Below are 72,089 nucleotides of genomic sequence, written 5' to 3'. Positions count from 1 at the left end.
AAAAATGTCAGCCCACATTAAGACAAGAAAGATAGAGTTTTTAACGAGACATGGACTGCTCAGTATTTTACTGAAGTCAAAGGGAAAGCCGTGTGCTTAGTTTGTGGAGAAAAGATCGCTGTTTTTAAGGATTAATATTTGAATCGCCATTACGAGACAAAGCACGGAGAGACTTTTACGGTCGAACCGTAACGAGAAGGATCGAGGACATCGTGGGAAATCTCGAGCTTCAGCTGCTAAAGAAAGTGGTCGATTTGGACTTTTTGTCCTTGGCTCTGGATGAGAGCTGTGATGTCTGCGACACAGCCCAGTTCCTCATCTTTGTATGTTGGATAACGAAAGACTTTGACTTTACTGAGGAGATGGCAGCAATGCGGTCAATAAAAGGGACGACGACTGGGAGTGATTTGTTCACGGAGGTAACTGCATGCTGGGACAAGCTGGGACTCAGATGGGACAAACTGGCAGGTGTTACAACCGATTGTTGTCAAAATCTGATGGGGAAAAGTTTCGGACTTTTGAAGCGGATGCAAGATAACTGAGGGAAATTAACCCAGATATTAAATAGCTATTTTTGCATTGTATTCAGGGTTCCTAAGGTCATGAAAAACCTGTAAAAGTCATGGAATTGTTAAATGTTTATTTCCAGTCCTGGAAAAGTGCTTGGAAAAAAATGAAATCTCAAAAGTTTTGGAGAAGTCATGGAAAGTTGTTATATTCATATTTTCATGTCGTTCATTTACGCTGAGTTTTAATTAATTAAAATGCTTTTAAAAGAAATACGCTCAAAATATAGGCAGGCATACTATTGAAAAGTTCGGTGGGGAAGCATCTTGCTGTTGCTGTTGATGTCACTGCATTAATGAATGAGCTAAATACCAAACTGCAAGGCAAGGGCCTATTTGCACATGAAATGTACAGCCTGGTGAGACTTTCATGAGAAAGTTGCAGTTTCTTTCAAGCCAGTTGGAGGGTAAAATTCTCAACCACATGCCAACACTGAAAGAAGCCACACCATCAGTTGATCACCTCAGCAGGTACACTGCTGGCAGAGCACTTTAAGTCAGTATCACTGCTGGAGTTTTATTCTTCTCTCATAGAGGAGAACTTTTCATACGTGAGGAGGCATGCTCAGAAGATGTTGGTTCTCTTTGGATCTTCTTACATATGTGAACAAACATTTTCTGTGATGAAGTTTAACAAATCCAGATACAGATCCTCTCTCACTCATGATCACCTGTCAGCTGTCCTTCGCATATCCACCTCAGATATTCAACCTGACTTCAGTGCACTTGTTCAAGCCCAAAACAGACTAGATTTCTCTCACTTAACAAGAAAAAAAACAACAACCAGCAAATGGGGTGATAAGACTATATGCAAATAGTAATAGCACTTTGTATACAGTTAATTTAAAGCTGATCTTTGGAATACTGCATAAAATTTGCATTTTTTGTTCACAACTGTTCTTGTAAATGTTGATTAAAGTTGGTTATAATGTTGGCGTTATTACTTTGCCTGCCTCACTTTTTCATTGCCTAACCATAACATTTACTCTTACCTGTAGAAGCTTATCAAATTAATATGAGTAGAATTGAGTTCAGCTTATTGGTCCGGCCATCCACAACTGTCCATGTTTCTCATGTGGCCCCTCGGGAAAATTAATTGCCCACCCCTGTGCTAGACACTTAAAATTCAACTACACAAAGAAAACTGCTTTTTGTTACAAATTACAAGTGCTTTTACATATGAGGGCAGTAACACAAGCAATGGACCTCAAGCAAGAACTGTTCATAAGAACCTGTGTTGCCATGTGTTTTGTATGACAACATACAAACAACTGTAAGAGAAGAAGATAAGAACATGCAAATGTTCTTGCATGAGGTCCAACGTGTCAAAAAATTACAGGCGGTGTTTGACAGCCTCGCTTATGGTTGTTAGCCTGTCTAGACTAAAAGTTATCTAAATTATCCAAACATGGTTGTTATGGATGTGCTTAAAAAATTTAAATACACATTTTTAAAGCATCATCTGTGCTGTTAAAAAATGTCAGTTCAAAGGCGGGCCAATGGCAAAGGAAAAGACCTGCATTCAATTTTTTACCAAAAAGAAAATGAGAGAGATAATGTGTGACAGCTCCTCTGTGCCTCCTAGTGTTTTTCTAATTCCCTTGTTTTGTCTCCCCTCTGCAGGTGTGTGCCAGCTCTTTCTGATGACTCAGCGATGATGCAGCCAGGGACCGCTCACCACCTCACCTGCAGCTCATTTGGCAGGATATCTACCCTTGTCTTTGACAAGAAGAAGACTGTACAGAAAACCCTCACCTAAAAACCTCTCTTAACAGCTATAAAAAGGCCTATAGATACAAAGGGAGAGGTCCCTACAGCACTTCTCTACCCTGAGATGCCCTAAGGTCGTCAATAATTATGCCGTGGTGTGGATGCGCTAGGAGCCTGGGTCCTCTGTTTGAAGAAAATACAGCTGCAAATATCTTTATCTTTCTGACGTTGTCCTTTACACTTGGCATCTATTGCACTTCTGTCCATCCTAGGAGAGGGATCCCTCACACGTGGCCTTCTGAGGTTTCTATGTTCTTTTTACCTTGTTACCTTGTTCTTTTTACCCTGTTAAAATGTTTTTTTTTGGGTAGTTTTTCCTTACACTTGTTGAGGGTTAAGGGCAGTGGATGTCACACCCTTTTAAAGCCCTATGAGACAAATTGTGATTTGTTAATATGGGCTATACAAATAAAATTTGATTGATTGATTGATTGTATGATCAAAAAGGAGGAGTCTAATGGAAACTTATCACTGTATTGATGCTGCTTATGTAACTGCCAAAACTGACCTTTAATAACAGGAATATCAGAGCTCAAGCTCAAGCTATCATACTTGTCTCCTCCAGTTCAATCTTGTCGCACCCCCCTCAGAATGTTTGTTATCTCCTGGGATTTCACTCCTGGGATTTCAGATTTCACCTTCTTTAAGACCTAGGATCCCTCAGATGCATAAACGACCATGCCTGCAGAATGCTCACCTTCGCATAATGTATGACTGTCTGACCTTCTTTGCAGATAAATTACACAGACTATCATTCCAAGTAGTCTTTATTTCAGAAGCCTCACCAGGTCAAATTTACATCACAGCAGTGGTGGGAAGTACCGAAGCAGAAATACTTTGTTACTGTACATAACCCTTGTGTTGTCCTTGCTTCCCCCGGCATATAAGGATGCACACGTAGGGCAATAGACAAGTGAGCAGCCCTTGCAGATGTATTTGTTACACCACCCGCACACTGTGCAAGTTTACAGTCTTTTTCCCTGGGCTATACCTGACACCTCTTATTCGCCCTGAGCGGAGCTGCTGCTAGGGCCGTGGAAGAGGCCGGACGCTCGGGTCGAGCGTCAATGTGGACTATAGCTCTCTGTGTGGCTGCGGCTTTTACGGCGTTCACAACCGCGGAGCAAGTTCGTAGGAGGTGAAGTAATTGTCGCATGCGACGTTACGACCTTGTTGTCCCTCCGTTACATCGAGCACTACCCGCAACCCCAATTTCCGTTCTAGGTGTCCGCTGCCCGATTCGTCATCTCCAGGATGATGTTCTCTACCGTCGGCGTGATGAACAGACCGATGGTTGATGCTATGCCACCGGCACGGGACCTCACAGCAACCTTGAAGGAGGAGCAGCTGCTCCCCTCCTGGCCGTATGCCCTCGATGACCATGTCATTTCCCTGTTTCTTGACTTGAAGGTCTCTCTTTCCACGAGTCTTGTGGGGGTGGTGGTGCAGACATGGTCTTGTCCCTCTTCTTCTTCGTCCAAGCATGACGAATCTGCAGAAGCGTCACCCACTGGGTCGTTGTCCTTGTCATCTCCGTTGTCTTTTACCTCATCCTCCGAGTTTTCCTCCACGTCGTCCTCACAGGCGTCTCTGTCTTCTTCCCGATCTGCTACTCCATCTGGTTGTCCGTCCGCTTCTCAGTCTGGCTCTTTTGCCTCCTATGCGGGTTCAGAGGAGGGAATCTCAGAGAATAGCTGTTCCAATAGTGAAATATGATATCGTGGCATGTCTGAAATTTGGCCTGCATAAAAACTAGACTGTCCACTGATCTTTTCTTCTCTGTACTTGCACTGTGCAGGCTGTTAACAAAAGAGAAACTATCTTATTTTGTGTGCCTAGATCTTGTTTCCCTTTGCTGAGTTATCATAAGTGGCATTGTGTCTCATTCCTGCTACTGAGTAGAAAGTGACATGTTTAGTGATATTTATAGAATTGTTTTAGTGCTTATCCTTTGGTATAATAGTGACACAAGAGGCACTTGTTTATTCTTTTGTGTTGATTTTTTTTGTCCCTAGAAGTTCAGATGCACTAGTCCAATACTATTTGAACCTCAGCATCTGGGGTTAAAAATTGTTAAAATTATACATAATATGTATATTGCTGTTATAATTTTTCAGTCAGTTGAAATAAATCCTGAAGAGAACAATTTTGGGTTGTTTTGTTTCTGTATAGATTATAAAAAGCACTTTGCATTTTTAATTTTGGTACTAGTACTTAAGTACATTTCAACACCAGATACTTTTGATACTTAAGTACATTTAATATGAGCTACTTTAAGACTTTTACTCAAGTAATTTTCTGAAGGCTGACTTTTACTTTTACCGGAGTCACTTTCAGGTAAGACATCTGTACTTTCACTCAAGTATGGCTTTCAGTACTTTATTCACCACTGCATATAGTATAGCAATGCATTGACTTTTGGAACCCAGAAATCAAGACAAAAGTCGAGAAAGATTAAACAATCATTTATCATCATATAGAACAAAGAACATCATTATGATTTCATTATGAAATTGCATTACGACAGTACTTGAAAGAGCATAATTTAGAGCAGTCACACGTGTTGGCCTTTGGTCACTGGCTCATTATCCGTGTCCCAAAACAGGAGCTGCATCGTCATTCCTGTACTGGTGTGAAAGCTCACAGGCCTCAGTATCCCACGGTCCATTTTGTCCTTATTTCTCATTAGAATGAAGTCTCATTCATGCAGTCCATGTCAATTCATGAATCTGGAAAATATCATGTGACAACATGGTATTTGACAGATATTTGCCTTTAGGTCGTCATGAGTTACTGGTAAGTACATCACGTGAACTGAACCAATGAGAAAGCTGCTGCATGGTATAACTAATGGAAACCAAGGCAACCTGTCTATTGTAATCACATCAAGTACAGCTTCAAATCTGGACAGGTTTTTGATCCCTGGTACTGACCAATATTTTAGCTTTTTGAAAGTAAACGTAGGTCAAACTCACCCAGGATGAGGCTGAACATACTTGGAAGCCTGAGGCGTGACAAATAGATTGTTGCATGTCGCATCATTTTCCAAGAGGCTTTTCAAAGCGACAAACTATTAACATGACTTTCAAGTGAATAATTCATTCATTGTGGGCCACTAAGTCGTAAACAGGTTATGTTGACACATTAAATGGCAAATCCTCCTACTTTCACTGGTAATGTTAGAAGTTTATCTTCCAGTCAAACAGACTTAAATCAAGGTGATAAGTCTAAACAGCGGCAGCTTCTTTAAATTCTACAGTAGTTGATATGCAGGAAACCAGAGTAATTACGTGTTAACGTGCCTGGCATCACCAGATCCATTAGCAGGTCTAGAACCTCTTAGTTCCTTTTCGATTTCCAATTAACTGTTGCAGAACAGACCTAAAACTAATCAGAGCAATTAATTGTGTGACAAAGGCCAGAGCGACAGAAAAATGTTAACAGACTAAAATGACCAGCAGTTATCTGTTCTTTTTTATGAGAAAATACACTGTCTCTTGGTTGTTAACAAAATGCTTCAGCTGTGCTCCCACTGGGTGCTTCTCTGACCCTGTTTTACCAATCTAAGAAAAGATAGATGGATAGATAAATGTACTTAATTGATCACAAATTGGGAAATCATTATGTTACAGCTGCATGTCAAGGGCATTTCACAGAGCAAAGAACAAAAGTCTAAATACAAAAGACAACAAAGGAGACAAGCATGCAACATTGCAGTAGTTGTTTGCAAAGGTAAAGTTAGGAACATGACTAATATATATGAATATGGATATAAGATGTGCAGTACAATATGAATATGAACATAAGATATACAAAATATATTCTACAGGGACTATAGGGCTCATTGTTTTGAGAGTTCACCGTTTGACAGGGGTGATAAGTTGTGCAATTCTAATGCTGTGGGCAGGAAAGATTTCCTATATCTGTCCTTGCAGCAGTGGAATTGACAGTCTGTTGGAGAAAGTGCCCTGCTGTCTGGCCACAAGGTGGTGGAGAGGGTGCTCGTGATTGTCCATGATGGATAACAGTTTGTTCGTATTCTCCTCTCCACCACCACTTCAAAAGAGTCCAGTTTGCATCCAACGACGGAGCCAGCTTTCTAATCAGTTTGTTAATTCTGTTGGTGTCACCATCTAATGCTTCTCCCCCAGCAGACCACGGCAAAGTCCATTGTCGATGTGGATGCCCAAGTGCTTGTATCCTCCACTGTGCCAACATCCTCTCCCAGAATACAAAGTGACTCCTTCTTCGACGTGATAAAACAAAACATAACATGCCTCCATCCTGCAGTGACACCCATGCGGTTTTACAGTGTCTGTGAAAATGTGAATGGGCCACCAAGGAGAATATCAGAGGACATTTAGGCTAAAGAGACAGTGTAAATGACGCCGTTTTGAGTCTAAAGTAAATCTCGGGGCTTTCAGACACTTGGATGATACCATATGAGTAGTATGGAGGCATATTAGAGTTTTTTTCTGTTGTTTTATCACGTCTGAAGAAGGGGTCCCGTTAAATTAAATTGTATTGGAATTGGCTGCAACGCTGTTTACCCCTGAAATTCTTAAGTCAACAAATTCTTAAGTCAACAAAACACAAAAGTGTCAACAAAACACAAAAGTGTTTTGTTGACTTCAGCACTTCACCAACCCCTCCATCGCAATAGTGTTGATTAGATAATGAGTGAATTCAATTTTTTTTGTAAACTATCCCTTTAAAGGTTCAGTGTGTACATTTTTGGGACATCTAGTGCTGAAGTTGCATTTTGCAGCTGAATAGCCCTCACCTCACCCTCCCCTTCCAAACATGAAAGAAAACCTGTTGTAGCCTTCAGTTGTCATACAAACTCAAAAGGTGTCAGTATGTCACGTTTGGACTACTGTAAAAAGCATGGCATCACAACTGTAGAGGGAATACGTTCCTGATGTAAATTTTTAATATTTAAATATAAATGTCTCATTCTAATGGTCTGTATGATCTGTATTAATATAGCACTTTTCGAGTCCTGATTTCCACTCAAAGCGCTTTATAGTACAGTTTGTACATTCCGCCATACATTCATACAATGCTTCTATGTTCAGCACTCTTCTCTATTAGAAGGGGCAATTTGGGATTCAGTATCTTGCCCAAGGACACGGCATTCGAAATGGTGATGTCTGGGATCAAACCGCCACCTTCTGGTTAGAGAAAGACTGCTTTAACCCTTGAGCCACAGATGCCCCTTTTATTCTAGGTTAAAGAAGACAATTTGTATAATTTAGTTAATTAGATAGATAGATAGATAGATAGATGGATACTTTATTAATCCCGTGAGAAATTCAGAATTATTAATTACACACTTCTCTCGGATTATTTAATATTCAATTTCTGCCAATAGATCCCTTTCACCTAAATCTTTCAAACTGAACCTTTTATACCAGGCCTGAACAGGGTTTTCATCAATATGATGCCTGAAAGAGACATCATTTAAGATAGATGTGACTGGCCCAACCAGTTTCAGGATGGATGGAAACCTTTTTCTTTTTGTCAAAAATAGCACTTGCACTTTTAATTTAGTTTTGTTAATTCATATATCCTTATCGTATCAGCTCTGTGTGTAGTGTGTATTCAAAGAACACTTTGCACTAATGTTGTGGTCCAAGCAAAACTTGGAAACCCATTATTCTGGGGTGTCTCTCAGTGCTGTATATTATTCAGCCTGGGGTGTGGACACTGTTTTGGGTGTCTTGTTGTTACTGTGATCTACCTGCTAAACTAGGATTTGGACTAGGTTAAGTATGCCCAGTGACTTCTTTTGGGGTAGTTTTTTCCTGTCGTTCGGGGACAGGATAGCGGAGGGTAAGCGCTGCTGTTTACATTTTTCGTGTTTCATTTACCTTTTGTTGGATGATTGGAGTCTAGGTTTATTTTCTCATTCAACTGCCTGCATTTTGATTAATTCCCCCGCACTCAGCACCTGCTATTTAATCACTTTCCGGCTTTGTGGCTCCCATGTCTAGTTCAATTAAACTTACTACTTGGAATGTCCAGGCACTGGGCCATGTAATTAAAAGGAAGAAGATTTTAACATATTTGAAAAAACTAAAATCTGATATAGCATTACTTCAGGAAACCAGGCTATCTGATACAGAACATTTGAAACTTAAGAGGGACTGGGTAGGCAAAGTTTACTTTTCCTCCCATTCACAGAATAAAAAAGGTACAACCATTCTTATAAATAAGAACCTTCCCTTTATCTTGGAGCATGAAGAAAAGGACTCAGAGGGGAGAATTATTTTGATTAAGGGTTCGATTCTTGAACAACAAATAACTATTCTCAATATTTATGCACCAAATATTGATTCACCCCAGTTCATGTCGCAAATGATTTTGATGTTTAACCATCACTGCAGGGGCTTGGGCTTCCTAGCCGGCGATTTTAATTGTATAATGAACATTTCTCTGGATAAATCCTCCTCTGCAAACATGTCTAACCCGAGATCGTCTGCTGTCCTTAAAAATGTATGCACAGATACCGGATTGATAGATATATGGCGACATTTAAATCCTAAAATGAGAGACTACACCTTTTATTCACATCCTCACAACTCGTATTTTAGACTAGACTATTTTTTTATTCCCAAAGACTTTTTACACTCTGTCCAGACTTGCTGTATATACTCTATTGTCTTATCAGACCACGCTCCGGTACATCTATGCATTGACCCATTATTTAACATTCCTAGAACTCCCACTTGGAGATTTTAAATAGTGACTCTTTTTGCATTTTTGTCCAAAAGAACTTATCACAATTCTGGTTCGACAATAAAAGCTCTCCAGTGTCCTCTGCTACGATCTGGGATGCAGCTAAAGCCACTTTACGTGGTCACCTTATATCCTACAGTTCTCATCAGAAAAAAGCTTTAGAGGAAAACAGAAAGAATCTTGAAAAAGAATTGACTAGGCTTGAGCAGATACATAAACACTCACCTACTCTAGCAAACTTAAAGGCGCTAGTCGCTGTTAAGACTGCACTTAACTTGGATCATACTCGTCATGTTCAGAAATTGTTACTTTGCACTAAACAGAAATATTATGAATTTGGCAATAAGTCCAGTCGCCTGCTTGCCCACCAACTGAAAAATCTAAATAATGATCGCTCAATTAATATGATAAGAACACAGAATGGGGATGTCAAATATGATCCAACGATTGTCAATAGTACTTTCCGGGATTTTTATAAATCCCTGTATAGTACAGATAAGGCTGACGAGGCTGATATTGCTTCATATGTGAACAATATCCCTTTACCTACTAATGCGGAGGAGGATCGCTCCAGCTTAGACGCTGCATTCACTCCAGAGGAGGTCTGGGCTGCAATTCAATCTATGCCAAATGGGAAGTGTCCAGGCCCTGACGGGTTTCCACTGGAATTTTTTAAGAAATTCTGGCCAGAGATCCACATAATTTTTATGCCAGCCGTTAATGGTATCTTGAGAGATGGCATCCCCCTCTCCTGGAGAGACGCTTCCATTATTTTACTTCTAAAAAAAGATAAATACCCTTTAGTGTCACAGTCTGCTCGTCTCCTTTCTGCTGGTATTTTTCCACTCACCTGTCTCTGCTCCACTCTGCCAGTCAGCCACACCTCCTCATCAGGCCAACTCTCCACACCTGTGACAGCCCTGGCTGCATTTAAGCCTGCTCCTGTCTCTGTTTCAGTGCCAGATTGTCTTGTGTTATGCCTGACTTCCAGCGTGTTTTCCCCGGACTGATCACCTGTTGCCGATCCCCGACCTGCCTGCCTCGTCTCTGCCCTGGATATTACCTCAGCCTTCTGTCTTCGACCACGAGTTTCGCCTATTCCCTCCTGGTTACGCTCCTGCTCGGCTCTGTGGCTACACAGCTCACCACTGGACCTGTCTGCCAGCTAGGTAACCAATCAGCTGTTGACTTAACCTTCAGTCAGCGACACCAGGCTCGCTCCTGCTCAGATCTCGCAGATGATCACTGTGAGCAAAGACTTTTCACCCTGCCACTGTTTGAACTGTTAAAGACTGCAGTGAACAATAAAGGTCATTACCGACTGCCTGGTATTTCGTCTGCCTGTGCTGCTTTTGGGTCCTCACCATATCCGTGACACTTTAGATTGTTCATCATTTAGGCCTATTAGTCTCCTCAATGTGGACTACAAAATTATTGCAAAGGTATTGGCTTGGAGATTGGAAAACATCCTTCCGAAAATAATAAACCCATATTAAGCGGGGTTTGTAAAATCTAAATATGGCACAGACAATGTACGTCGCGTTCTTGATGTTGTTCAGTATCGTAACACACATAAAAATCCAGCACTTATAGTCTCCCTTGATGCTGAAAAGTCTTTTTTGTTTCTGGCGTTAACAAAATTCGGCCTGGGCTCTAATTTCATTAACATGATTAAAACCTGCTATTCAGACCCAATAGCCAGAGTTAATACAAATTGCTTGATGTCTGATGGCTTTCCAGTGCGCAGGGGATGCAGACAGGGGTGCCCCCTGTCACCTTTACTGTTTATTGAACCTCTGGCCGAGGTCATCAGAACTAACCCTGATATATTGGGGTGGGTGAGGAAAACCACATTATTTCCTTATTTGCAGATGATGTCCTTTTTTATATATGTATAAACCTGAGAAATCAATTCCGGCAGTTTTTAAATCAATAGCCACATTCAGTGCCCTGTCAGGTTATAAGATCAACTTGGGGAAGTCGGTTGTTACACCCTTTAATATCCCCCAGGATATGTCTATACAATCTCCTTTCCAAGTGTCCAGGAGGGGTTTTAAATATTTAGGTATCTTTGTCACCCCTGATTTAAATAATCTGTTTGAAACTAATTACTCACCTCTAATTCAAAGGGTTAAGAATGATCTGACAAAATGAGCCTCCCTACCAACTTCTTTCCTCGGGAGAATCAACACTATAAAAATGAATATTCTTCCTCGATTGAACTATTTATTTCAAAATCTCCCGTGCTATCTGACCTCGGCATTTTTTAAGTCTCTGAATTCTCATATCTCGCTATATTTGGAACAACAAACACCCAAGAGTTAAGTTCTCTACACTTACTAAGCCAAAGGATCTGGGAGGCTTGTCCCTGCCTTCTCTACAACTATACTATTGTTCAGCACAACTTAAAATGATGTCAGATTGGTTTTTGAATAGGAAAGATTCCTTATGGTTGGGTCTCTTATCTCAATCTTGTTATCCCAGAAAACTTACTTCCCTTCCCTTCATCAATAATATAGATCATTTAAATCATCTCAAGAATAACATAATTGTTTATAACACACTACTAGTTTGGCGAGACGTGAGGAAATACCAGAATATTCCTCCCGTCTTCTCTTTCCGATCTCCCCTGGCTCTGAATCCAGATTTACCAGCACAGATTAGGAGTATTGGTCTGATGGAGTGGGCATCTAAGGGCTTATCTAACTTTATGGACCTGTTGGACTCCGACTCTGTTAAACCATTTGAACAAATCAGGGCTGATTTTAATATTCCTCACAAAGACTTTTATAAGTATCTCCAAATTCGTCACTTTATAGGGTCCCTTCTGAGGAACAGGCAAGATTCGCATGGGACTGTCAGAGTTGGAAAACACAATTTTGGCTAAGTCTCCCAAAAAACTGATATCAAAGATTTATGTTTCACTACTTTATTTTGAATCTTCAGGTTATGACTCTTTGAAGACGTTATGGGAGTGCGACCTGGAGGTGACGTTTAATCATAGACTGGGTCAAGATCTGTAGTGGGGTTTTCCCTAAATGTACCTCAATCTCCATACATGAACAGAACTTTAAACAATTTTTTAGAACCTAATACACACCTGTTCGCCTCCAGAGAATGTTCCCTGACACCTGTAACCTTTGTTATAAATGTAAAATACATAGAGGTACATTTATTCAGTTGTTTTGGTCATGCGACCGTATCCAGACTTTCTGGAAGGGGGTACACTCTGTAATTCAGGAGGTCACGGGTAAAATATTTTTGCTGACTTCTTCTTTCTGTCTCCTCAGTCATACCCTAGACAATCTCTTTGATGTGGACTCCAAATCTTTGTTGATGATTCTTTTATTTCTGGCTAAAAAAAATATTTTGCTGAGGTGGTCAACTCCCCAGGTCCCTACAGTCGACATGTGGATATCACAGATTTCTTCTCTTTTTCCTATTGAGAAGTTGACTCATGACCTCAACCAAAAATCAGTCAAGTTTTGGAGGATCTCGGAACCGGTGCATTCCTTCTTCTAGAAACCATAACTCATAATCTTTTTCTGGAAGGGGAGGCCTGACTGCTTTTTTATTTTATTTTGTTTCATTCTATTTATTTTATACACGCTATTCACTTGCCTGTCTCCTGTCATCCTGCTGATTGTGTATGTATGTATGTTTGTGTATACATGGATGTATATGTGTAAAGATATATATTGCAGTGCTCACTGTTAGTTTGGGGTGGGACTTTTTTGTTTTGTTTGTTTTGTTGTCTGTTTTGTTTTTCTAATGTTTGTAATAATAAAACGGTAAAAAAACAATAAAAAGAGTATTAAAAAACAAAAACAAAAAAAACAGTCGAGCTGTTGCATTCTGGATGAGCTGCAAAGGTTGGATGGCAGTGGCAGGTACACTTGCCAGGAGGCAGTTACAGTAGTCTAGGTGTGAGAGGACCAGAGCCTGGACCAGAACCTGCACCGCCTTCTGAGTGAGAAGGGGGCGTATTCTCCTGATGTTGTACAGCATGAATCTACAGGACTGTGTTGTTGCAGTAATGTTGGCAGTAAGGGAGAGATAGCTATTGAGTGTCACACCCAGGTTCCTAGCAGTCTGAGTGGGGGTTAACATGGAGTTGTCAAAGTTAATAGTCAGGTTGTGGGTGGGAGATTCTTTCCCTGTAAGGAAAAGTAGTTCAGTCTTGTCAAGGTTAATCTTCAGGTGGTGTGCAGACATCCACTGAGAGATGTCGGTCAGACAGGCAGAGTTTCGTGCTGCTACCTGTGTTTCCGATCGGGGAAAAGACAGGATTAGTTTGGTGTCATCTGCATAGCTATGGTAGAAAAGCCATGTGATTGAATGACAGAGCCGAGAGAGTTGGTGTACAAAGAGAAGAGGAGAGGACCCAGGACAGAACCTTGAGGGACCCCAGTAGTGAGAGGACAAGGTTCAGACACAGATCCTCTCCAAGTCACCCAGTAAGTGCGTTCATTGAGGTAGAAAGAGAGCAGGGAGAGAGCAAAGCCTGAGACACCCAGGTCCTGAAGGGAGGAAATATGGATCTGGTGGTTCACTGTGTCAAATGCAGCAGAGAGGTCTAGAAGGATGAGGACAGAGGAGAGAGAGGCTGCTCTAGCAGTGTGAAGCTGCTCAGAGACAGCAAGGAGGACAGTCTCAGTAGAGTGACCTGCCTTGAAACCAGTCTGGTGAGGGTCAAGAAGATTATTGTGGTTAAAATAGGAGGAGAGTTGATTAAAGATAGCACACTCAAGAGTTTTGGAAACAAAGAGAAGAAGAGAGACAGGTCTGTAGTTATTTACTTCAGACTGGTCGAGGGTGGGTTTCTTCAGGAGAGGATTTACTCTTGCCTCCTTCAGTGAATTAGGGAAACAGCCAGTTGACAGGAAAGTGTAGATAAGATGGGTAAGAAAAGGAAGAAGGTCAGGAGCAATAGACAGGGGGGCAGGTAGTCGGGCGGGCGGAGGTTACCAAGGTCAGAACTTGATTGGGAGACAGGGGGGTGAAAGAGGAAAGCGAAGGTGATGAAGATGAAGTTGATGGAAGTGTGGTTATAGAAGGAGGATCCAAAAATGAAGAGCGTATGTCATCCATCTTTTTTGTAAAGTAGTTGACAAAGTGGCTTGGTAGAAGCGAGGAAGGAGGAGGTTGGAAAAGACGGAGAATTTTTTTGGGGTTAGAAAATGAGGATTGAATTGCAACACTAGCCCCCCCCCCCCCCCCCACATAATGGCCCCAGACTGCCCCATCCCCCCCATCACACCTCTCTCAAATCAGGAGAGAGATGTAAATAAGCTCCTCAAGAAACTGAACCCCTGCAAGGCCGCTGAACCAGACGCTGTCTCCCCCTCCACACTGAGGCACTGTGCGGATCAGCTGTCTCCAGTGTTCACAGACATTTTCAACACCTCACTGGCTGAATGTGTTGTACCCGCCTGCCTCAAAACATCCACCATCATCCCCGTTCCCAAGAAGCAGAGGATCACAGGCCTTAATGTCTACAGACCAGTCGCCCTGACCTCTGTAGTAATAAAGACATTTGAGCGCCTCGTGCTGACCCACCTCAAGACCATAACCAACCACCTCCTCGACCCACTGCAGTTTGCCTACAGAGCCAACAGGTCCGTAGACGACGCAGTCAACATGGGTCTCCACTTCATCCTCCAGCACCTCGACTCCCCTGGCACCTATGCCAGGATCCTGTTTGTGGACTTCAGCTCCGCATTCAACACCATCTCCCCAGCTCTTCTCCAGGACAAGCTGACACAGCTGAGCATGCCTGAGCCCACCTGCAGGTGGATCACTAATTTCCTGACTGACAGGAAGCAGCGCGTGAGGCTGGGCAAGCTTGTCTCTGAGACCCGGACCATCAGCACTGGAGCCCCTCAAGGTTGTGTGCTCTCTCCTCTCCTCTTCTCCCTCTACACCAACAACTGCACTTCCAGCCATCCCTCTGTCAAGCTCCTGAAGTTTGCTGACGACACCACCCTAATTGGATTAATTTCCAATGGGGACGAGGCTGCCTACAGAGAGGAAATTAACAGCCTGGCTTCCTGGTGCAGCCAGAACCACCTGGAGCTGAACGCTTTAAAAACTGTAGAGATGGTAGCAGACTTCAGGAGGAGCCCAGCCCAAACAGCTCCCCTCATCATGTGTGAATCCCCAGTTAAAACCGTGGAGTCTTTCAGATTCCTGGGGACGATCATCGAGATGGGCGGAGAACATCACCTCCATCATCAAGAAGGCCCAGCAGAGGATGTTCTTCCTTCGGCAACTGAGGAAATTCAACATGCCGCGGAAAGTGATGGTTGAGTTTTATACAGCCATCATTGACTCCATCCTCACATCTATAACCGTCTGGTTTGCTGCCTCCACTGCCAAGGATAAGGCCAGACTGCAGCGGATCATTCGGTCAGCTGAGAAGGTCATCGGCTGTGACCTGTCGGCTCTCCTAGACCTGTTTCACTCCAGGACCAGTAGGAGAGCACGCAAGATCATTGCTGATCCTACCCATCCCGGTCACAACCTGTTCCAGAGACTCCCGTCCGGAAAAAGGTTCCGGGCTATCAGGACTAAAACCTCGCGTCACCTGAACAGTTTTTTCCCCATGGCAGTGGGTCTCACAAACAAGCCCCCTGCATCACACTGACTCTGTATCACACTGACTCTGCTGACCCCCCCCCCCGCACATAATTTATATCTCTATATTATTGGCATTATCAACAATCTATGCACCTTAGAACCGCACAAAACTCTCTTACTGTATATATTGTTGTTCAATATTGTTGTTGTTTTTATATTGTTGTTTTTAAATTGTTGTTTGTATATTGTTGTTTGTACAGTGCACCAACCACACCAAGGCAATTTCCTGTATGTGCAAATATACATGGCAATAAAAAGAATTCTGATTCTGATTCTGATTCTGAGAGTGACTCTACATGTGCTTTCTTATTGGTCTGGTCTGGTTTACACACTACAGTGCCTCTCTCCATTCAGAAGCCCCAAAGTTTGTAATTGTAATGGATGACACTTCTACCTATAGGTTCCCTCATCAGAGAACTGCCAGGATTCATAAGTTTGCACAAGAAAGTTTCTTTACTTTTTGTCTTTTTAGACACACATAAACGCACACTTTTCCTCCACTGTCCTTTGGCCATCTTTAGCTTGGTTAACCAGGAGAATCTCTGGATTTGTTTTAAATCCCAGCAGCCCTGCACACTACTGCTGATAAAGGGGAGGAAGAGATAATTCAATGCAGAAGACAAACTCTCACTCATGCAGCCAATGCTGTCCAAACCACACTACCACAGTAATAAATCATTAACAGTGATAGGTGAAGCAAGTAACAAAGAATCCAAGTTGAATTTCAAAGAAATAATGGTCAGCATGATTAGAAAACTTGTTTGTTTAACTTTTTACTGTGTTCATGAATTGTCCATATGAGTTGTCCATATGAACTATCCCCTCTTGTGCTATTAACAAACACTGAATCTTCTGGGAGTTCAGAGTTCACAAATTGTGACGGGTTTTTTTGCATGATGTTGTACATTTGAATGTGTTTAAATGGGTACGACTTTATTGAGGGCAATGACAAATACCAGCGCAGGGGATGAAGGCTCTGAATTGAACAGGACTAGGCAACTGGTCAGCAGGCGTAAGAAAGAGCTTGGGAGCAGACAGATGAGGGGGCTTAGTGAAGCTGGAGACCGATGGAGATGAACTCCTTATGAAGAGGTGGCAGTCAAAAAGCCAAGCAGACAAACATGCAAATTGAAGAAAGCCTGAAGCTCAAAGAAATTAAGCTTATCCTGAGGAATTACATCAGGATAAATCAGAGCAACATTTCAGAGCAGGCGGGAGAACTTGGAAGTAAACTGGCTGAAGCAATGATCTGTTATGCAGTGGGTGAAAAACTGGAGTAGATGCACTGCAGGGCTTGTGAGTTGCGATATGGCTGGTAGACAGATAGGCGAATAAGTAGTAGTAGTAGTAGTAGTAGTTAGCCTGGATACCAGACGAATTTAGCCCCGGCCACAACATTTGAGGTCGGGAAGTTCGGTCTGGAGTCGCTCCGTTGGGGAGAAATTATGCCCGAACAGAAACTGTTCGGACCAATCAGATTGTCAGGGCGGGCTTTATACGATGATAGACAGATGATCAACAGTAACGTAATCAACCACGTCATCAAACTGCGCTTGGGTTGAATTCATTTTAAACAAACATGCCACCCGCTGGAGAGCTGAGATGTGTAGATGCTGCCATTGAGTCTGTTTTAGAAGACATCGACAGCGCATTCATTTTGAAAGAGGAACAGAGAACGCGGAGGCGACGCCAAAGCGCTGCGCTAATCCCTATCGCGCCGGCGTTGTAGGTCTATCCAATTGAGACGAGGCTTTTTTTTTTCTGGTTCGGTTGATACACGCCCCATAATCACAGCCCAATGGAGCGGTATAAGACTCACAATCTGACTAGAATTGTGAGTATGACAACGTCAGGCTAGGTAGTAGTAGCTTTATTGTCAATTTCTTCACATGTTCAAGACATACAAGGAATCGATAGGACATTTCCCACTCTCCCACGGTGAAACATATAAAGTGCACAGGCACAACAGATAAGACAAGACAATTCCTAATACTAAGTAGACATACAGATTCACATATATGGCTGGGGGGAGTGAGGGGAGAGAATTTAGCTTCCTGACAGCTTGGTGTATGAAGCTATTCTTGAGTCTGGTGGTGCGGCAACAGAGGCTCCTATACCTTCTTCCAGAGGGTAGGAGGCTGAACAGACTGCGTGCGGCTTGGCTGGTGTCAGTCGCAATCGAGGTAGCTTTCCGGGTGAGGTGGGTGGTGTATGTGTCTTGCAAGGAAGGGAGTGGGGCACTAATGAACTTACCAGCTGTGTTCACCTATGCTTTGCAGTGCTTTCCTGCTGTGTTCAGTGCAGCTACTGCCCCACACAGTGATGCAGCTAGACAGGATGCTTTCAATGGTGCCCCGGTAGAATGTGTTCAGGATGGGTATGGGAGCTTTTGCTCTTTTGAGCTTGCGGAGGAAGTAGAGGCGCCGCTGTAGTGGTTCTCATCGTTCTTGGTGATGAGACCCACCAGAGTTGTATCGTCTGCAAACTTCACCATGTGATTGGTGCTGTAGGTTGGTGTGCAGTCGTGAGTCAGCAGGGTGAAGAGCAGGGGACTGAGCACACAGCGTTGTGGGGCCCCTGTGCTGAGTGTGATGCTGCTCGAGGTGTTGTTTTTGACTCGTACTGCTTGTGGCCTCTTACTGAGGAAGTCTAGAATCCAATCGCAAGGGGAGGTGTTGAGCCCCAGCTGGTCCAGTTTCCAGTTGAGTTGTTGTGGGATTATGGTGTTAAACGCTGAACCAAATTCTATGAAAAGCAGCTGGAGTTTTCTGTGGGCTTGTGTTATTAGTTGCTTCGAACCGTGCAAAGAAACTGTTGAGGTCGTTGAGCAGAGAGATGTTGTGGTCGCAGGTCTGTGATGGAGGCTTGTAATCCGTTATGGTCTGGATGCCCTGCCACAGGGCTGTCCTTGAAGTGGCTGGTTATCTTTTTTGAGTAGTCCTGTTTTACTCTTCTGGGACAGGCTGGCTCTCGCTGTTCTAAGGCCAAATTGTATCCCCGGCTCTGAAGGCTTTTATCTCTGGCCCTCAGCAGCCCATGGACAGCTCCTGTCAGCCATGGCTTCTTGTTAGCCCGAGTGATGATGGTCTTTGTGTGGGTCACATCATCTGTGCATTAGTGTCTGTAAGCTCCTCATTGTCTATGTGGTTGTTGTGTGTAGCTGCTTTCTTGAACATGCCCCAGTCTGTTGTTGCAATTGTGGCCGGATGCGGGTGCCCTCCCTGCCACTTGGGGCGCTGTGCCTGCATGTGCCCTCCCCGCCAAGTGGGGCGCTGTCGGCACCTATTTAAGGGGGCAGCGGACTCTTACTCGCCCTCTCCCTGGCGCTTTTGGTTCGTTTCTGGACTTGGGTCGGAGAGCAGGGTAGCGTGGTCGGATGTGCACATTGACTTAGACATCTTATCCACTGCATTACCAACTGGCGTACAGCATGGAATCACTCCACCAGGAGAGACGAGTACGGTAGCGGCATATTGTGTTTGTATGTGTTATTTTGTTGTTTGTTTGTTTAACTTGTTTTTAAACCTTCACTTGTTTTAATCATATTTTTGTTGTGGTCAGGTGCTGTGGCCCGGAGGCTGCGACCCAATTCCTGGTGGAGGGAGTTTCTTCACGACCCGTTTTGTTTGGTGTGCTGTGTCATGGGTGATTTGTTTTATTAGTACGTTTCTCCATTTTGTTTGGTTCTCGTCGCCGCGGTAAGTCACAGCCCTGTCCAGTTAATTACCCATTTTAACTCAAGTGTTTGGTTTGTTTTGTGTGTTTATGTATGGATTATATGTATTTGTGTTTATTAAAGTAGTTCATTATTGATTTAAACACGTCTCTTGCCCCAGTGATTCAAACGAACCAGTGCCTTGTCCATAGTTATATTCCTGAGGTGAAACTCCTCAGGTGGCATTGTGGCAACCTTCATTACCCAGAGTTACCGCCTCGCTACATTCTGGCGTTGACGGCAGGATTTCAAATCTAAAGGGGCAGAGATGTGTTTTAATTTAATTTCTGTAATTGTGTTGAACTATTTATTGATGGGCGTCTTCTCATAAGTTTGAGTGTTGTGTATTCACAGTGTTAAAGCCATAACAGCAGTGTTTCAGTCTGAGTTTCATTCCACGTACCATTCTGTCAGGCCTTGGTATCGCTTTACCTCATCATGGAGGAGGAGATGCAACAGCTTAGGGAAATCGTGTTACAGCTTAAGGCAGACAACATAGCCGCCGCTGTCACAGAGCGACTGGTTGTGGTTCCTAGAGACCGTAAGTGTCCCATGTTCAATGGCAGGGCAGGCATAGGAATAACTGAGTGGATAGAGGAGATACAGGCATGTGTGCGTACTCGCCATCTTCTTGCTGCTGACCAGGCCCTTTTTATGTTTGATGATTTAGAGGGAGGCAAAGGAGGAGATTAAGTTTCGCCCTAGTGCGGAGCGGCGAGACCCAGTACAGGTTCTTGCTATATTAAAGGAGCTGCGCACAGTCGTATGTGACGTTACAACAGGCTATCTTTTCTCGACGCCAACTCGAAGGAGAGACGTTGCAGGAGTTTTCCTTAGCTCTCATGGCCTCACTGGCATGAGTTAAGCAGTGTGCACCTGATGGGATGCCTAATTCTGATGTCCTCCTCAGGGATCAGTTTGTTGAGCATGTTCTTGATAGCTCCCTTCGCCGGGAACTCAAGCAACTGGTCAGACGCCAGCCTACTGGCACCTTGTTGGAGCTTCGTGGTGAGGCAATTATGTGAGAGAGGGAAGGTCTTCCAGGGGGGATAGGGGGCTTAGCTCCTCATTGCCATCAGCTTATGGTCTTCAATATGGAGTACAGGATCGCTTTCAAAACGCCCCTCCTGTTACTTCATCAGGGCCAGGGTTGAGTGAGTTGATGGACCTTATGAAGTGTCAACAGGAGCAGCTTAACCAGCTCACGCAGACAGTAGCCTCTCTACAGGCCCCGCGCTCCAAAGGTCAGACCTTTCGTAGTGGTCCTTTAATCTGTAGAAGGTGCCAGCAGCCTGGACATTTTGCTCGGGAGTGTGAGGGTGATCGGACTCCGTTTCTATGCCTTTCTAATTCAGCAGCTGGGTCGAACCCACGCACCACCGCACCGTTCCATTTCTCCCGGCAATCGGAAAACTGAAACCCACTGAGCTGCGGAGTCACTGCACAGTTGGGGAGCCCACAGACTCACAGGAAAGAGTAACTGCTGACTTAATTGCTGCATGTCCAAACATTAATGTATTGATTGGAGGAGTCACTGCTTTATGCTTGGTGGACACTGGTTCAATGGTGTCCACCGTTACTGAAAGCTTCTTTCTGGAGCAGTTTGCACCTTGGGGCAACGATGGCCTTCAGTATTGTCACTGGCTACAGTTCCGAGCAGCGAACGGTTTAGCAATTCCATATATAGGCTACTTGGAGCTTGATGTGGAACTATGTGGCAAGGTGATGCCCCGTTGTGGGATTCTTGTTGTCATAAACCCCCCTGTTTTTGCATCTTCTGTCCCTGGCATCTTGGGAATGAACGTGATACGCAAATGCTATCGAGAGCTCTTCGGCGCATTTGGACTCTCTCTTTGTGATTCACCTTCAGTGTCACAGGCGCCTGGTCCCGTTATTGCGGCCTTGCAGCAGTGCCATCAGTCTGCCGCCCAGACCCCAGGAGGCCACACTGGCATTGTGAGAGTCCGAGGCAAACAAGCGGTGCGTATACCTGGAGGAGTGATAAAACTAGTTGCTGGTACCTGTCCAGAACAGTTCACTAGACAAAGTGCTCTGTTTGAGCAACCTGAGTCAGGTTTACCAGCCGGGTTGCTAGTTTCACCCTGCCTTATACAGGTTGTCCGGGGTACAGTGTATGTCCCAGTGGTCAACGTTGGGACAACTGAAATTCTCCTTTACCCACGGAAATGAGGAGAGGTCAACCTTAGCAACTGTCTCTTCCCATACAGTTGCCCCCTCAGTGTCAGATAGGTTAGAGTCAATGGATCTGTCTGAATTGTCTGAGCATGAGCAAGCCAATGTAAACTCCCTAATACGCAACTATCAATCTGTCTTTTCAACCCATGAAGGTGACTTGGGCTGCACCAACCTCCTCTCCCATGACATACCTCTGCTAGATAAGGTTCCTGTACGTCAGAGGTACCGGCGTATCCCTCCCTCAGAGTACGAAGAAGTGAAGGCTCACATTAATCAACTGTTGGAGTCCCGGGTCATTAGGGAGAGCTGTAGTCCATGTCCATCACCCATAGTATTAGTCAGGAAAAAGGATGGGAACCTGCGCTTATGTGTGGACTATCGCCTCCTTAACAGTAAGACCAGAAAGGATGCATTCCCTCTGCCTCGCATCGAGGAGAGCTTGGATGCACTACCTGGGGCTTGCTGGTTTTCCACCATCGATCTGGCCAGCGGTTATAATCAGGTCCCTATGACAGAACGAGACCGACCCAAAACTGCATTTTGTACACCATTTAGCCTTTTCGAGTTCAATCGCATATCTTTTGGTTTGTGTAATGCCCCAAGCACTTTCCAGCGTCTGATGCAGAGAATGTTTGGTAAAGAGCAAGGTCAGTCCTTGTTACTGTATCTTGATGATATTATTGTCTTCTCATCCTCTGTTGAACAACATCTGCAGATGCTGGAAATAGTGCTTGATCGGCTCCCAAAGGAAGGTCTGAAAGCAAAACTCGAAAAGTGTGCATTCTTTAGACGGGAGGTTGGTTACTTGGGACATGTCATCACAAGCCAGGGAGCGTCCACCGATCCCAAGAAAATCGGGGCTGTGTCAAAGTGCTAGCGCCCCCGTCACATATCAGAACTGCGCTCATTTGGGGGGTCACGTGATGGCGGCGAGCTGAGCAGATGCTTTTGCCGGAGCTTCGTGCCACTCTGTGCTAATTTTCTCATTATCCTGATAACAACCGGGCGCTATAAGATATTTTTGTTATTAGCATAATAGGCTATGTCCTAGGAAAACTTTTGGCCACAGTCTTTCGACAAGATGGGAAGAACCAGAGGTAATAAAGATAAAAAAGATGTCCCGTCCGAGCCCGGCGACGACACACAAGATGGCTACCTAGCCGAGTCTGATTCCGCAGATGGACTTGACCCTGCCCTTGCTAAAGCTCTGAACGTAATGACCGCCAACATTATTAAAGTTATTGATGAAAAACTCGGTCCTTTGGCCGAGACTATCCACAAACATGCTACGGAGATCCAGGCCGCTAGTGAGCGGCTAGATGAAGCAGAGGCTAGGCTACTAGCAGTTGAAAACTCCTCCTCAGCACAAGAGCCGAGGATCGTGGAGCTGGAGAAGCAGGTCAGCGCCCTCACGGAGAGTTTGGACATGGCCGAGAACTACAGCAGGCGCCTAAACATCCGAGTCGTCGGCTTGACGGAAGGTACGGAGACTGGGCAGCCGGGGGAGTTTTTCGAGGCTTGGTTACCCCGCGTCCTAAAGATGTCCACGAAGGCCGGCCGCATAAAGCTGGAGAGAGCCCACCGCTCCCTCGCACCGAAACCGGACCCGAACAGGAGACCCAGGTCGCTGCTGCTGCGATTCCACGCGTTTAGAGACAAGCAGAGAGTCATGGAGGCGGCGCGCCAGGCGAGCCAGGATGGCGGCTTAACCTACGACGGATCCAAGGTCTCTTTTTACAGCGATTTCTCCTCGACGGTGATGAAGAAATGCAAGGCATTCGATGCAGTGAAACAGCGGCTTCGTTTTATTTTTTTTTGCATACTTTTCATCATATGCTGTCAGTTCGCTCTTGTTGAGTTTGAAAGCTGTTTGTATGGTGAACAGTCCCTGTTTATTCGGGGAACGACCCTCAGTTTGTTTTTCTTTGTTGTACATTTTGTTATGCTTGTTTAGTGTAGTTCATGTGTTAAGCTCAGGACATGACATTTATATAAGATTTTTGTGGAGGTATCAGTGTGTTTCTATTCCTGCCAGGTGTGACTGTCCTATGCATCCGATAATGAGGGTCATGGGAGGCATATACAGGATGAATGTAGGCTTAACCCGCTCTGACTCTTTTATCCTGCCCTGGTGGCAAATAGTGTCTTATGGCCATGTCTGATTTATATAATATTAAGATCTGTTCATGGAACGTCCTTGGCCTCCAAAAACCTGCCAAGAGGATGGCAGTATTATCATTTTTGAAAAAGGAAAATGTTTCTATTGCATTCCTCCAGGAGACTCACCTGGAGGACAAGGATAAGCTAAATTGCTGAGGAGCTGGGTGGGGCACTTCTTTGCCACCTCATATTCCATCTGACATTTCTCCCCCTTCTAAGTGAGCAAGGGTGCTCACTAATATATGTGTTGATATTGAATATTGTGATGAGTGGAGGCAGCTTCACACTACTGATTCAGAGTTCACTTTTTTTTCGGCCCCACATAAAAGCCACACCAGAATTGATTACATTTTTATCCCCTCCTCAAAAATGTCTCTTGCTTTATCATGTTCTATAGGCAATATTGTGTTATCGGATCACGCCCCCCTTTATTTGGTGTATTCTCTCGCTGAGGACAGGGCATTGTCACGGTGCTGGAGATTTCAATCATACCTTCTCAAAGACAACAAGTTTATCTCCTATTTTACTTCAGAATTTAAGATTTTTTATTCTATCAACTCACCGTCCACAGATAATCCCTCTATCTTCTGGGAGACGTGTAAGATATACTCTCGTGGACTGATTATGTCTTTTGTTGCATCCAAGAGACGTGGGAAGAATGAACAGAGTAGACTTCTCGAATCTCGATTAGCTGAACTGGGAAAAAATCATATATCTAGTCGGAGTCCTGATTTGCTTAAGGAGCTGTTACACACGCGTACTGCACTGAATACTTTTCTCATTCAGGACTCTGAACAGTCCCCCAAACTGAATCTGTTAAAAAACACTGTTCTAACCCTGTCACTCTTAGTACCATCAGAGCTTGGAGATCCATTCGCTCTATAGAAGGCCGGGCTCAGTTATCGTCTCCTCTCACTCCCATTCTTGATAACCCGGACTTCTTGCCAGGCTGTAGGGATCAGGGCTTTAAAGTGTGGAGCACCAAAGGGCTGAAGAAAATAGGTGATCTATTTAAAGGCCAGACTTTACTATCCTTCCAGCAGTTGCAACAACAATTTGGTTTATTCAATCAGGGTGACTTCTACAGATATTTACAAATTAGAGATTTCATAGTTAAAGACACCACCTTAACGACTAATAACACCACTTCGTGTGTGGAGAAGGCCTTGTCTCTGCAGATTAGTAAGAAATGTATTACTGTTTTTTACAGAGCTCTGAACTCTAATTCTCCTCTTAAAGATCTAGGCGTTGCTATAGATGGTGCTGCCTGGCAGGAAGTCTGGTCTCAGGCCATGAACATTTCTGTGTGTAACTGCACCAAATCCATACAGTTCAGAATTGTACATCGCACGCATATAACACCTGTTGTCAAGAACAAAATGGATGCTAATATCTCCCCGCTCTGCTGGAAATCCAACTCTGAGACTGGTAATTATGTCTACTGCCTCTGGTCATGTGTGAAATTACAAAGCTACTGGTCTAGTACTGTGATTGAACTGACTGTTATCTTTGGTGTCCCAATACGGATGGACCCTATGTGCCTGATACTTGGTCTCCCGGATGGTCGGATCACTGACAGTAAACACAGGAGACTTTTCAATATACTGTCTTTTGCTGCTAGAAAGAACATTCTATTTTTCTGGAAAAAGAATGATGCTCAAACAAAAAAGTCATGGCACAACATTGTTATGGACTGCATTCCTAGTGAATACATCACGTGCATGCTTCATTCCAAAATAGAGGCCTTCTATAAGGTCTGGGACCCTTACTTGCAGCATATCGGGCCCACACTGTCATCTTCCTTGCTTCGTGGATTTCCCAGATCAGCCTAGCCTGTCTTTGGGACTTTGTCTTAAGTGGTTACGTGCACCTTGTAGCCTCGCTATGTTTGTATGCTCTGTATTGACTCCTATCTGGACTCTGCCTTGTCTTGATGTGGGGGATTGAGGGGGAGGGGGGGAGGGTTGGAAAATGTGCCCACTGTCATTTATTTTTATTTTCTTAATTATTTTCTATTTACTGTACCCACATGCCCACATTCTGTTGTTTTTACCCCCTTTTCTGTCGTGTCTGAGCAGTTCTGTATGTTTTGTGTTATGAGAAAATTTAATAAAAATATTATTAAAAAAAATTTTTAAAAATCCCAAAAATGTTCTGGGGTTTCGCCAGCTATTACCGTCGCTTCGTAGAGGGTTTTGCAAAGCTGGCCGGCCCTCTGCATAAACTTGTGGCCGAGCTGGCAGGTACCAAATCCAAGAAGGGGCCAGGCCTAACTTTAGGTGCTGCGTGGACACCTCAGTGTGAGGCGAGCTTTGAGGCCTTAAAGTCAAAGTTGGTCTCATCCCCAGTGCTAGTATATGCCGACATTACATGGACTTTCATTTTAGAAATTGATGCCATCTGTAATGGTCTTGGGGCTGTACTCTCACAGGAGACTGACAATGGCGTGAAAACACTTGCCTATGCTAGCAGAGGCCTTCGTCCCACCGAGCGCAACATGTCCAACTATAGTTCCATGACGTTGGAATTCCTTGCACTCAAGTGGGCTATGACGGAGAAGTTCCGGGAGTATTTGTTGGGGCATAAGTGCCTTGTCTATACCGACAACAACCCGTTGAGCTATCTCCAGTCAGCAAAATTGGGGGCCACAGAGCAACGATGGGCCGCTCAATTGGCCGACTTTGACTTTACCATTAAGTATCGTTCAGGTCGCAGCAACAGGAACGCTGATGCGCTTTCACAGCAGTATGTTTCTGGCGCCCATTTAGTTGATCATATCTTGCCTTGCACTTCAGTCCCCCTAGCCTTTCAGCAAGGGCCACACCCAGACCCGGGGTTGTCCGCAACTCAGTCCCTAGTTTCAGCTCTCCCATCCCACTCTGCACCTGATCTCCGCTCCTTGCAGGAGGGTGATCCATTTAAAAAAAAATGTGTTTGTGTTTTGGCGACGTAAAGCGCCGCCCACCTCGGCTGAACGGCAACATTTGCCCAAGCCAGTCATGGCGATTCTGCGCCAATGGGACCGCTTGGTGGAGAAAGATTCTGCTCCGCCGAGTCTTCCGCTCAGACGGGGGAGAGGAGTCTCTCCAGTTAATCTTACCTGCAGTTCTCAAGCAGGAGACCTTGAACCAGCTTCACCAAGAGCACGGCCACCAGGGCATCGAGCGAACTACAGAATTGGTCAGACAGCGCTGTTATTGGCCAGGAATGTCTTCTGACATTAAGAATTGGGTTCAAGAGTGTGAGCGCTGCCAAGTCGCTAAGGACTCAGGGCACGTGCCACATAGCTTTATGGGCCACCTGCTTGCCTCCCGACCCAATGACATCGTGGCCATCGATTTCACACTATTGGAACCTTCCCGTAAGGGTTTAGAAAATGTCGTAGTAATGACAGATGTGTTTAGTAAATTTACTGTCGCTATCCCTACACGGGATTAACGAGCCTCCACTGTGGTTTAGGTCTTGGTTCAGGAGTGGTTTTATAAGTTCGGTGTTCCAGGCCGCCTCCACTCTGACCAAGTGAGGAACTTCGAGAGTTCTTTGATTCACCAGCTCTGCTCGTTGTACGGTGTCACCAAATCCCGCCATACCACCCTGCGGGTAACGGACAATGCGAGCGGTTTAATAGAACTCTTCATAACCTTCTTCGTACCCTGCCAGTTTCACGGAAACGGGATTGGGCCTCCTGTCTGTCCCAGGTGCTGTTCTGTTACAACACCACACCTCATCATTTTAGACAGGAAAAAGAGATTAGATATTAGTCTGTAGTTGGTTTTAACCTCCGGGTCCAGGATGGTTATTTTGAGAAGGGGTTTGATTACAGCTAGCTTAAAGGACTGTGGTACATATCCTGATGATAATGATAGATTGATTGTGTTCAGTAAGATACTGAAGATACTTTGGAAAGGAACCACCTGAGAAGCAAGTGGATGGAGGACTTATAATTATAGTTTGATGAATTTTATGTTATTGCTTCCGGAGAGACTTTTTGTTAATTAATAAACCGGACTTTGTTTGAAACCCTTCTTTTTTTACTTCTCTCTGCTTCTGTGACGCACTGCCATACACCCTTCTTAGTGGTTAAACCTCCGGTGATACCACAATGTATAGATGGATAAAGGAATTTTTAATCAATAGGTTAATACAAGTCAGAACTGATGGCATACCTGAAGGCAGTATATTAAGTCCTTCATCATTTTCCATTATGAAGTGTTTATGGAAATAGAAAATGGGATAGGATTCTCAATGTTTGCATATGATGGAGCAATTTGAAAGAAGGGAAGAAATCTAGAAATCAAAGATAAATTATGGAAACTGCAGAGAGTAATTATTAAGTTAGAAGAGTGGTCATATAAATGGGGTTAAGAATTATTAGTGGATAAGACAAAACAAATGTTCTTTACAAGGAAAGTAATGTAATGGATATAGTAATGGATAAATCTAAGAAAGTTTAAAATATATAAGGTGTTTCGTGAAAAGTGAATGGGGGGCAGATAGAACAGCTTGATGGCCATTTACAGTCAGTACAGGTGCTTTTAAAAGAACCCCAACACCAGCATTACAGGTAGAAATGGGAAAATTGCCTCTAGATACGAGAAGAAGTAAGCATGCATTAAATTACTGGGCCAATTTACAGGGAAGAAGTAAGAGAATATGCAACACAAGACACTATAAAACCTTATTGGGAAAAGGAGAGGAGAGAGACAAAAAGCTTTGGATGGACAGTACCACAAAAAGCAACAGAACTAAACATTACAGAATTAAACTTCAGTCCAACAGCACCATTACCAGCAATAGCAATGTAAATGGTAAATGGCTTTGTATTTATATAGCGCTTTTCTAGTCTTGATGACCACTCAAAGCGCTTTACAGTACTGTTCTACATTCACCCATTCACACACACATTCATACAGTGCATCTATTCGCAGCACTTAGTTATTCTATGGGGAGCCATTCGGGGTTCAGCATCTTGCCCAAGGACACTTCGGCATGCAGATGGGTCAGACTGGGGATCGAACTGCCGACCTTCAGGCTGGAGGAGGACCACTCTACCCCTCAGCCACAGCCGCCCACAAAGTGGATACTTCCTGATGCTAATTTAGATTTCACTCTATTAAAAAAGGGTAGAGGGACTATTTTTTATTTGCATACAATAGAGGCACATATTGCAAGTTCTACAGTTATATCAAGTTTTTTACAGATGCATCAAATAAAGCATTCAATAATGTGGGAATAGCAATTATAATTCCAGACTTTCATATTAAAATAAGGAAAAAGATGAGTGAGGGGTTATTGGTATGCAGGAAAAGTAATTGCAATAATGTTAAACTCCATTGGATAGAGGACACATTCAGAAAAATCATTCAGACAGCAGACTGGACATTTTGATTGAAATACAACAAAGGTTATACAGAATTAAAATTATGGGCCTGCCAGTAGTTTTTTTATTGATACAGGCACATATTGGTGTTGAGGGAAATAAAATGGCAGATAAACTTGCAAAGGCGGCAGCGGAAAAAAGCTGCACTGATGTGGCAGTAAGCATCAGTAAAGCATAGACTAAGAGCATCATTAAACAGAGTTTGAAGGAAAGGTGGCAGAAACAATGGGAGGAGGACAGGAAAGGACGATGGTTTTACCAAATTCAAAGGAAAGTAGGAGAAATTAGATGGGCAGGAAGTAACAGGAGAGAAGAAACAAAAATATCAAGACTGAGATTTGGACACACAGGACTAAACAATACTTTGCAAACAATAGGAAAACAAGATACAGGAACATGTGAGTATTGTGGACAAGAGGAAACAGTTCATCATGTCATAGTACACTGTCCAAAATATGAGCATGAAGAATGCAGCTAATTGAAAACCTTGGTAAGATTAAAGTAAATTCTGATTTAAGAGATATCATACAAAACAACTCGAAAATCAAGTGTTATCGAGTACTATATGATTATCTTAGAAAGAAATATATAATTAAGATAATATATGTGTATATATATATTTTTTTTTTCTAAATAGAATAGATAATATGACATCTTGGTCCTAACTCCATACCAGCTGCTGGCAGTAATGTCCCAAATCGCTGTTTGCAAACCGCCAATAAAACCCCCCAAAAGATATTTTATTCATGCCTCTGACGCAAGACCAGATCGTGATAAAAAAAAAAGGTGGTGGCAGAAAAACCTTGATTACATATATTACAATATCGATAGCAATCACATATAATTTTTCATTGCCTGGTCTCTTAGAAAGAACCACAGGCAAGATTTACTGGGATATTATCAAGTTCATAAGAGACACAGATTTTGCTAAAAGTATAGTGTTTTTTTCTGCAGAATCTCATGCACACTCCAGTCCAGGTGATGGCGGTAATGCGCCTTTAAGCTGGTTTGACAAACGCTTATATACACTGAAGAAGAAGAGGAGTAGGAAGAAGTTGCAGCGACATACCCGTGCTTCTTCTGCGTTAAACGTCATCCATAAACCTGGTGGGCTTACATCCCGGTCAGCCTCGCTCTAGGCCCTTAGGAATGAGGAGAACGACGTTGTCTTGAGTTGAACACGTAACCTCCACTGCAAGTGTAGTTGCCTGTCTGTGCTCTGCATTATTATGTTTAATTTATAAAGGTAAGATTTATTTACTTGTATGTCTCCACTGTTGGTTAGCGGTGCAACCAGCTAGCAGCTAACAAGCTAACACCAGTCGTCAGAAGCCAAAGTTGGCAGCAGTTCAGACTGTACCCTTACCAATTGTCGTCTGCCAGTCAGTGTCTCAGCCAGGTGCTCCGTCTGCTCTAATGATATAACGTCTCATCACCTCCACGGAGAACCTGCCCCAGAAGGATGGCTTAAAAAAGCTGCCTTCTTGTCCTTCACAAAACTGACCAAAGTCAACTAGCCTAGAATAGCCGCCTGTGTGAAGTTAGCACGAGTTAAAATATAAACTTCCTATAATACGTGGGGGAATTGTTCGGGCTCATTGCTTTCCAAGGGATAATTTTATTATTATTATATGATAACTTTAGCAGAGGAATAAGTAGAATTAAAATGTTGAGCATTAATGAAGCTTTGACACCCTTTTGTTTTGCTGGAGATGCTGCATTTATATGTATGACTGCGGTCCTAGCATAAGGTATGTTTGTGAACCGTTGTCCTATAATCCATGTCATCAGTGATTAAAAAGGAATTTAGATCAAGACTGTTGCTCTGTGTTGTGGGAAACTTGGCTGTATAATGGGGATACATTTACATAAGTGGATACACGGTCATGTAGGGCTTGTTGTTGAAACACAAGTTGTCTATATACACATGTAAAACTCCTGAAGGGATCAAATGTATATCCCTAGTAGTATTTACCGAGAAATATCATATACTCTATAACTTGCTGGACTAGATACTAGAGTATTTAAAATGTTCAGAACACAAACACTGGATGATTGGCCAGAACGTCAGACCACACGCACCATTTGTAGGAAACAATATGACATTTCTCACAAACCTTTTTCTGCTCATTCATTCTTTTAATGGATTTTGGTTAAAATGTTTAGTTATAATAATTTTCTCCAAATAAGACCAGGTTTCCTGCAGAAAGTTTGCCAATTATCTACAAAGCCCACACCATTTACAGGACACCACTTCAACAGCGAGAGGTTAAAAGGTATTTATGTGGAGTAGTAGGCAGGTTCTTATATGCTTTAACACTATTTTTCCAGTGTTAACATGCTAACTTCAGCTTCAACTGAATATGTGGACATGTGCACCACTTGCTTTTCAGATTACTAAAACATTACAAACTTTACCTCAGATGATGGAAGCTAACTTTGTTAGCAGCTAGTTCTTAGTGCCGTCAGAGTGTGGTCATTCCTCTAGTTGAAGGTCAGAGGTCAGGCTTGCTTAGTCTGACTCCAAATCGCCAAGATGGAGAGAGAGAACACTTCAATTTCAGTAGTTATTGCTGTTCCCTTTATTTCTATTAGACATTTTCTTATGTGAAGTAACTTACGAAACATTGCCACACATTTCCATTATTTAAAAAAAACTGTCCAAGTCAATGTTGTAAATATTGTGTTTTTATTTGTGTGTTGAGTAACAAACGTCATCTATTTCACTTCTGTCCCTCCTGGAAGATGGATCCCTATGTGGAACATGTGGTTCTGTTTGAGGTTTCTGCGTTATTTTCCCCTGTTAATATAATATTTGAACAGGGGGCGCGGACACTCTCCAGGGGGGGCGCAATGTCACAGACAAAAAAAAAAACGACCAACGACCTGTCACTGGTTAGTGAAAGCTCCCTCAGTGGCGAAATGCTAGGGGCTGGACTGACACAAAACAAATCAAATACTGTTTCGTTCCTGATCCACCAATCAAAAGAGGAGTGTTATCATTTGAACGCGAGTTGCACGTACACGTCCGAGTATAAAAGTAACTGCAGGCATGGTCAGCGCTCACCCTCACTGAGACGACACCTAACCAGCTTTGGGGGGGCCCAGCTTGCAAAAGTTTGAGAACCCCTGCTGTGGACAATCTACAGGTGTGCTCTCAAATCGGCTCTTCAAGAGTTTCTTTGGGACTTTATACTAGGCGGAGAATTCAGATTCAGGACTGACAGGAGCTGTAAAGCTGCCTACAGGTTTACCTGAGGGAGAAATATTTCAAGTTTAAACCACATGAGTGCTTTCAATGCTAAGGATAGATAACCCATTCTTAATCACTCTAAGACCTAATTTTAAACTGCACTCAGCCCCCATGTCACCACTTCCTACATTTTGCAGTGAGGTCGTACGGTGGCCAGAATGCCACCCAGTTATTACTCTGACAGAAGAGATTGCAGGTATTTTTGATGCATTTCACTGACTGTGTGCTGCTGCATTTCTCGAAAGAGAAGTATGAAAGGTGCTGATTAAAAATGTATCAAATTCAAGAAAAATAATGATAAATTGAAAGTGAAATTATTTGTTAGTTGCCACACTAGACTAAAATATAATCAATAGGTCCTGCCTGTATTTGGAGTTGATACTGTATTTAAAGACGGTGTTTTTTTTGTCTCACCCCACAGTCTGGGTGAACATCACAGCAGCAGAAAGGAGGAGAAGAGAGGGAAGATCATGCAGCGTATTCTGACTCCTGGGACACTGTTGCATATGGGAGCAGTGCGCCCACTGCTGGTTGACATCACCCTTCCTAAGCCAGCAGTAGCATTGTGCTGCTGTGCTCTCCGTCTGATACCAAGATCATCTGCAGGCCAACACTGGCTCTCAACCTCAGCCTCTAGCAGGGAGGCACATCAGCCAAAACACCAGCCACCACAGGAGGAGCCTCAGTCCCAAAAGGTTCAGAGAGGGGAGGCTGGTCCTGATGCTGCAGAGGTGGATCCCCTGCAGGACAAGTCCATCGGCCTCTTCCAGAGGTTTAAGAGGACCTTCAAACAATATGGGAAGGTGATGATCCCTGTACATCTAGTGACGTCCTCGGTCTGGTTTGGAACCTTCTATTACGCTGCTATGAAGTGAGTTTACTTTTGTTCTTAGTTTCTGGCTTTGTGTTTGACAGGATTTTATTTGTAGGGTTTTTTTTGTAGGTCCCCCAGTTGCCGGATAATATCATATTGTTTAGAACACAGTATAGCATTAGTCAGCAGTATAAATCCTGGTCGAAGTAATTGCCATCTCTGAATTTCAAGAAAATTATTAATTTGTAAAATGACCAAACTTTGTCTAACCCCTACATACATATTTTTTTATATTCTTTATTTTTTTACATTTGTTTTCAAAAACATACATCAATTTTCTTTCTTCTGCTGTCCACCTTTTTCAAAATTAGGTAACTTTGTACATTTTGGGAGAGCTATAGTGTGTACATGTGGACAATAAGTACAGATCAAAAGAGAAAAAAACAAATGCATAAATAAAAACAACCCCAAAAAAAAAAAAAACATGTTAGGGAGTGACTTGAAAGAGAATGGGATAGAGGTCGATGAGGCTTGCTAAATCAAGTCAACATTACAGGGTCATTCATTCAGTACCTTCACAAAATTTGGCCTTAAAGGGGACTTATTATGCCCATTTTACCGCAAGTTGAAATGGTTCCTTGGGGTCCTAATTTTTTTTTGGTCAAAATATCACAAGGATTATTTAAAACAGCACCCTTTTTATCCTGTCTAAAACAGCCCTCCTCAGATTGATCTGTTTTGGAGTGGCCTAGTCAAAGGCTGGACTTAAATCCGATTGAGATGCTGTGGCATGACCTTAAACAAGAAAACTACAATGTGGCTGAATTAAAACTATTCTGCAAAGAAGAGTGGGTCTAAATTCCTCCACAGCGATGTGAAAGACTCATTGCCAGTTATCGCAAATGCTTGATTGCAGTTGTTGCCGCCAAGGGTGGCAGAACCATTTATTAGGTTTAGGGGGCAATTACTTTTTCACAAAGGACCAGGTAGGTTTGGATAGCTTTTTTCCCTTAATAAGTGAAATCATGATTTAAAAACTGCATTTTGTATTACCTTGGGTTATCTTTGTCTAATATTAAAATTTGTTTGATCTGAATTTGACAAATATGCCAAAAAATTAAAAATCTGGAAGGGGGCAAATACTTTGTCACAGCACTGTATAGGGGAGAGGCTGTGGACTAGTGGCAGAAACTTGGACTATGGGCAGAAAAGGTCTCTGGTTCGTCTCTGGTTCGACTCCACGGAGAAACAACAAAAAGACGAACCTGGATTGATCTGTCCAAAAATACAAGAGGATTCTCCCTACCCTGTCTAGGCCCCCTGAGCAAGGCACCTTACTCCCCCAACATCTGCTCCCTGTGCGCCGTTCATGGCTGCTCACTGCTCTGTGTGTCCTTCACCAGATGGGTTAAAAGCAGAGGTTAAATTTCCCTACCTGCATGAGTGTGCCTGTGCATGTCTGTGCATGTGTTTTTGGACAAATAAATGTATCTTAATCTGTATTTTAATCTTAATATCTTTTCGAAACCAAAATTTAAATACATAGTCAATTTCATTTGGCTTGAACCCAGCACACCACTGAAGTATTTCAGTTTATGATCTAGCTTATTAATTAATTGTATTCCCGATTTTTTTTAATTTTTTTTTTATTAGAATTTGATCCATGGAGTTTGCACATTGTCTGAGTTTTCCCATATTTGTATGGCCAATGCTGCATGAATTTCGGGATCCCCTATGATGGAGAGTTCAATGTCTTTCAATCTGGAACAAAAATTTGGGGTATATACATTAATTAAGTGTTTAGTCTGGGCAGCGTAGAAATAATCCTTGAAATTAGGTAGACCCATTCCTCCTTGCTTCTTTAGAGCTTTAAATTTAACCCTGGGTTTTTTGCCTTGCCAGATAATTCTTGAAATCATTTTATTCAGTTCAGAAAATTGTGTGTAAAATTGTGACTCTGTAAAATTTTTTTTACAGAGTCAATTCTATGGCTGAGACTTAGGAAATAAATAGCTCCATCTGTATCATCTTTAAATTTTGCCAGGAGGGGGGCATAATTTATCACTGTCAGTGTTGAGATATTTTTCGGTAAGTGTATTCCTTAATATTTCAATGAACTCAGTTAGAGGAATTTTGTCTAATATTTTTTTTCGAGGCGTAGAGTTAAAAATCAAAATTTGTGTTTTTTGCAGATTTTATTTATATCCTGCATATCTTCCAAATGTTTCTAGCAGGTTCATTAATTCTGAAAAAGAGTTTGAGGGGGTACTTAAATAAATCAGTATCTCATCGGCCTACTATGCTACCTTGTGGTCTTCTCCATTTATGCGGATGCCTTTAATACTTTCCGTCTGTCTTATCCACTGTGCGAGAGGTTTTATATAAAGTGCGAAAAGTAATGGGGAAATTTGGCACCCCTGTCTTGATCCACGCTCCAATATAATGGTATCTGAGAGATACCCGTTTATTTTTATCCAGGCCGATGGTTTAGCATATAGCGTATGAATGCCCTTGATAAAACTGTTATGCATGCCAAATCTTTCAAGGACTTAATATAAGAAAGGCCAACTAACTGAGTCAAAAGCCTTCTCAGCATCCAAACTGATTAGGTAGGCTTCAAGATTGTTCTGTTGGATATGATTTAATATGTGCAACTATCGCCTGATGTTATCGTGGGTTTGTCCTTGTTAGATAAATCCAGTTTGGTCATTATGTACAAGTTGAGGAAGGATGTTTTCCAGTCTTTTAGCAAGTATTGTATAATACTTGATCACTGCCTTGCGCCAAGATGGAGGCATTATGGAGTCTATTAAGGTGGTTTTGCAGGCCCCTAAAAAAGATTTGGCACTAACTCAAATCGAAATGTCTTATACCACTCTGAAGGAAGGCCATCCGGACTGGGTGATTTATTAGCTTTTAGCTTAGAGATAGTTTTGTTCAATTTTTTTTCAGTTACCGCTGCTGTCAATATCTGATATTGTTCTTCTGATAGAACAGGTAGATTGAGTGAATTGAGAAATTTGCCAATTTGTTGCCTGCTCTCTAGATGTGGTTGCGTATACAGAGATTTATAGTCCTTTTAAACGCTCTTTGTATTTCATCTTGTTTATAGTGTATAGATTTAGAAACTGGGTTCCTTGTTTTGTATATAGTTCTGTCCGCTTGCTGTTTTTCTTGCCAGAAGTTTTGCGGATTTTGGGCCTGGCTCATAATATTTCTGTTTTGTAAATATCTTTTTTTTTTTTTTCATTTCCTTTGAGTGTAATATATTTATTTTGTTGCTTACTTTCTTTATTTTTATCATTCGTTTTTTGTTCTCTTTTATGCTGTTTTCGCAAGATCTTTTAATTCTTTGTTAAGGTTTATTAGTCTTAATTGTTTTTCTTTCTTTTCATGGGCACAGTAAGATATAATTCTCTTCTGAAGTCCCGGACTTCGACAAGAATGCTTTGCAGGGTAGCTTCGGATCTTTCCTCGTCACGTGAGGACGGGCCCGGGGAGCTGCTTCAGCTGTCTTGTCTCACTTCAGGATCATATTCCATCACATTTGTGGTCGTCTTACTTCTAGTAGTAACCCCTTTCTCCATTATCAAAGAAAAATAAATACTTTTAATAAAAGTACTGATTTTTGGTAGAACTTTGTGCCGGTCACACCGGAGGCTGAAGCACCGCGAGGCAGCCTTGGCGCAGCGCGGTGGTCTCTTTCAAAATGAATGCGCTGTCGATGTCTTCTAAAACAGACTCAATGGCAGCATCTACACATCTCAGCTCGCCAGCGGCAGGCATGTTTGTTGAAAACGAATTCAACCCAAGGGCACTTTGATGACGTTGTTGATTACGTTACCGTTGATCATCTGTCAATCATCGTATAAAGCCCGCCCTGACAATCTGATTGGCCAGGTCGGGCCATAATTTTTCCTCAACGGAGCGACTCCAGACCGAACTGCCCAACCTAAAATGTTGTGGGCGGGGCTAAGTTCGTCTGGCATCCAGGCTAGATTTTTGGGGTTATTTAGCTAAATAAGTTGCTGAACAAAATAGGCTACTGAACAAAAAAACCTATAACCAATAATAATTGCATAAAACAGTCAAAACCACCAAGATGAACACATTGGTTTTCCGGGCCGATTGATAACTAAAAGCAATTGATTACCATATCCGTATTGTGTAGACTCTGTATGATCGTCCCGGAACTTAAGGGGAAAGTAATGGCGACATTTGAGTGTGTGCATTCACGCTTCTCTTTTTCTCTGTCTTAACATTATCACACACACACCGACTAAGATGACATCTCTGCCCGCCACAGTTAAAATGTTGATTTGTTTGAATTTTCTCCGCAATATCAATACTGATCACCACATAATGATCATAGCTTTTCTTAAATAAGTAAAATCTTTCCTCATATCTGTGCATTCATTCATAATTCAGCTTGTCTCTTGCGCTGACACATTCATCACATTAAACTCACACACATAAAAATTGTCATGGGACACGTGTTAAAGGTTCAAAACAACAGACTTTGTTAAATTGGCAGTGCGCAGCTCGAATGATTGACGGGGACCGGAGCAGTGAATTACTGAAAGCTGCTAAAAACTGTAAAAATTTGTTTGAAATGATTATATCAACAATGATCACCACATAATGATACTTTTCTTGAACGAGTAAAATCTTTCTTCATATCTGTGTGCATTAATTCACCTCGTCCTGACTCCGCCTGCTATCCTTTCTCTCTCACACTGACATGCACATAGACACCCGCACTCACACACAACAGTGCCATCGGATAGAAATGGCCCCACCCTACTGGGTGTTATGACTTCAATATATTTATATCTATTTATTCAATATCAACATTTAAAACTCCTACCTCGATTACAATTAATGAACGATTATATACTTATTTTGAATTTATTTTTTAAACATTGCGTTCATAGCTCCGAAAAGGTCTGCATTAGAAATGGGTACGAAAGGATAACTTTGCATCTCTTGTAAGTAAAATTATTATTTAAAAGAGTGCCATGTTAAAAAAATGGATTACAGTGACCAAAATTATCAGTTCAGTATTATCGCGGTAATTACTGATATCCTTACTATATTAATTCCACCAAATTTGACTTTGAAATAATATAAATATATCAATAAAAATTTGAGTTTTTCATTATTCATCAAATGTCAAAAACTTGTTATGTTAAGTACAGACATCATCCTCAAATTAGGGACAAGTCGGGACAAAATATTCGCATTAAACGCAAGCAATTTGGGGACAATGGATGTTAGCAATTCTTATCTATGGCCATATATTTCTAACAGCTCTCCTGCTGTTGCAGCCCCCACCTGACTGCCATACCTTCCGCCATGTTTTCACAATACATAAAAAATTCTGCACCTACATCGTGGAGACTTGCTGACTTTGGTTGATGGACAGTATCAAGACTTTATGTTGCTTGTTTTCCCTTTAACATTTAGAATTATTCGTTGGGGCTACTATCAACTTTATATTACATTTTATTTTGCCACACCGTATAGTTTAATGTTGGCACCCACCTCCACAGTACCCACATAAGCGTCACTGGTCCAACTGAGATCTTTTTGGGGGAAAGATAAAAATAAAAAAATAAAATAATGTGGTTGCATAAGTGTGCATACCCTCTTATAACTTGGGTTGTGGCTGTATTCAAAATTAACCAATCACATTCAAACTCATGTTAAATAGTAGTCATAACACACCTGCCATAATTTACAGTGCCTCTGATTAATCCCAAATAAAGTTCAGCTGTTCTAGTAGGACTTTCCTGACATTCTCTTAGTTGCAACTTACAGCAAGAGCCATGGTCCGCAGAGAGCTTCCTAAGCATCAGAGGGATCTCATTGTTGAAAGGTATCACTCAGGAGAAGGGTACAAAATAATTTCCAAGGCATTAGATAAACCATGGAACACAGTGAAGACAGCCATCATCAAGTGGATAAAATATGGCACAACAGTGACATTTCCAAGAACTGGACATCCCTCCAAAATTGATGAAAAGACAAGAAGAAAACTGGTCAGGGAGGCTTCCAAGAGGCCGACAGCAACATTAAAGGAGCTGCAGGAGATTCTGGCAAGGACTGGCTGTGTACTACATGTCACAACAATCTTCCGTATCTTTCGTATGTTTCGGTTATGGGGTAGTGTGGCAAGACAGATCCCTTTCTTACCAAGAAAAACATCCAAGCCCGGCTAAATTTTGCAAAAATACATGAAGTCTCCAAAAAGCATGTTGGAAAATGTGTTTAAGGTCTGATGAAACCAAGGTTGAACATTTTGGCCATAATTCCACAAGGTATGTTTGGCGCTAAAACAACACTGCACATCACCCAAAGAACATCATACCCACAGTAAAGCATGGTGGTGGCAGCGTCATGCTTTGGGGCTGTTTTACTTCAGCTGGAACAGGGGCCTTAGTCAAGGTGGAGGGAATTATGAACCGCTCCAAATACCGGTCAGTTTTGGCCCAAAATCTTAAGGCTTCTGTTAGAAAGCTGAAGATGAAGATTCACCTATCAGCACGACAATGACCCAAGCACACATCCAAATCAACAAAAGCATGGCTTCACCAGAAGAAGATTAATGTTTTGGAATGGCCCAGACAGACCCTAGACCTTTTTCCAATTGAACATCTGTGGGGTGATCTGAAGAGACCTGTGCACAGGAGATGCCCTAGCAATCTGACAGATTTGGAGCCCTTTTGCAAAGAAAAGTGGGCAAATATTGCCAAGTCAAGATGTGCTATGCTAATAGACTCCTACCCCAAAAGACTGAGTGCTGTAATAAAATCAAAAGGTGCCTCAACAAAGTGTTAGGTTAAGGGTGTGCACACTTATGCAACCCGGTTATTGTAATTTTTTTATTTTTTATTTTTCCGCCTAAAAGATTTCAGTTTGTTTTTTCAACTGAATTGTTCATGTTAAAGCTCACATTAAAGGTCGAAAAAGTTCAGACAGGATTCTTCTTTGTTTGATTTATTTACATCACAAAAACCTTGCATTTTAAGAGGGGTGTGTAGACTTTTTATATCCACTGTATATAATATGGTTGTCAGTTTTGGTGTGAGGAGGGACAGAAGAGCGGGCACACACAGAGACACCACACACTCCCGCAGACAGAAGTTCCCTCCTGCAGATTATGATGGAGCACAGTGTTTTAACTTCACTGTTGCAGAATAAGTGATGACCAGTTTATCCAGGTACATTATATGAATTCATCAGATTTTTATAAATATCAGTTCGAAGTGTGATGATTAAAAAACATCAGAGTAGCAGAGTCACGTGTTGACCAGTGGAGTGATGTGCCTCAGTGCAGTGGTGCTGATATAAGATGAGATACAAACTTTGCTGATCCACACACTGGGAAAATTATGTTGTTACAGCATTTTGCAGGTCAGAATGAGATAGACACGGGAATAAAGAAATAGAAAAAAGCAATAGAAAAAAAAAATCGTTTGAGAGGATTCTTCATCTTTATAGTGTTAAAACTACTGAAAAGGATTTGTGTGTATGTAGCTACTTAAAGCCCAAACAAGTAACTTTTTTCTATTTGTTACCACTGTCACCTTTCGTAAAAACCTTGGACTAGACAAGAGGTTATTGCATTGTACATAACAACCAACTTAATTCAGCATCTGCAGAAGCATCATGTGAAGGAGCTCCAGGAGTTCATGCTATCTAATACACAAAACACAACACCAGGCAGCAGGCCATCACTGACACATTTCAGAGTCTTTGTAAACTTCCAGTAGATAGTGGAAAGGCTAAAGGGATTATAGAGAAGTTGCTCAATTTCATCATACTCAATGACCAACCAATGCTCGATTTCGTAACCTCCTGGAACAATTAGAGCGAAGGTATGGTTTGATGTCTAGGAAATATATATATATCAGAGACTGCTTTACCCTGAAATATACATCAGTCATCACAGTTAATAGCACATAAAGGCGTTAGCTCCATGACTTTTACCACTGATATTCAGACCTCAGATGTGAGCCCCATGTATTTAATAAGTCTAACTGTTTACAGGGTGAACTCGGATACGTATGTACTACAGAGCGTGTTGCTTCAAGTAAAAAAGTGCCGGGCGTCACATACCAACAGTTTAATTGTGGTCTCTATTAAAGGGATAATTCAACCAGATAAAATTCACTCGATCTACTCGCCGATAGAGGATTGCGTAGTGTTTGAGTCCACAAAACACTTTAGGAGTCTCAGAGGTAAACAGTGTTGCAGCAGAATCCAATGCAATTGAATAAATAAGTGATCAAAGCTTCAGACGTAATGAAACAATAGAAATATATATCATGCCTCCATACTGCTCATGTGATTTCAAGTGTCCACAAGCCCCCCAATTTGTAATTTTTTTTAACATGAAATTTTTTTTCATGTCAAATTGTCATTACATGACAATTTTTCATGTCATAGTAATAACATTGTCGAGATCTTAAATAGCTCAATGCTATTGTTTGCAGTTACCAAAGTGACAAACCTATAACAATCCAAATAAAATCGATGGTAATGCAGGTGAATCAATGACATTTTGAAATTGATAGGCTTGGCTATGTTTTGGTTTTTATTTTGTTAGGGTTCGAGGCCTGAAGAGTCAGAACCCTATTGTTTCTACTCCGGTTTGTTATTTTTTATTTGTACACTGCCGCTTCGGCTAAAATTCCTGTGAGCTGGAATGAGCTAGTAACACGAAACTTGGCACAAGAACTGGCATTGATGTGCATCAACTTTCTGTGAAACATGAGCTCAATTGGCCTGATGGTAGCACTGTAATTAGGCCTCAAAAAGACAAATTTTGACAGGCCCCTCACACCCTGAGTCAAAAAATTCAACTCAAGTCCAGCTCAATGAGTCCTACAAAAAAGCCTCTTGGACCATAAAAGTCCAAGAGATGGTGATAAATGCATGGGTGCGTGTGCCCGCCCAGGCAGCAACTACTTCTTATTTGATACATTTCCCACAAATATGGGGAGGACTCAAATAGGCCTGCATAGTTCTGTGTTTAATTTATTTCAAAGTAGGCCTATGCCAGTGTATTTTCTTCTGCTCTTCATAAGAGTTTGGTGTGTTCCTTTTTTGTAACAGGTAAAAATAGCAATAAAATGAAAAACAGTTTTCTTGTCATTCTATAATTTCATAAATTCATAAACAAACTATAGATTTATATATATAGTACACTTTTTCTCCCCTATTGTCTCAATTGCTGTTGTAGGACATAAAGACTGTTAAAATAAGACTGTTTCATAATATCTTTCTTCCCTTTACATTTTGTTTCTCCTCAGAGGTGTGAATGTGGTGCCATTCTTGGAGATAATGGGTCTACCGGAGACATTAGTGGGCCTTTTGAAAAACTCTTCGAGTGGCTATGCTCTGACTGCATATGCCATGTACAAGGTAATTTGATGGGTTTTTATAGTTTGTGAACATTTTGGTTCATTCCTTCATTGATCATTTTTTATTTGTTTTAAAACAAGCTTATTGTCAGGTTTTCTTAAATGTTCCCAATGCTGATTTACATGTGTCTCTCATAAGGGCTGCACGATATATAAAAAAAACGCAATATCAACATGCGCACTATAAACAATGCGATATACGTATCACAAAAGACTTTAACTGCGATAAATGGTGTTCCATGTGCAATGCATTCATGATCTATAGGTCTATATTATACACTGCTCGGGAAAATTGAGTGAACACTTAATAATAACACCAAGTCAGTTCAACTTCAGGGATATAAGTCTGTCCATTTAGGAAGCACCATAAAAGTGCTTTTATGGTGCTTATACGTTTGAATAATCTGATTATGATTTTTTCCATAATCGAGCAGCCCTAACAGGTTGTCCAGCTCCTTCAGGATGGCATATCCATACATGCGGTCACAAGAAAGTTTGCTGTGAGTACACCAGTATTGTTAGGTCCACCACTGTTCCCTGTTACCTTCAAAGATAAGAGCAGGTTCACAATCAGCACATATGTCTGGCCTTAAAGAGTCTTGAGACGCTGTGGACAATGTTATGCTGCCTGTAACATCATCCAGCATCACCAGTTTGGTGATGGTCTGTGGAGGCATATCCTTGGAGGGTCGCATCGGACTCCATGTCATAGCCAACAGTACCCTGATTGCTGTTATGAACCGAATGAAATCCTCAGAGGAATTGTCAGACCTTATGCCGGTGCAGTGGGCCCTGGGTTCCTCCTGGTGCAGGACAATGCCCAGCCTCATGGTCAGAGTGTGTAGGCAGTTCCTGGATGATGAAGGCTTTGATGCCATTGACTGGCCCTCAAGTTGCCCTGACCTAAATCCAATTGGGCACCTATTGGGCGTGATGTATCAGTGTGTAAAGCGCCGCCAATTACCACCAGAGACTATCCAGGAGCTTATTGATGCCCTGATCCAGGTTCTGGAGGAGATCCCCCAAGTTACCATCCACCGACTCATCAGGAGCATGCCAAGAAGTTGTCAGGAGTGCTTACAGGCACGTGGAGGCCATACACACTACTGAGTCACATTTTGAGTTGGATAAGCCTGTGATTTCAATTTTCTTCTTAGATTTTCGTTGTAGTTTTATATCAAGCCCTCAATGTGTTGATGATTTTGGTTTCCATTGACTGTATAACTTGAATAATTCGTTCATCAAGATCTGATGTGTGAATTAAGTGTTCCCTTAATTAGCCGTGTCTTTTTAATTCTGAATATCTTTAATTTGGCTAAATTAAAGATATTCAGATCATTGACGAATTTTTCTGTTTGTCCCTGGTCAAATTCATCACTATGAGCGGTTGATTATATGGAAGAATTATGTAGCTTCTTTATGATAGTACCAGAACCTGAAGAAAAACTAACACACACAGACTCTGCTGTTCTATATGTCCCTCGCAATCTCTCTCACAGACTCAGCATAATGATCAATACTCATATTAATTTGTTAAATCTTTCTTCACAGCAGCGCAAGCATTCATCAGCTGAATCTGTCTTTCTCTCACTCACTCACTCTCTCTCTTTCACTCACTCACAAACACGCGCACGCACACACACACACACACACACGCGCTAACAGTGTGATCGGAACCATGTGTATACTCTGGAATGCATGGAGAGCCAGTGGAGATGGCAGGGCATGCTCGGTTCGGCTTTTTGCGGTTTGCACAGCACGAATGATGGAGACACAGAGAGGGGCAGTAAATTACCGACGGAACCGCTTAAAACTGTAAAACATATATTTTCAAGGTCCAAACATTTATTTAAAGAACCCAAATTAACAATTCAAGTGGAGCTGGCATTGTTCCCTGGGTCCTCTTGTGTTGCACGAGATAAACTTGCAACAAATTCGCATTGATTGAATCACTCTCAAATTGGTCTCAACACCATGGCCATACTGGAACTATACGCTTAAAGAGTTGTTTGAAACTGGCAAGACACATGCAGAGATTTCCACCTCGCTGCAGCCGATGGGTATCCACGATGCTCTGAAATGCAGCAGCGCTGGGTGGGTGGTGGAAGGAAAAGCAGGTCGGATGTGTAATTTGCACGCTAGATGAGTTATCCACGCAGATCCTCTCGCCATGCACCTTGTAATGCCTAAAGGGCTAAAGTGGCCGTCACTCCCAGGAAATATGGCTACATTGCTGTCATCAGGGATTTAGAGACTGAGACCATGTACCTTTTCAAATGTAAGCAGTGATGCAAGGGTTTCACCACAACATAACTTACAGATCAAACAAATACTACATCAAAATCAAGCTTGGCCTGTGACCCCTTTTTTAATCTAAGTCTAATATCGTGCAGCCCTTTATTCCATCGTCATAGATTTAATAAAGCAGATGCAGTATAGTGATTTTATGAGGGATGGATTCAGGGATTCCTTGTGTTCCTTGTGTTTGTTTTCTTACAGATTTCCACTCCTGCTAGATATACAGTAACCCTGGGTGGAACATCACTATCAATTCAGTATCTCCGCAAACACGGCTACTTGTCCACGCCACCACCTGTAAAAGAATACATCCAGGACAAAATGGAGGAGACAAAAGAGAAATTTACAGAAAAGATGGAGGAGACGAAGGAAAGACTGTCAGAGAAAATGGAGGTTACAAAGGAGCGCATCTCTGAGAAAATGGAAGAGACTAAGGACAAGCTTTCTGAGAAGCTGCAGGAAACCAAAGACAGAGTCTCTGATGGAAAATCATTTTTTAGAAAGAAAAATGATTAGCGAATCACATTGACAGGTTGAAATTTCATCAGTGAATTGGGAGCAAGACAGCACTTCTGAGACTGGGAGGAACAGAGAAACACATTGCACTGTCTTAGGTCAGAAATCACCTCACACAGTTAGCTTTCACCTGTTGTCTGTTTTAATTGTCAGATTCCGTTTCTTATTGACTAAACCCTGCGACTGTTAGTGTTGACAAAACATCAGCTTTATCTCTGATTTTACACATGCTCAAGTTATCTGGACTTCTGCTGGCTGTTTGATGAAAAGGCATGGTCATATTTCTCTTCACAAAACTTTTTAATACGTATACATTTACAAGAGGGGAAAATGTCCATGTACCATTTATCTTTGTATAAACAGTAATAATAGAAACATAAAAATTGTAAAGCTTTGTTCAGACATGCACTGATATCAAGATATCCTCAGCAGTTTTATAGGAGGTGTATGTGTGAACGCAAATGTGAGTGAGAGTCTCTGTACTTCCTGCCTGGCCCCATAGATTAACTTCCACAGAAAGTCTGTAGAATCCAACGTGGGCACACAGCAGGAGATCCCCGTGGGTCGGATGGGTAATGAGCTTTTACATGAGACAGACGTAAAAAGATAACAAAAATCTAATGGTGGTAAGTGCCGATGTCAATATGCTGTGAACAAAATCACAAATTCGCCGCAGCGGAATTAATTAATTGCTTCCTTGCTTTGCCTGCTACACCACCCCTCGCCTGAATCCCGTTTGTGACGGGTGTGAGTGGAGGTCTCCAGCTGTGTTGCGGATGTCCTCCGCAGGACATGTCTGAAATGGCTTATGAGAGAGAGAGCAGTCGTAATGCATCTGGGGGTGTTGAGAAAATATAGGTTGAAGTTTGTTGTTATTTTGGTGTACTAGTCCATCAAAGCCTTTCAGCAGAACCTTTAAAACCTTATGGTTTTTCTCATGAAATGAGAATTTTTTCTGATGTATTTTTATCTCATAGCCAAACGGATTATTGTCCTGTCTGTACCACTTCATGTTGTGTATGAAAGTCCACTCATTTTTTGGAGACTGCTTTTTGGGCAGAAATTGTCACAGTGCATGTCAGTTTACATGTGATGAGTTATTGGTCAGGTAAATTGAGTCATTTAAACATGGTGGGTCCAGTCTTGTACATGCAGTCATATGTATGAACACAGGAAGTACTGTGTAATACAGGGATATAAAAAAGTGGTTACAGTGTCCTCCCTGCCAGCTGAGATAGCTGGCAGGCGGAACACTGTAACCACTCTCCTGGCTTTTCCAGTAATTAGAAAATGTTGTCTAAATTTCAAACAGTGGTTCAAACCACAGCTGAATAAAATAAATTGCAAATCAACAGTTTGTTGGCTTCATTTATAAGAATTAAGACTGTGCATTTAGATTGAGCCTATTGTAGGGACCTGGTATTTGGGGAACCGAAGTCGGGCCTACATGTGTAGTCAAAAGCCTAAAGCCGCATGTCCTTAGTTCTGGACAAAAAAACCCCCAAGAGCATCCAGAACTCAGTCTCCAAGGGTGCCTCAACGTCTTACAGAGGTCTGAAAACCTACCAGTTGCACAAGTTTCAACTCCTACTGGTCACTAAGCGAATATAAGGCCTGTTCCCCCTTTCTTCAATCTCTTTCCATCCACCTCTTCGAGAGGAGCACACCGCTCTTTTCTACGCCACCCTCGAAAGGAGAAGGCTGTCCAGCCACTTTCCAATTTCTCTCTCTGAAAGGAGCTCAAAGGTGCAGCTTCACCTCACCTCAACAAGGAAACCTCCTCCAATCCAAGCCCTACCAACCTTGAAGCAGCGACGCGATGTCCTGCAGGAGAACTTAACAGCAACTGAGCAGCATAACCACAAAGGCAGGAACCACAAAACCATGCTCTTCAGTCTTTCTTTGCATTTCACTCTACACTCTTTCTCTAACTTGGCACCAACACAGACACGCGCATTTCGCAGCAGCTATCTCTGACCTCTGTTACATGTCATAAACATTCCAAAGAGGGGGGAAGCGGGCTGACTCAAACACACGCATACTTGCATACATATCTTTATTTAGTAAGTTCACCTTTAGTAATTTGTGTTTTAATACTTTATTATGTTCATTATAAATGTTTTTTTATTAATGTTGCATAAGTGAATTTTGCAAACCACTGTCAAGAACTCTATATCCATCAACTTAGCTAACTATCTATATGCAAATTTTGGTTTAAGTTATTAATTTAATCTAATCATAGGTCCAAATTTGGAGTTAGTACTTTTATGAGACTTAAACAATAAATTGGCTGTTTTCCCTTCCTTTGAAGGGTGATGCCCTGAGGCAACTTTAAACAATTAAAGTTTTTTAATAGTCAATATATTATATTGTTTTGATTTATTGAATGCCGAGAGGCACACCATTTTATGGTATCATGTTTAATGCATTATTGCACAACACTATGTTGCTTCTCAGGTTCTCACGGTTGTTAATTTCAGCAATTAAAATAACATTTTAGGTACTGTAGATTTGTATTGAACAATAATTCAGGTCAAAGGTTCTGTTAGAGTAGGCTTAAAACCTTCCTTTTTGATAAAGCCTATAGTTAGAGCTGGTCCAGCCTTGTCTGAAACCTGCTCTTAGTTATGCTGCTATAGGTGTATAAGGTTGGGGGACACATGACACACGGAGCTTCTCTTTCCAGCTTCTCCTTCCTCTTCTCAATCGTTAACACATCAAAGAAATGAATATCTCATGACTTGACTTCTTCACCGGAGAAGTCAAGTCACTTTGCCTTATCGTCCGCAGATCCAGGACCACAGCTGTGGCCACATCATGGATTACGATCTGTGGATTGCGTATCAGAGATCGTAATGGTGGATCCAGTATGGCGGATTCTGTATCGTGCTGGCTGATCGTGATAATAATGGTTGATCCTTTATCATGTTGGCATCTGATAATGGTGGTGGACCACGATCGAGGTGGCATCCGATCGTGATGGTGGATCATGATCGTGGTGGTTGCTGACCGTGGACTATGATTACAACAAGATACACGTAATTGTAAATATAAACATGAAAATAGAAATAATAATGCAGCATAGTTACATGAATTTAAATGGGTCTTAGTTTGTATGATAAAATTTACATAAAATGGGGGGCAGCAATGGAAAGATATTATTTATTTGAATCCATCACAAGATTCTTCCTTTAACATATCCTCACAGAAAGTGAATTCACTTGAACTGAGGATAATACTAGATCATCTTTAGAAAGACTTGTATCGGACTTCCGGTGTAGCGACTAATGGAGTGGGACGCGTTTCTCTGAGCTCCTGCAACAACTTAGAAAAAATCTATTTTAGGTACACCTTTTGCATCTTTCTTCGGTGCAGGGCCGGGTCTAGGCAGGGGCAAGAGGGGGCCTGGCCCCCTCAAATAAATGTTGTGCCCCCTCAAACTAAATCCCCCAAAATATATTAAATTTCATATATTTTTTATTATCTCATGCTTCTCTCCTCCGCTCCACTTCTTAATGTCTTAATGTCTTGCTTGCCCCCTCAAATATAAAATATATCAAGTTGTTTCTCATGTCATGTTTCTCACCTCCGCTCCATCTCCCCTTTTCGCTCTGCTCAGTGTATCGGCCTGCTGCCGGTTCACTGTGAGGGATAGCTGTCTGCCCAACTTCCAATCACCCTTTAGTATGCAAATGAGCTAGTGTCAGGTTTCTAATAGCAGCTTGCAGCAGTAAACTGCGAAGCAAAGGAGCTCTGTTAAATTCGGTCATAGTGTTTTGTGTAGTGACATACTTAATTGCTAATAACATAATAAAAACAAGAGTTAATATTTTTCTTGAAAATCTTTATTTGCTCAGTCAACAACAACAACCAAAACCACATAACCAAATTCTTGTAGTAGCTAAGCTGTAGCCTATTCTCCTAGATCAGGGTGTGTGGGCCCACAGTCCCTGTCATGTGTCACAGCACGGGGAGAGAGCACTGTCCGCTCCCTGCCACAGACTGAGCACAAATGATCTGTGCGTGCAGACCCCTAAAGAAAGCCCCGCCCCCACCCAACTTCTGCAATCTGGCTGCTATTTTACAATCCCATCTTCACTTTTCCACTCCTGTAAATCTTTCAGCAGACTTGTCCCAACCTTGTGTATCTCATTCTCCTCAGGGACTCAGCCTTGTAAACAAGTGACATACAACACTAGTGTAGAGATTGCTTGCATTCCATTCTGCTGATCATTCTGAGGTTACATATACAATGCATCAGTTTTTCAGAGCTTTTAAAAAACATACTCCTCCTGCCCCTACCAATGGAGATCATGGTGGCAATGCTCTAGCTAGCACCTCAGCAGCTAGCGCTGCACCTACCCCTACCAGTGTTGTAGCTAGCAGCGCATCAGCTAACGTTAGTAGTGGTTCTGCTTCCTGCATCACTCCAGCAGTAGCTAGCACAACACCAGCAAGCACTACTTCTACTCTACCTCCTCCTTTCCCAGCTGTTCTTACAGTTAACCCCAAACTTCCCATTTTACCCAGTGACTTAACCACCATTGCACCATCTCAGCTATTATTAAGTAGCTACCCAAAACGTGCATTTAGCAAAAAACTGAGGTCGTTCAATCCTGCCTGGTACCGCACACGACCATGGCTTGAATACTCTGCTGAACGGGATGCATGTTTCTGCTTTCCCTGTCGCAAATACAGTACTGTGAATGAGAGGGATGTTGTGTTCACTCTGACTGGTTTCAACAACTGGAAAGTTGCACTGGAAAGTGACAAAGGGCTGCAGAGGCATGTGTCCTCCCACAACCATGTGCATGCTTCTACTCTCTGGGCTGAGCACCAGAAGAGAGAGGCTACTGGGGGAAATGTTGACACATTATTGGTTGGCAAGACACAGGTAGAGAAAAACCGGTACTATGTTAAGAGTGTGGGCAACGCTGTGAAGTTCCTCTGTGTCAATGAGTTGAGTCTACGTGGAACAACGGAACACAGGCGTGATGCTGCTGGTCATGATGATGATGATATTGCTTCTGGGCTTTTTCTTAAGTTAATGGAATATACCCTTGAGAAAGATGAAAAACTAGCCAGCATCGCCAAGGGTATCCCAAGGAATGCATCATATACATCAAATCACATACAAAATGAAATTATTGACACACTGGCAAACATGGTGCTCAGAGAGATAAAAAAAAAATATGAAAATGCTGATGCTGTGGGTTTTTGCCTCAAGAGTGATGGGAGCAGGGACAGGTGTAATGTCGAAAACCTGTCAGTTATGATTAGGTTTGTCAGTGCTTCCCTACCCGAGGAGCATCTCATTGGGTTGCTTGACCTCGACCAACTAGATGCACGGTACATAACCTCTGAGATCCTGAAGTGCCTCTCTGATGCTGGTTACAGTGCTGACAACATTCTGAGCCAGTGTTATGATGGAGCTTCAGTGATGAGTGGGGTGAGAGGAGGTGTTCAAGCTCTGCTCCAACAGAAGCTGGGAAAGTATATACCCTACATTCACTGCTACAACCACCAACTGCACCTGGTAGTTGTGCATGCCATGCAGAGCGAACAATGTACTAAAAGATTTTTTGATCTGTCTGTTTTTCAGCACCACTACATCACTAGAAAATATGATGCTCCTAATCTTAGGAGGCTAATTCAAATCCGATGGACTAGCCACTATGAGGTGACACGTTGCATTACTGAGATATAAGATCAAATAATCACTGTTCTGTCTGAGGTGGCAACGGATGATGATGCTGCAGTGGATCTGTGCACTGAAGCATCAGGCCTGCTCTGCCAGATTAAGAGGCAGCACTTCTTTAAAATTGGCAAGTTTCTGGTGCAAGTGCTTGGTCTACTGAAACCAGCAAATGCCATACTACAGTCTCAGTCAGTGGATATGTGCAGAGCCTCAAACGAGGTTGGTACAGCACTGGATTCTTTGAGGGCCATGAGGGATCACAGCGATGAGTGGGGAGAGGGAGATCACACAGCAGCTGGGGATGACATTCAAAGAGAAGGAGAACAATGAATAGGCACCTCAGTGACAGTGTTGTAATTACAACAGTGGGCCACACAGACACAGATGACAGTGTTCCCCCCCATAAGACACTTAAAAGACCTCTACTAAACATTCTGGACCGGGCAATTACCGAGTTGGAGACAAGATTCTGCCAGAAGAATTTGGAGCTGATGAAGGCCACGTCCAGCCTTGTGCCTACATCTGGCACATTCCTCCATGGAGCTCTGTTGCATCCTTTGGTTGAGCTGGCTGGCCCTGATGCAGGATGTCTGAATAATGAAATCCTGGTGGCAAAGCCCATGTTGCTTAAGGAATGCCCCAATGAACCAGATCTGTCTACAGTGTGCAAAACCCTACAGCACTACAAGGCAGCATTTCCCTTGTTGTACAAGTTATACATTACAGCACTGGTCATTGGGGTTTCTTCAGCTGCATGTGAGAGCTCTTTCTCCACACTGTCCCGTGTCTTAACCCCCTTTCGCAGAACTATGCTGCATCACAGAAAGAGGAACCTGGTTATCTTGGCCCATGAAAAGTCAATTACATACAAGCTGGACATGGAAGAATTTGTGAGGGAGTTTGCCAAGGGAAACAGGAGGCTGACCTAGAGACCTAGGAGAACTTAACTAAAATTAGTGGCCAGCAAAAATGCTGTAGTTAGCCAACGTTGTTTGTTTTTTCTAGGCTAATAGCCTTTGTTTTATTTCTTTAATTTTTATTTAAAAAACTAAACAAAAACATCCTCCTAAGGGTGTTATAAAAATAAAAAAATACAAAAAAATACAAAAACATCCTCCTGAGGGTATTATAAAAATAAAAAAATACAAAAAAATACAAAAAAAATACAAAAACATCCTCCTGAGGGATTGCCACCTTATCGTGGTCAGGAGGTTTGAGTGCCTCAGTGACCCTAAGAGCTATACCAACAGAAGCTAGTCTTCATAGGGACATCCAAGTTGGGCAGGCCTGACAAAGTGCAGTCAGTTTAGGTTGAGGGTAGGACATACAACTAACAACCCAAGTTCATATATGGTTAGTCTAACAACAATAACTACAATGAAATACAGTGCCTTGCATAAGTATTCACCCCCTTTGGACTTTTCTACATTTTGTCATGGTATAACCACAGATTAAAATTTATTTCATCGTGAGTTTATGTAATGGACCAACACAAAATAGTGCATCATTTGGAAGTGGGGGGAAATATTACATGGATTTCACAATTATTTACAAATTCACAAATTTTATTCACCCCCTTTACTGTGAAACCCCTAACAAAGATCTGGTGCGACCAATTGCATTCACAAGTCACATTTGCAAGTCACATAATTAGTAAATAGGGTCCACCTGTCTGCAATTTAATCTCAGTATAAATACACCTGTTCTGTGACGGACTCAGAGTTTGTTGGAGATCATTACTGAACAAACAGCATCATGAAGACCAAGGAGCTCACCAAACAGGTCAGGGATAAAGTTGTGGAGAAATATGAAGCAGGGTTAGGTTATAAAAAAGTATCCAGAGCTTTGAACATCTCTCTGAGCACCATAAAATCCATCATAAGAAAATGGAAAGAATATGGCACAACCGCAAACCTACCAAGAGGAGGCCGTCCACCCAAACTGAAGAGTCGGACAAGGAGAAAATTAATCAGAGAAGCAACCAGGAGGCCCATGGTTACTCTGGAGGAGTTGCAGAGATCCACAGCTGAGGTGGGAGAATCTGTCCACAGGACAACTATTAGTCGTCTACTCCACAAATCTGGCCTTTATGGAAGAGTGGCAAGAAGAAAGCCATTGTTGAAAGGGATCCATAAAAAATCCCGTTTGGAGTTTGCCAGAAGCCATGTGGGAGACACAGCAAACATGTGGAAGAAGGTGCTCTGGTCAGATGAGACCAAAATTGAACTTTTTGGCCTCAATGCAAAACGCTATGTGTGGCGAAAAACCCAACACTGCTCATCACCCTGAGCACACCATCCCAACAGTGAAACATGGTGGTGGTAGCATCATGCTGTGGGGATGCTTCTCTTCAGCAGGTACAGGGAAACTGGTCAGAATAGAGGGAAAGATGGATGGAGCCAAATACAGGGAAATCCTTGAAGAAAATCTGATGCAGTCTGCAAAAGACTTGAGACTGGGGCGGAGGTTCATCTTCCAGCAGGTAAATGACCCTAAACATACAGCCAGAGCTACAAAGGAATGGTTTGGATTAAAGAATGTTAATGTCTTAAAATGGCCCAGTCAAAGCCCAGACCTCAATCCAATAGAGAATCTATGGCAAGACTTGAAGATTGCGGTTCACAGACGGTCTCCATCCAATCTGACTGAGCTTCATCTTTTTTGCCAAGAAGAATGGACAAACCTTTCCATCTCTAGATGTGCAAAGCTGGTAGAGACATACCCCCAAAGACTTGCAGCTGTAATTGCAGCGAAAGGGGGTTCTACCAAGTATTGACACAGGGGGGTGAATACTTATGCACCCAACAGATGTCAACTTTTTTGTTCTCATTATTGTTTGTGTCACAATAACATTTATTTTGCACCTCCAAAGTACTATGCATGTTTTGTTGATCAAACGGGAAAAAGTTTATTTAAGTCTATTTGAATTCCAGTTAGTAACAGTACATAATGGGAAAAAGTCCAAGGGGGGTGAATACTTATGCAAGGCACTGTATATGTTCCCATCTCTCAGTCGAGAGGGGCGTTTTTTTTGTTGTGATGCTGTCAACTGGTCGCCAGCTGCTGCTCGAGGATAATTTGCCTTTTTACCGGTTGTGAGATTTTCTTTTTACTTCTTGTTAATGGAAACTGAATTAAAAAACAACTTTTCGTTCAAAGAAACTCTGTGGCTCTCTGGTCTTCCTGCTCGGTCCCTCACATATGGTGGCAGTGGTGGGATCAGCCGGTAGAGGGCACAGAAAGATTTTTTTTTTTTTTCCCCCCTTCATATCTGGTTACCCCCAGCTTCACCTTGTGAACCATGCAACGTGGAGGACGGATAGGACGAGGAAGAGCAAGAGGAAATGGTGTGGAGCTTGATGAACCACAGCCTAGTCAAGATGAGGATGTCTATGGAATAGACGACGGAGACTCTGGAGGGGTCCCAGACACTCAAAATGGAGATGTCAGAGGACCAACGCTGGCAGACCTGACAGACATTTTTCGTGCCCACATGGACCGGCAAGAGGTCCGTGATGCTCGTCTAATGGAGGAGACTGCACGCCAGGAGCAGCATTTTAAGGTACTACAGCATCAGTTCCAACTCCTGCAGATGGAAGTACAGGTTCGTGCTACCCCAGCCCCAGCGCTCACTCCATCTGGACCAGACACTCAAGGCCTGGAATTCCTTCAATCAGATCCTCAGGCCGAAGCAGCGCTGTTACACGGGGGTCCTCCAGCTAGTTCCTCATCAGGTTTTTTTCGATCAGAAAAGGAGCCCAGATTGGACAAACTTACTGACAATGATGAAATTGAACATTTTCTGTTAACTTTTGAAAGGATTGCCACAGCGTGTAGGTGGCCTAAGTCGGACTGGGTTTTTCACCTAATTCCATTGCTCACTGGTGAGGCTAGAGGGGCCTATGTACACATGGACGTGGATACAGCCTTTCATTATGAAAGTGTAAAAGCTGCTATTTTTTGAAAATATGAGGTTAACCCTGAGACCTACAGACACAAATTTCGCTCCGCCGAGGTCCAACCTGGTGAAGCACCAAAGGAGCTTTATGTGAGACTGAAGGAACTGTACGGGAAGTGGATCCAACCAGTTGGTAAAACCATTAAAGATGTTGGTGAAATTATTATCATGGAGCAGTATTTACGTATGTTGTCCCCTGAGCTTCAGGTATGGGTCAGGGATCGTGATCCTTCAACAGCTGCAGAGGCTGCCTCACTGGCCGACGTGTATGTGGCTGCCCGGCGGACAGGACAACCATGGAGCTACACCACCTGGAAGGCCACCAGAGAAATTCGCAGGCCCACACCCCCTCAATACCACCGGGGAGCGATATCAGATGGAGTTAGGGCTCCCATGAGGGGGAATCAGTCAGCATATACACCAACAAGACAGGTTGGCCAAGTTCCTATTTGTTACCTATGCGGCCAGGAAGGTCACATAAAACCCATGTGCCCGAAGAACCCCCCCAAGCTCACGCAAATGTGTGTTTTACCTCATAAATCTGACCTTATTCATAACAATAACCGAACCATGAAGTTCACAACTGTCAAAATTAATGGGAAATTGCTAAGAGCCCTAATTGATAGTGGCAGTAATCAGACCCTTGTGCACAGGCAGTTTGTACCATCTACTGTTATCTGTACTCTTGAAAGCGTCCCCATCTGCTGTGTGCATGGGGATGAGAAGGCTTATCCAACTGCTGACATTTATATTGAAGTTCAAGAACAAACCTACCTTTTAAACATTGGAGTTGCGGATTATCTTCCTTTCCCAGTGGTGCTGGGTAGTGACCTGCCAATCTTGTTTGATTTGTTACACAGACCCCAAAGTTGTAATGTTACAGTAACCAGAGCCCAAGCCAAGCTAGTTGATGAGCCCTCGGAAACCCTCGGTGCCTTGCCTTTCTATGATGCTGACCTAGACATCAGACCTGAGAAGCCCCGGAAGTCACGCAAGCAAAGAAGGCAGGACAAATTTCAACAGACAGTTTTAACACCATCAGAGCAGGTACCTCCAGATTTGCCACTGGGCTTCAAGGTACCTTCCGACATAGCCCGTATGCAGCGAAATGACCTCAGCTTAGTCACCATGTGGCAAAATACTAAGAACAGTCCTGGAGAGGAGTATTTCCTACAGAAGGGTATCCTCTAACATCACCATGGACCAGCCAAGCAGCTAGTGGTCCCTAAGCCAGGCCGAGACATAGTACTTGTCTTGGGCCACTCTGTTCCCTGGGCGGCCACTTAGGGAAACATAAGACCCTGGCTCGCATTAGACGACACTTTTACTGGCCAGGTTTAAAAACAGATGTTGCCCAGTTTTGTAGGACTTGCCCTCAGTGCCAGAAGACATCTGGAAAACGACCTTTGAGAGCTCTGCTTCAGCCGCTCCCTATTATCGGTATTCCCTTTGAACGACTTGGTATGGATGTGGTTGGTCCACTTGAAAGGAGCAAGACGGGGAACCGCTTTATGCTGGTGATCACTGATTATGCTACCAAATATCCTGAAGTATTCCCCCTCAAATCGGTCAAAGCAAAGACCGTGACATTGTCCCAAATTCAGTTATTCTCCAGAGTTGGTTTCCCCCGTGAGATTCTAACTGACCAGGGCACAAACTTCATGTCCAGGCTGTTGAAACAGGTCTACCGACTGCTGGGTATCAAGAGTGTGAGAACAACCCCTTACCATCCACAGACGGATGGATTGACGGAGCGGTTCAACCAGACCCTTAAACAAATGCTCCGTAAGTTTGTCAACGACACAGGCTCGGACTGGGATCAATGGCTACCCTACCTCCTTTTTGCATACAGGGAAGTACCCCAGGCTTCCACGGGGTTTTCCCCATTTGAGCTTTTGTATGGTCATGAAGTGAGGGGACCTCTGACCTTGCTAAGAGAGGACTGGGAAGGAGACCATTGGAGAGAGGCGGATATTAATATCATTTCCTATGTTGTTCAGATGCGAGAGAGGCTACAAAGATGACTGAACTTGCCCGGCAGCACATGGCGGAGGCCCAAAAGTACCAGAAGTCTTGGTATGATAAGAAAGCACGGCAGCGGACCTTTTCCCCGGGTCAGAAGGTTATAGTCATGTTGCCAACCAGTGACAGCAAGCTTCTGGCAAAATGGCAAGGACCATTTGAGGTAGAGAGACAACTTGGACCCACAACCTGGGTCCAATGGTGGATGGTGAGGGTCCCCTCACCATCCCTCACTGAACTGGATCTTAGCCATCTGTCGGCTGATCAACGAAACAAGGTGAAATCTTTATGTAATCCTTGTATATTTCAAGATAACCCAGGTCGCACAGATATGGTTGAACATGTTATTGTGTTAAAAGATGAAGCTCCAGTGAAACGTATGAGTTACAGGATTCCAGAGCGCCTTCTTGGGTCCCTGAAAAAGGAAGTGGAGCTGATGCTGTCTCTGGAGGTCATCGAGCGCTCAAAAAGTGAGTCCCGAAGAAGGATGGCACATTAAGGTTTTGTATTGATTTCAGATACCTTAATTCTGTGTCAAAGTTTGATTCATACCCCACACCACGTATTGATGACATGATTGAGCACCTGGGCAAAGCAAAATACCTGACCACCATTGACTTGTGCAAGGGCTATTGGCAAGTGCCCCTTGCTAGGACATCTAGGGAGCTGACTGCCTTTCGGACTCCTTGGGGTCTTTTCCAGTTTACAGTCTTGCCTTTTGGGCTTCATGGTGCCCCTGCAACTTTTCAAAGGCTCATGGATCGGGTGCTGAATGGATGTGAGGGATATGCATGTGCCTACCTTGACGATATTGTCATCTACAGTGCTACTTGGGAGGAGCATCTCCAGCATCTGAAGAAAGTTCTGGAATGCCTCCAAATAGCAGGCCTGACCATTAACCAGGCAAAGTGTGTTTTTGCCAAACCTGAGACTGAATATTTGGGTTTCATCATTAGGAATGGGATGATCAAACCACAGGTCCACAAGATTCACGCCTTGGAGTCCTGTCCCCTGCCTCAGACCAGGAAGCAGTTGCGATCCTTCCTGGGGATGGCCGGTTTTTATCACAGGTTCATTCCCAATTTTTCTGCCAGAGCAGCTCCACTCACGGATATGACTGGATCCAGGTGTCCCAACCAGGACCAGTGGACAGAGGCGGCAGAAGCAGCATTCCGGGACATTCAGCTGTCTCTGGGGAAGAACCCAGTTCTCTACAGTCCTGACTTTGAGAAACATTTTTTTCTTCAAACGGATGCTTCGGAGAGGGGCCTTGGAGCTGTCCTACTGCAGGGACCACCGGAGGACCAACACCCCGTCGCTTTCATCAGCTGTAAGCTGTTCCCAAGGGAGGTACATTACTCTACAGTAGAGAAGAAAGCCCTGGCGATGAAGTGGGCTATTGACTCCTTCAGGTACTATCTCCTGGGGAGGGAGTTCACTCTGCAGACTGATCACAAGGCCCTCCAGTGGTTGCAGAGGATGAAGGACACCAACAGCCGCATTACACGATGGTACCTGGCCATGCAACCCTTCCGCTTCACAGTCCATCACATCCCGGGCAGAGTCAATATGACGGCAGACTACCTCTCTCGTTGTCACAGCGAGATTTCTGAAGGGGGGGAGTATGTGATGGCCGCACCAGCAACCACACACTGACATTCCGAAACATGGTGGTAACTTCTTGATTTCTAATTTGCTTAGTTGTTTGTTTCTGCACACGCACCCACAAATAACTGGACACATTTTGATTTCATACAACATACTTTTATTTGTTAAATATTTTCTTTCTGTGATAATTAATTACGTTTTCTTTGAGTTACCAGTTCTTGGGGGGTTGTTTCTGAAGTCATCTGGCCATTCAGCAAAAGGAGGCCCAGCTGCCGTCGCCAGCTGCTGCTCGAGGATAATTTGCCTTTTTACCGGTTGTGAGATTTTATTTTTACTTGTTAATGGAAACTGAATTAAAAAACAACTTTTCGTTCAAAGAAACTCTGTGGCTCTCTGGTCTTCCTGCTCGGTCCCTTACAGGCTTTAATATGGCGTGACGTCCTCCGCCCTTAACCCGTAACTAGACTTAAGGAAAAACCACTAAAAAAAACTTTAACAGGGTAAAAAGAACGTACAAACCTCAGAAAGAGCCACATGTGAGGGATCCCTCTCCCAGGACGGACAGAAGTGCAATAGATGGCAGTAATCAAACCCCTTCTCAAAAAACCCACTCTAGACCCAGAGGTTTTAGCCAATTACAGACCAATATCTAATCTCCCCTTCATCTCTAAAATCTTAGAAAAAGTGGTAGCCAATCAGCTGTGTGAGTTTCTCCAGGAAAATAATATATATGAAAACTTTCAGTCGGGGTTTAGAGCCAATCACAGCACAGAGACAGCCTTGGCAAAAGTCACTAATGACCTTTTAATAGCCTCAGATCAGGGACTTGTGTCTGTCCTCGTTCTGTTAGATCTCAGTGCAGCATTTGACACAATTGACCATCAAATTCTATTACAAAGACTCAAACAGTTAATTAACATTAATGGAACCGCCCTTAACTGGTTTAAATCGTACTTTTCTGATCGCTCCCAATTCGTGCAAATGAATGATGAGTCATCTGTGTAAACCATGGTGTTCCCCAGGGCTCTGTGCTCGGCCCAATTTTATTCTCATTATATATGCTTCCACTATCAGGACACACTCGGTAAATTTCCACTGACATGCGGATGACACCCAGTTATACTTATCAATAAAACCTGAACAAAGTAATCAATTAACTAAACTTCGAGCATGTCTCAAGGACATAAAAACCTGGATGACCCACAATTTTCTCTTATTAAACTCAGACAAAACAGAGGTTATAATACTTGGCCCCAAACACCTTAGAGATACATTATCTAATGATATAGCTGCGCTAGACGACATTGCCCTTGCTTCCAACAAAACAGTCAGGAACTTGGGAGTGATCTTCGATCCTGATTTATCCTTTAATAGTCACTTAAAACAAAATTTCTAGAACCGCCTTTTTCCACTTGCGTAATATCTCAAAAATCGGACATGTCCTTTCGCAAAAAGATGCAGAAAAACTAGTCCACGCCTTTGTTACGTCGAGACTGGACTATTGTAATTCATTGTTATCAGGCTCCAGCAGTAAGTCGTTAAAGACCCTACAGCTTGTCCAAAATGCCGCAGCACGTGTCCTGACGAGAACAAAGAAAAGAGAGCACATTTTTCCAGTATTAGCATCGCTACACTGGCTTCCAGTTAAATCTAGAATAGAATTTAAAATTCTCCTCCTCACCTTCAAGGCCCTTAATAATATATAGCGCCTTACCTTAAAGAGCTGTTAGTACCTTATAAACCCACTAGAGCACTCCGCTCCCAGAATTTAGGCCTACTTGTCATCCCTAAAGTCTCTAAAAGTAGAGTAGGAGCCAGAGCTTTTAGCCATCAAGCTCCTCTGCTGTGGAATAAACTACCACTTTCAGTTCGGGAGGCAGACACCATCTGTTCGTTTAAGAGTAGGCTCAAAACCTTCCTTTTTGATAAAGCTTATAGTTAGAGCTAATTGGTGCGAGAGAACGTTACTTGTTCTATTTTATGACACATGACACACGGAGCTTCTTTTTCCAGGTTCTCCTTCCTCTTCTCCATCCCTATCCCCCTTCCCCGGAAACCCTTTGCTTTATCACCCGCAGATCCAGGGCCTCTGTGGCCGCACCATGGATTGCGGTTTGTTGATCGCGCACCGGGGTCGTGGTGGTGGACCCAGTGTGGCGGATTCTGTGTCGTGTGGGCTGATCGTGGTGGTGGTGGCGGACCCTGTGTCGCGTTGGCATCAGGACCAGGACCGCTGCGGCGGCTCGTGGCGGTGGACGGTGACTGAGGACTGGAGTGGCGTTCTGGTCTGGATGGTGGATCGTGGTCCTGCTGGTTGCTGACCATGGACTGTGATTGCAGCAGGACTGCTTGGCATGTCATGTTGGGGTTGTCCTTCGGGATGTTTACCCTCATCAAATGCTGCTAGAGGCTTTAATCTTGAAGACTTTAATCTTGATGATGTTTTCCTGCATGTGGCATCTATTGCACTTCTGTCCGTCCTGGGAGAGGGATCCCTCACATGTGTCTCTCTCTGAGGTTTGTACGTATTTTTACCCTGTTAAAAGGGTTTTTTGTAGTTTTTCCTTACTCTTGCTGAGGGTTAAGGACAGAGGATGTCACACCCTGTTAAAGCCCTATGAGACGAATTGTAATTTGTGAATATGGGCTATACAAATAAAATTTGATTGATTGATTGATAGATGTCAAGTGTAAAGGAGAACATCATCAAGATAAAGGTTTTAGCAGCATTAATAAGGGTAAACATTTTGAACGATAACTGAAGGTTAAATTAATTGATGGATTATTGTCAGTAATGGTCAAGTATTTGATGATAAATACTATGTATCAAGCAGTCCTGCTGCATCATAGTCTATGGTCAGCAGCCAGCAAGATCATGATCCACCATCAAGATCGGATGCCACCATAGTCCAGAGTCATTGTCCACTGCCGCCATTAGGATCCATAATCAGCTGCCACCTCGATCGTGGTCCACCACCATTATCAGATGCCAACAGAATAAATGATCCGCCATTATTAACACGATCAGCCAGCACGATACAGAATCCGCCAAACTGGATCCACCATTACGATCTCTGATACGTGATCCAAAGATTGTAATCCATGACGTGTCCACAGCTGTGGCTCTGGATCTGCGGACGACAACGCCGGGTTCACACCGGACGTGGAAGCGACGCCAAAGTGTGGGGTAAGCGCAGCGCCAAGCCTCTGGCTCCCATCCACTCCGATGTTAAACCTCGGCTGCCAACCGCCGTGAAGTGATCGTTTCGGGATCGAGTTTATTTTTTCCGCTTGACGCGAGCGTATCGCTACAGGAAACACACTGAAAAATGATTTTAAACGATATTTTATATGATATAAACGATCAAATATGCATCCCATACTTTGTATTCGCCTGCTGTTGTCTTGGAGTTTTAATTTTACCACTTTTACCAACCACATTATTAAATGTCCCCCTCTGCCGATCCACTACAGCAACACAAGAAGTCATAAAGATAAAATGAAAGAGAGAGAGGGGGGCAGTGGCGTCACTAGGCTGTTTTATTCGGGGCTAAAGCCCCGGATCTAATTTGATAAGCCCCGAATCTAATTTTTTGGTAAAAAAAAAAAAATCGAAAAAAAATTTACTTTCCGACGGTCCTTGAACGCCCCTCATTTACCGCACGAGAACAGAGCAACAAGTGCGTCAGTACACTTCAGCAGCCAGTCTCTCACTGTTTACAACAGGTGAGTAGTGAGCACAAGCCCTAGATTTCACAATGTCTTTATTATATGTCAGTAATTAAAATGTCTGTAAACGTTTTGAAAACCTTACTTATGGTAAATGTATATAATGTTATAATTGAATGCAAATGTATATCATGTACTTTGTCTGCAGCTAGAATGCTCTAGCTAGCTAACGTTAATGACTAGTAGTGTGATGGACCAGAGGCATTAAGCCTGCTACTATATCTATTATTTTCGTCTGTAGTCTAAATGACCGCTTTGTACATGAAAGTTGATGACAATAATATGAAGATATGATATGAAATTAAAAGAATAACAGTTAGAAATATTTATGTTAATACATGATTCTCATGGCAACAGGGAATGAGACCGGCTGCATAAGTGTACTGACTCATTTATGTTTGTTAACAGAGAATTATAACGACATCTGCTGTAGAGTCCCAACCCCCTGGGACCTGCAAACAACAATGTCACAAAGAAGGATTTCAATGTTTTTTGCTCCAAAAGTGGTTGGCAGCCAAGGAGGTAATGGGAATAGAAGGTTTTTTTGTTGTTCTTGTTCTTGTTGAACTCTTTAAGCATATAATGGCACATCCTTCATTTTCAGGTATGATAGCAGATAAGGATGCAGTCAGGGTTCATGCAGGAGACCAAAGGGAGGAGAGTGCAAGTTCAGGTACCTGTAGGCTATGTTAAGAGTGTCTATGTAACAAAGTCGACCTGGTGAATTCCCTCTCAGTATAAAAAGAGGTAAAGACCTCCCACTTGCGCCAAAAAATAGGTCGTTTTGTCCTTGGCATAACTAATAGCACACACGTTTATTTGGTGGTCAATTGTGGTCGCAAATCAGAGGACCTGGTTTTGAGACCAATGAAGGCAAACTAGCAGGAGGAAGCAATACTGACGAGCAACACAATGACACCACTTACATGTAGTATTTAACATATTTTAGTAACCTAATTATAATGTTTGAAATTAAAATTTCTAAATGCAATAATTTGATAGAATATTGATCTTAAGTTTACAGTAGGCTACAGCTTAACTTTTTTTTATTTATTCTTTTATACATTTTCAGAGATAAGGGCAGAGTCAGCATACATAGATGCAGCTGCCAGTGATGCTGCTGACCAGAGTGAGGACAGTGCAAGTGCAAGTGCAGGTACCTGTAGGCTATGTGAGGAGTATCTATACCAATATCTCTAGTCCAGAATTGTATAATATTCAGCAGTGTATCCCAGTATACATCCTTGCCAGTGCCCATTAATTGCAAGTTGTGGATAGCAGAGTTTTATTTAATCATGTTTAAAAAAGGGGGGAGAAGGAGGCCATAGCTTTATTTCGCTTTTTTCCCCTTTTTGGAAATACAGGTGGCTCAGGGTCAGGGAGCACAGGGAACCTGTTAGGAAAGAATGATTTAGGGACACGAGAAACAGGCCCAAAGCAACCCAGACAGGACCAGTACCCCTCCACTAGTTTTGGAAAGCAGCAACGGTCTTTCCAGTACAAATGGTTTGAATCTTTTGACTGGCTGGAGTATTCTTTGAGCAGAAACTCTTCACACTGTTTCTCATGCAAGCTCTTTGGGAAACACAACCCTAGAGCCAGCAAAGATGCCCTCCTCAGCACTGAGGGCTTTAATAACTGGAAAAGGGCCTTGGATAGCTACCGAGAGCATGAGGCAAGTGCTGTCCACAAGTCATCTATCCTGGCCTGGAAGAATTACAGAGCTACGCTAACAGAAGGCGATGTTGTCGACCAAATGAATGTTGGAAATTCCAGTCAGATTAGTGAAAGGAGAGAATACCTGCGGCGCATTGTGGCCGTCACTAGCCTTTTAGGGAAACAAGGCATTGCTTTCCGTGGTCATGATGAAACCAGCTCCTCCCTGAATCAGGGAAACTTTTTAGAAGTAATGAAGCTCCTTGAAACCTTTGACCCCTTCCTCCAGAACTACCAGGCCCCTTCTCATTCAACATATCTATCTCCTGCCTCGCAGAACAGCATGATCGAAAATGTTGTGCTGATGAAGTGACTGCAACCATCGTAGAAGAGATCAAGGCATCGGAAATGTATGCAGTGATGGCTGATGAGGCAAGAGATGGCCACGTTGAACAGCTTGCTGTTTGTGTGCGCTATGTTACAGCTGACGGCGGAGTCAAAGAGCGTCTCCTTGAACTTGTCACCCTTAAGGGATTGAATGCACAGTGCATCACTGACGCAATTGAAAATGTATTGGAGTCGAATGGCCTTAATGATCTCCTGTGTGTCGCTCAGGCTTATGATGGAGCTTCCGTTATGAGTGGTTCAGTAAGTGGAGTTCAAGCTCGTTTTCGTGAGAAACACCCAGAAGCAGTGTACGTACACTGCTATGCTCATGAGCTGAACCTGGTTCTCTGCCATACGTGCAGGGCTGTTCCAGAAGCCAGTGACCTGTTTGAGACATTGGAGAGTGTCTACTGTTTCTTCAGTGTATCAATCGTAAACCATCAGAGATTCTCTGATGTCCAGATGCTCCTGGGCTTGAAGAAGAGTGAGCTTGTCCAGCTGTCAAAAACCCGATGGGCATGTCAGGTGAAGTCTGTGAGAGCAATGCTCAACAATCTGCCAGCTGTTTTAAAGTGCCTGGAAGAGAGTGCAACACCTCTGGCAGTCGGATTACTGTCAAAGCTGTCCAGGTTTTCAAATGTCTACCTGCTGGTCATGTTCCGGAGTATGCTGTCAACTACAGAGGGGCTGCACCTGTACCTTCAGAAGGATTCTGTGGACTTGGCCCAAGCAACACTCTTTAAAGATGCAGTCCTTGACACACTGAAATCCATCCGAACCAATGAAATGGCAGACAAGCTTTACAATGAAGCAAAACACATCTATGATGCCAACAACATATGTGAGAGTCACAGTGGTCGCAGGCACAAGCAGAGGGTGATGGAGGACTTTACAATAGAGTCCACCTTGGGTACAAGGGCTCATCTGGGCACAGAAGACCAGCTGAAACAAACTCTGTTGTACCCATGTCTTGACCGTATGGTAACTGAGCTAAACAGCAGATTTTCTGATGTGGGGGCAGAGCTAATGCGAGGCATTCAAGCTTGCAACCCAGCGGCCGTTGATTTCTTCTGTGAGGATTCCCTAGAGCTGATTGCAACACATTATAAAATGTCATTGAAAAAAGAGGAGATCCTGGTGGCAAAGCAGTTCCTTTCTAGAAGAAAGAGAGAAGGTGCCGTTTCTGACATGGGCAGTGTTTACAAGCTACTTCACCCAGACATGTTCCCAACCTTGAGCTCAGTTGTCCAAGCAGCCTTGACAATACCTGTCAGCAGTTGCACGTGTGAGCGGTCGTTCAGTGTACTGCGCCGTGTCCACACCTGGCTGAGGAGAACCATGGGCCAGGAGAGGCTACATCATTTGGCTATTATGGCAGTGGAGAAGGATGCGCTTTGTGGCTTAGACCATGGTGAAGTCATTGACCGGTTCGCCCAAGTCAAACCGAGGAGATACCCACTTGTGCTCAAAGGACAAAGGTCCAAAGAAAGGAGCAAGAAACAGTGAAACGAGTAAAAATAAAAAGTTCACTACAAACAAGAAATGAACAAAGAAAGACAATACATGTAGAGTAACAGTTAATAATACACAGACAAATGTACAAGTATACACAATATGGAAAGTGTAAAGTAAAGACAGATATACTGTAGAAGAAAAGAAATGAACAAAGACAAACGCATGACTACAGAAAGATAAGATGTTTAAAAGGCTCTTGCCTTTTAAACATCTTATCTTTCTGCATTTCTGCATTGTATACTTTTTCAGACATTGTTTACTATTGTGAAACTAATAAAAATATGTGAAGAATACATATATGACTATGTGACTCATTTATTATCTAAATGTTTAATGTTGGTGCTTATGAATGAGGCACTTTTTTGTTAAGACAAAGGGAAGTTTGTGAAAATCTATATTTTTACCATTGGTATTAATAAACTGCATACATTGTTTATTTTGTTATTTGTTATTATTTTCAAAAATTGCATGCGCAGTTACGTTTTGGCCCTGGGCTAAGCCCCGGATCTTACTTCAATACTATATGTCAAGCAGTACTGCTGCAATCATATCTATGGTCAGCAGCCAGCAAGATCATGATCCATCATCAAGATCGGATCCACTATAGTCCACAGTCATTGTCCATTGCCGCCAGTTAGGAGCCATCATCAGCTGCCACCTCGGTCGTGGTCCACCACCATTATCTGACACGAAACGCGCCAAAGGATCCGCCATTCCCACTACGATCAGCCGGCATGATATAGAATCCACCACACTGGATACACCACCGCGACCTCCGACAGACGATCCACAAATCGCAATCCATGATGATGTGGCCACAACTGCGGCCCTGGATCCGCGGGCGAAAAGGGAAAGGGACTTCAGGGAAGGGGAACAAGGGTCAGAAACATGTATTGATGTGATAAAAATTACTTTGATGTGATAAGGATGGAGAAGAGGAAAGAGAAGCTGGAAAGAGAAAAGTCATGTCTCATAACTTCCCTTTGTACCATCAGGTGTTTTTGCCTTGTAATCAATGATACCATGATACAGGCCAAACTTGAGGGTACACTGAGGCTCAAGGTAAATCTGACTGGCTACTGGTTTGTATGGCAGTACTATGAACACCATGTGGCCCACTCAGTAGATCAGACATCAATACCTCTATGCCTTTTTTAACTAAACGCTTCCTATTTTAGAACGTAGGTTAAGATACGTTCTGCCACACTAATTAATGCATACCGCCAGTTGATGTTATCATCAACCTTCTAGACCTATAGCAGCATAACTAAGAGCAGGTCTAAGACAATCCTGGATCAGCTCTAACTATAAGCTTTATCAAAAAGGAAGGTTTAAGCCTACCTTTAAAACGAACAGATGGTGTCTTCTTCCCGAACTGAAAGCGAGAGATTATTCCACAGGAGAGGGGCTTGATGGCTCTACTTTTAGAGACTTTAGGGAGGACAAGTAAGCCTGAATTCTGGGAGCGCAGTGCTCCAGTAGATTGGCAAGGTACTAACAGCTCTTTAAGTTAAAATGGTGCCATATTATTAAGGGCCTTGAAGGTGAGAAGGAGAACTTTAAATTATATTCTAGATTTAACCAGAGGCCAGTGTGGCGAAGCCAATACTGGAGAAATGTGGTATTTTTCTTCGCTTCTTGTCAGGACAAGTGCTGCGGCATGTTGGACACGCTGCAGAGTCTTTAACGACTTACTGCTGGAGCCTGATAATAATTAATTAAAATAGACCAGTCTGGATGTAACAAATGCGTCGTCTAGTTTTTCTACATCTTTTTGAGAAAGGACATGTCTGATTTTTTAGATATTGTGTAAGTGGAAAAAGGCGGTCCTAGAAATTTGTTTTAAGTGTGAATTAAAGGACAAATCAGGATCAAAGATCACTCCAGATTTCATGACCGTTTCATTGGAAGAAAGAGCAATGTCGTCCGGCGCAGCTATATCATTAGATAATGTATCTCTAAGTTGTTTAGGGCCAAGTATTATAACCTCTGTTTTATCTGAGTTTAATAAGAGAAAATTGCGGGTCATCCAGGTTTTTATGTCCTTGAGACATGCTTGAAGTTTAGTTAATTGATTACATTGTTAAGGTTTTATTGACAAGCATAACTGGCTTTCATCCGCATTGCAGTGGAAAGAGTGTGTCCTGATAATGTTTCCTAGTGGAAGCATATATAATGAGAATAAAATTGGGCAGAGCCGAGAGCCCTGTGGAACACAATGGTTTACTTTGGTGCTCTCATCATTAGTTTGCACAAATTGGAAGAGATCAGATAAATAAGATTTAAACCAGTTTAGGGGGGTTCCTTTAATGCTAATTAAGCATTAAAGTCTCTGTAATAAAATGTGATGGTCAATTGTTTCGAATGCTACACTAAGATCTAACAGAACGAGGACAGACACAAATCCCTGATCTGAAGCTATTAGGTCATTAGTGACTTTTGCCAAGGCTGTCTCCGTACTGTGATTGGCTCTAAACCCAGACTGAAAGTCTTCATATATTATTTTCCTGGAGAAACTCACACAGCTGATTGGCTACAACTTTTTTTTAAGATTTTAGACAGTAAGGGGAGATCAGATATCGGTCTGTAATTGGCTAAAGCCTCTTGGTCTAGGGTGGGTTTTTTGAGAAGTGGTTTGATTACAGCTATTTTAAAGGACTGTGGTACATATCCTGATGATAGTGACAGATTTATTGTGTTAAGTAACGAACTATCAATTAGGGGCAGAATTTCTTTAAGTCTTAGGATCTAAGATACAGGTTTAGTTACTGAGATTATTTTGGTAAACTGATCACAGTTGATCAGAGAGAAGCTGTCTAAATAATGGGTAGGATTCTCAGCCGTTTCTGAGATTTCTGTTCTTGGTAGGGTATTAGTGCCAATTGAGGGCAGGAGATTGTAGATTTTATTTCTCATAGTTAGAATTTATCATTAAAGAAGGTCATAAAGATATTGCTATTTAGGTATCGAGGAATACTGAGTTCGGTGGAGGTGTGACTCTCTGTCAGCCTGGCTACAGTCCTGAAGAGAAACCTGGGGATGTTTTTATTCTCTTCTATTAGTTTTGAATAGTAGGCAGCTCTTGCTTTGTGGAGGGCCTTCTTCTATGCTTTAACACTACTCTTTCAGTCTAGGAGATTTTCAACACGCTTGCTGGAGCCCCTAGCCTGGATGCCAGACGAACTTAGCCCCGCCCACAACATTTGAGGTCAGGAAGTTCGGCCTGGAGTCGCTCCGTTGGGGAGAAATTACGCCCGAACAGAAACTGTTCGGACCAATCAGATTGTCAGGGCGGGCTTTATACGATGATGGACAGATGATCAACAGTAACGTAATCAACCACGTCATCAAAGTGCGCTTGGGTAGAATTCGTTTTCAACAAACATGCCTGCCGCTGGAGAGCTGAGATGTGTAGATGCTGCCATTGAGTCTGTTTTAGAAGACATCGACAGCGCATTCATTTTGAAAGAGGAACAGAGAACGCGGAGGCGATGCCAAAGTCCCGCGCCGCGCTAATCCCTATCGTGCCAGCGCTTGACTGTTCACACCGGACACTGAAGCGATGCTGAACTGCCGGGCAGCGCTAATAATATCACCCGTTGATCCAGTAGTATTCAAGCATATACTTACTTGTTGCTCCAACATTTAGCAACAGCGTCCCAACATTTTTCTTTTTTGGTGTTTTGGATCATACAACTCACTGTACTTCTCCACTTCAATTATTAATTTAATGTCATCCATGTTGAAGAACTTCTCCGCTGTTTTCTCCGTTAAATGTCGGGTGTCGAGGGTAAATTACGTATTCTCCACTCAAGCCTATGTGGAGAATACGTAGCCCCCCCCCCTCTCTCTCTTTTTATCTTTATCACTGCTTGTGTGGCTGTAGTAGATGGGCAGAGGGGGACATTTAATAATGTCATTGGTAAAATTAAAACTCCAGGACAACAGAAGGGGAAGTCAAAGAATGGAATGCATATTTGATAATTTATATCATATAAAATGTCATCAATATCATTTTTCAGTGTGTTTCCTGATGCGATACGCTCGCGTCAAGCGCAACAAATAGACTCGACGCCGAAACGATTGCTGCACAGCGCTAGGCAGCCTTGGCGCAGCGCGGCGCTTCAGCCTCCGGTGTGACCCGCACAAAGGTTTAACATGGGAGTGGATGGGAGCCAGCTGTTATTTAAGGCTTGGCGCTGCGCTTAAACGTCGCTTTGGCGTCGCTTCAGCGTCCGGTGCGAACCCGGCGTTAGTAAATAACTCACAATGCGTCGCTTAACATACGTCACATACTACGTTGCTCTGATTGGTTGTAGGTCTATCCAATTGTGACAAGAGGCATTTTTTTCCCTGGTTCGGTTGAAACACGCCCAATAAATCACAGCCCAATGGATCGGTATCAGACTCACATTCTGACTAGAATTGTGAGTATGACAACGTCAGGCTATGGAGCCCCACTTCCTTTCTAGGTTTCTTGATACTTGTTTTAACTCATGTGCCTTGGAATTATACCACAGAGCTAATTTACTATGTTTTACTGTGTCTTTTTTAGAGGTGCTATTGAGTCTAATGTTAATCATAATGAGTCTGCAGAGCTATCGATGAGATGGTCAATCTCAGTGGAGCTAGGGTTTTTAATGAATTTGTGCTTCTTGGATTGGTGTGGAAGATTAAGAACAAGACATTCAAATGAGTTAAGAATGGCAGCAACATCTCAGCCGAATTCTCTGGGAATGTGTGAATTTATATGACTGGTGGGAATAGATTCATTTAGACTGACATATTCATCAGGATACAGCCACGTCTCAGTGATGGACAATAAATCAATTATGTGATCTGAGACTAGTTCATTAAGTAAAATAGCCTTTGAGGACAGTGATCTTATGTTTAAAAGACCACATTTAAAAGTCTTTGTTTCCTGAGTTGTTGCAGAGGTTGTGTTAATTTGTATTTGATTTTTTTGTGGACTTTTACACTTGTCATTAGCGGGGGAATCATAGGTGAGGGAGAACTTTGTTGTCTGCTGGGTCGAGCAAGATGGAGCAGAGAAAAGCAGTAAATGACGAAGGGAAATCAGAAAGTCAAACTGAATCATTCAAAACTAAACAGAGGACTCGCAGAAAGGACTCAAGTGAGTACCTGGCCCAGAGGAAAACCCCCAAGCCTGTTTGTGTGCTGTACGGTGAGATGCTAGATAACAAGACTTTCTGACCATGTAAAGTGCGCCGCCATTTAGAAAATAAACATCGACAATATTTTTCCAAGCCTCGAGCATCTTTTAAAAATACGCTGTGAGAGCATCGCAGCTAGCTACGCGGCAACATCAGTTTATTTGGTTACGCTTCAAGTGTGCTTTTCTTCTGTTGTCTCTGTTATACAAAGAGCCAAAATATTTTTTTAACAATCTACTATTTGCACTGCATATTTCTATGTTCATACACAATTATTTTTCTATAAAATGTATAATATTGTAGCGGAGCATTTTGTTCTCTTATCGTGTTTTGCAGCATCAACCCGCGGGCGTCCTCCAGGTGGGCTGTTTTACCGATTAGTGTCAAACGTTGTTATTTACAGAATTGCGTCGTACACTGTCGTCGCCAGGCACTAAACTTGACCGTTGATCCAGGATTTGAGAAGGAATAATTAGACACTTATACATGAAGTTCTGGAAATTGAATATTTATTGTAAAACAATGAAATACTTACAGAGAGTCTCTGGGGTTCTGCCGGACATGTCACCAGGTTCACTGGATCATGTCGAAAAGAAGCGCTCACACTCATCCTAAGTCCACAGTATATACACAGGGTGGGCACAGAGGCGGTTCTTTTTCTTTGAGGGAATTCAGTTATTGGCCAGATGTATACTGTTTCCTCAAAGTGCAGTTTTTTGCAAGCACATCACCTTCAACTGACCAGGTGTCCCACTACTGTGGCCTTGGCAAACAGGGAGCTTGCTACAGTGGAGAGACCCAGCAGATTAGACTTAGAGGAGGATTTCATATCTTTTTCTCACCATGTTTCATGAAGCACCTCATTG

At 42.8% G+C, this 72,089-nt stretch overlaps 2 protein-coding genes across 2 annotated transcripts; both read left to right on the top strand.

The window, feature by feature from the left end:
• Nucleotides 1–19,131: 19,131 nt before the first annotated feature.
• On the top strand, nt 19,132–46,828 carry fam210ab (family with sequence similarity 210 member Ab). The gene is made up of 5 exons (XM_053431897.1): nt 19,132–19,173; nt 19,278–19,414; nt 32,842–33,291; nt 42,552–42,663; nt 45,162–46,828. The coding sequence occupies exons 1-5, from the start codon at nt 19,147–19,149 to the stop codon at nt 45,474–45,476; spliced, it is 1,041 nt and encodes a 346-aa protein (XP_053287872.1). The 5' UTR covers nt 19,132–19,146; the 3' UTR covers nt 45,477–46,828.
• Nucleotides 46,829–62,409: 15,581 nt separating this feature from the next.
• Nucleotides 62,410–66,342, top strand: LOC128448974 (zinc finger MYM-type protein 1). The gene is made up of 5 exons (XM_053431895.1): nt 62,410–62,488; nt 62,900–63,013; nt 63,096–63,164; nt 63,564–63,647; nt 63,856–66,342. Exons 2-5 carry the CDS (start codon nt 62,956–62,958, stop codon nt 64,518–64,520), a joined length of 876 nt encoding a protein of 291 aa, XP_053287870.1. The 5' UTR covers nt 62,410–62,488; nt 62,900–62,955; the 3' UTR covers nt 64,521–66,342.
• Nucleotides 66,343–72,089: the final 5,747 nt, after the last annotated feature.

This window comes from Pleuronectes platessa, chromosome 10, assembly GCF_947347685.1.
Source record: "Pleuronectes platessa chromosome 10, fPlePla1.1, whole genome shotgun sequence".
NCBI classification, from domain to species: domain Eukaryota; kingdom Metazoa; phylum Chordata; class Actinopteri; order Pleuronectiformes; family Pleuronectidae; genus Pleuronectes; species Pleuronectes platessa.
Note: the sequence above shows the minus strand (reverse complement) of the source record. Positions and strands in the feature narration are given on the sequence as shown.

Excerpts from the sequence above, each read along its gene's own strand:
- fam210ab (XM_053431897.1), top strand. The coding sequence starts at position 19,147 with ATGGAATCACTCCACCAGGAGAGACGA. Across the intron at positions 19,415-32,841 it reads GTTTGGTTCTCGTCGCCGCG|TCTGGGTGAACATCACAGCA; the intron begins GTAAGTCACAGC and ends CTCACCCCACAG. Across the intron at positions 33,292-42,551 it reads TTCTATTACGCTGCTATGAA|AGGTGTGAATGTGGTGCCAT; the intron begins GTGAGTTTACTT and ends GTTTCTCCTCAG.
- LOC128448974 (XM_053431895.1), top strand. The coding sequence starts at position 62,956 with ATGTCACAAAGAAGGATTTCAATGTTTTTTGCTCCAAAAGTGGTTGGC. Across the intron at positions 63,165-63,563 it reads GGAGGAGAGTGCAAGTTCAG|AGATAAGGGCAGAGTCAGCA; the intron begins GTACCTGTAGGC and ends ATACATTTTCAG. Across the intron at positions 63,648-63,855 it reads CAGTGCAAGTGCAAGTGCAG|GTGGCTCAGGGTCAGGGAGC; the intron begins GTACCTGTAGGC and ends TTGGAAATACAG.